Source organism: Galeopterus variegatus, unplaced genomic scaffold (genome assembly GCF_000696425.1).
Source record: "Galeopterus variegatus unplaced genomic scaffold, G_variegatus-3.0.2 Scaffold681, whole genome shotgun sequence".
NCBI lineage: Eukaryota > Metazoa > Chordata > Mammalia > Dermoptera > Cynocephalidae > Galeopterus > Galeopterus variegatus.
In genome coordinates this window covers 331,801-403,889 of record NW_007726792.1, presented here as the reverse complement: position 1 = coordinate 403,889, position 72,089 = coordinate 331,801, and the positions used below count along the sequence as shown (strand labels likewise).

General features: G+C 45.6%; 1 long non-coding RNA gene across 1 annotated transcript; it reads left to right on the top strand.

The window, feature by feature from the left end:
* Positions 1-49,448: 49,448 nt before the first annotated feature.
* Positions 49,449-51,692, top strand: LOC103589382. The gene is made up of 2 exons (XR_550387.1): positions 49,449-49,557; positions 51,231-51,692. It is a non-coding gene; the product is annotated as an uncharacterized LOC103589382 (long non-coding RNA).
* The last annotated feature ends 20,397 nt before the right edge of the window (positions 51,693-72,089 follow it).

Below are 72,089 nucleotides of genomic sequence, written 5' to 3'. Positions count from 1 at the left end.
TCAGAACTTTCGGCTTTAGCTGTCCCTTTGTCTTGAGTGACCCCTCCCCACAACCTCAACGCTTTCACACCTTCCACCCCTCCTTCTCTTAGGGCTTGAATGAAGTTGTGAAGGGGATGTCAACTGCCCATGGGCTTGCAGCGTCCACCCTAAATGGGCTGATGGGCCCTGGCATGGGTGATTCTGGGTTACGAGTGGCTGGTGACTTTCGTGGTGTGCCAACATGCCCTTGGGAGGGAGACCGTGACTTCCGAGGAAGCAGGACTGAGCTGCACAGTGGGGCAGGAGGATGTGAGGGAGACGTGTTCTCTGCTTGCTTCAGTGTCATGGGGTGACCATGAGCAGCTCCATGCTGAATGCATGGATGGGAATGAGTAGTCACCTATGGGATGGGTGTAGCCACTGGGGATGGAGGCCCCAAGACCCCCTGACTAGCTGTGGGGCCTTGGGAAAATTACATAACTTCTCTGTGCCTCAGTTTCCTCATCCATAAAGGTGAGATAATAGCTGGATGTCTCTCATATGGTTATTGGGAGAAGTCAATAATGCAATATTCCTGGTTCCACCAGTGTGTGATCCTGGGTAGGTGACTCGGTCTTCTGTGCTTCAGTTTCCTGATCTATGAAATGGGTATAAAATAACTCTAGAATGAATAATGTACATAAAGGAAATAGTACTTATTATGATTCTTCATCCCCCTGTCCTTTTAAAAATTTTCCCTGTACAAGCCCTTTTGAAAGATGCTCTCCAAGCCAGTTCTCCTTCCCTCCTGGGTGCACAGGAAGACTACACTTCCCAACCCCCTTTGGGGCCGGGTCCCCATGTGACTGAGTTCTGGCCAATGGGATGTGGACAGAAGTAATGCGTGCTCCTTCTAGGCCTGGCCCCTAAAATTTCTTGTAAGATACTTCATGCTTGTTTTCTTCGCCATCTGCCAATTGAATGTCAATGCTCAGGGTGACCCTGGGAGCTGCATGTTGAAGACAGTGAAGTCCCTGCCAACAGAACCCTACTCCCTACAGGCCCACTTGGACTGTGACACTTTGTAGTAAACCATTGAGATGTACGGGGCATTTGTTACTGCAGGTGGTAGTGAGCTCATCCTGACATATACCACATTTTGTCAAATCTCTACCTAGTGTAAACATCTACTTACATTTATTCAAGATTTTGCATGTATTTTAGAGCTTCCTGGCCCCCAGCTCCCTTAAGCTCATTGACATGACCCTAGGTTAGGACCTCACAGCCTTAAAGAAGCAGTTGAAACACTAGTTCTTGATACTACTCCTTGATAATAAAGAGAGCAAATAAGTATATAATATAGAGCGTACTATGTTTCATGCACTTTATATATTAGTAATTTATTTAATCCTTGTAATAATCCTATATGGTAAGTATCTTTATTATCACCAATAACAGCAGCTGTTGGTGGTGGTGAGACAATGCCCGATAGCAGCTTCCTGGTTTCAGGGCCTCCCCGCAGCAGAGGGGTTCTGAAGACAGTCCTTTTCCTAAGGGCGCAGGTCTCCCAAACTGCCGCAGCTAATCATATAGACACTCCCTTCCAGGCTGCAGGTGCCAAAATGCTTGCTCTCATTCTCATGGCACAGCCAGTAGACCTGATGGATCACATGGCACAGGATCAGGCAGGCAGCAGCTCTTCCAGACCGAGCCCCCCACACTCACCCCCCATGCAGCCCTGCCCCTGTTTGTTCTGCCTTGCCAGATGGGCTCTTTCCGTGCTGCCCTTGCCCCCCATGCAATCGAGCACTCCCCCGAGGCCAGGCCTGTGCTGCATCTTTCCTATTTCTCCCCCAAGCCTGCTGCAGGGCTGGGACATGGCAGACATTGTTTTGCACGGAGTTATTGATTTCAGGGGTCAGGCACCACCATGACGGTGTTCTGGAAAAAATAAAAATCCTCAGCTTGGGTGAAGTTTATGTTAATTAAAAATAATGATGACTTTAATATATTTGATGTCTGTTCTGTACCAAGCCCTTCTGTTATTTCATTGCATCTCTCCCCGCCCTAGCCCATAATGCTCTCAGGTTCCAGGTGAGGAAGTTGAGTTGTAAAGATGCCTGGTCCAGGGTCCCAGAGTGGAGGAGGTGGATTGGAGCCTCCAGTGCTGGACAATCCAGTGGTAATAAGAGCTAACATTTCCTGGGCCCTTAACTATGTCCTGGAAGCAATGTATGTTAAGTGCTTTAGATGAATTACTTAATTTAATTGTGATAGGGTCCTTATGAAGTGGGGACTACTATTATCATCATTTTATAGGCAAGAAAACCAAGACTCAGAGAGGTTAACTCTTTCCCCCAAGTTTCAAGGTTAAAAGAGGTGGATTTGGATTCCAGTTCAAGTCTCCTCCTTTACAGCTGCCACTTTCACTCCCTTGGGCACTTGCAGTGCCTCCTTCTGCCTCTGGGAAAGCACAGTAAGGACCAGGTAAGTCCTCTTCCAGGGCAGTGAATTTTGGGTGGGGAGCCACCCTGTGCTCAGGTTGAATCAAACTGCTTCAGTCAATACCTACTATGTGTGAACTCTGGCCCTGAGCCCTGAGACAATACAAGGGAGACCCAGACTGTCTCAAGGCGTGGGCATCCTGGTAGAGGAGAGGGCTGTGTACCTTCACCTCCAGATGAGTAAGTCAGTGCCACGGGAAAGGTGGATGCTACCAACCTTGGAGGAGAAAGAGGCCACACAGGTAGGGGTGTAGGTGGCTTTACCCAGGAAGTGGAATCAAGATGAGCTTTGTCTCTTTGGATTTGAATCCCAGCTCTGCCACTTGCTAGCTGAGTGACCTTGGGGAAGTTGCCTAACCTCTCTGAGTCTCAGTTTTGCCATCTACGCAATTGAGATAATAAAAGTACCTACCTTATAGGATTATTACGAGGATTAAAAAAATTACTAATATGTAAAATACATGAAACATAGTCAGCTCTATATTACATACTTATTTACTCTTTATTATCAAGGAGTAGTATCAAGAACTAGCATTTCAATGGGCAGAGAAGTGAGGCATCCATAATACATTGAGCGAATGCCACCCACAAAACTTCAGAGTTGAGAAAACACAAGGTGTGTTTTGAGAATAATGAGTAGCTCAGTCTGGCTGTTTCATATGGGAGCAATAGGAGAAGAGTCTAGAAAGAGAGGCGGGGCCAGGTTGAGGAGTATACACTCAACTCAACAGGGAATAGGGAGCCATTGAAGGTTTTTGATCGGGGTAGCATCATGGCCAGAGCTGGGTTTTAGAAAGATCCTTCTGGCTACAGAGTGTAGAGTAGATTGGAGCGGGAATAATGGGAGAAGCCCAATAGAAAGCTCTTGTCATCGGCCAGGGGACAGAGTGGTGACAGCTGGCAGGACAAGGGGAATGTGAATTGGCACTCACAGCCGAGGGAGGTCCTCTGGAGCCTGGCACTCTGTAAAGTTCATGCTGCATGGGGCATATGCTACACACACCCTTGGCCAAGGGCAGGTGAGGCAGTGATGCCCATCCCAGGCCCAAGTGAATGGCTGGGAACCACAGCAGGGCTTTCCCTTTGCAGGCCCAGGCCTGGGATGTGGTCTCTCTGGGCATCGCGTCAGCAGTGGTATCTTTGAGCCAGGAAAAGAGACAAAAGAAAGACAAAGAAATGGAGGACCAGCCTCCTTTTGGACATGAGAACCCAGGGCACCTGGCATCCTCAGGGTGGAAAAGCTCTTTGAAGCTCCAAACACAGGTTCCAGAGGACTCGCTTGGAGGAGAAAAGGGAGGCAGGCTCCTTTTGGGGTTTCATCTGGGTTTTTGAAAAGCAAAACATACTGTCAAGAGCCGCCTGTCTGAGGCGTGTTTTATCTTAACCTTTCCATGTAATCCTGAAAGCCCACCTAATCAATTGAAGATCATAAAATATTAGACTTAATGCTGCAAAGTGCTGCTTTTTAATTCACATAACAAGCTCCTAAATAATTCAAATAGCAAACAGACCCTGCAAGTCAATGGTGGGAGGCTGCTTGGATCAGCAGGAGAGTGTCAACACATGCCACATTTCCCGGATCGACTCCGTTTCAAGAACCCTATTAAGTTAATTGCTGGTTTCTGACAGCAGAGAGCATGCTGGGAGCACAGCAAGCTTTATTAGCCTCCACGGCATCTGGAGGCCTCAGCCATTTTGCCCCTACTTGCAGGCGCTGGGAGCAGCATGGAAAAAAGTAAATCAAATTATGAGACAATAAATGCTTTTGGCAACACGTGGGCATCAGATTCACTGGTGAATCCAAAAACTTCAGAGTGTCAGTTATCGTTCTGTTAAATTTTTTACGGCAATACAGTCAATATGGTGTAAAAGTCTCATAGGATGTCACAGAGCAGTTACATCATTTGGCATTGCGTGGCTGTTGCAGATAAATATTAACGCAAGTGAGGTGCCCCTGTTTCCTAATGAAACTACTGGGCGAAGAGAGTTTTCAAATAGATGAGTTTTGGGGGAAAGCTTTCGAGAAGCCCTCCATGATCTCAAGGAGTGAGTGTTGCATATTCAGGTTTGTAAACAGATCTGTCTGGGTTTGGAAAACCAATGGAGCCATGTGCGGCATATCAGAGGGGGGCAGGGAAGGGCAGACGTGTGAAATCAAGGTCCCCGGCTGTTTGTGGGGGAGAAGAAGCACCCATTGTGAGGTTCCCAAGTAGGGCAGGCATCAGGGCATTGTTGGCATGGCCATCCACTCCCCTCGTGGTGGGCTAGGTATATATGGGGTATGGGGTGGGATGGGGGCATCATGGCAGCTTGGAGCTCTGCTAGCAGATGCAGGCTCTGGTGTCTCCAACACCCACCTTTGACATGTGAGAAAACACAGGCAAAAGGAGATCCTGGGACTGCCCCAGGGTCACACAGCCAGGCAGTGGCAGCTGGTTCTAGGAGGAAATTCTTTCTGATATCCAGCCCGGAATCATCCCACATTGTGCTGTTTTTCTTTCAGGCCTCCAGATGATGTTACGATGATGACAATTTAGATTAGATCTCGATTCTAATACTGGATCAATCATTTGTTGTCTGTATGACCTTAATTTGAGCAAAAGAAACTTCAATCTCCCTCTACTTCATTGGCAAAATGAGGGTGGGATCGCTTACCTGATGGGATTCTTATGGAGAGGGTTAAATGACATGTATTAAAGTTGAGGGCCTCAAGCATGGTAGCCAAGCACTCAACATAATTTTTTTCCCATCATCTATGCAAGGGACTCTCATATTGGCAAGCTTATTTGTGTTTCGAGATGATTTTGTTGCAAACCAAGAGTCTTCCAATGCATTGGATTTGCACATCTGAATTTTTACATCAAGTTTGTGTAATGTGAGACAAACTACTCTCTTAAATCTCTTCTTGCCCCAGCCCATAGAGCTAACCTGTGTCTGCAGAAATGATGCTTCTTTTTGAATCAGGCCCTCAATATAATAGGAAGACAATAGAAAAGAAAACTTGAGAATGACTGGGAGGAGTGAGAAGGCTGGGAATGAAATTGACAGCAGGGAAAAGTGAGCAGGTGGATCGACAGTTTTGCTCCTAGTTCTCCGGGCTCCCTGTATTCATGGAACTGCTGCACTTTGATGCTGGAAGGGGATGTGGAGATGGAGACTGGCATCCTCATTTCACAGGCAAGGAAACTGTGGCTCAGAAAGAATAGGCGACTTGCCTGAGGTCACATAGTTAGTTAGTGGAGAAGCCAGTGACAGGGGCTGGGTCTCTTCCCTCCCCATCCTGTCCTCTTTCCACTTCTCAGACAGTCAGACATTTGTGACACTAGACTTGATTCCACTTTACTGGAAGAAACTGAGAAATGCTATTTGGCCAAAGCCCTGCCACTTCCTGCATTTGCGGAGAGAGGACATGCCGTTGCCCCAAGACCTTGTGCTGAAAAGAATACTGTCGATTCATAAATAATCTGTAGTAATAACAGCTATCATTTTTAAGGGCTGGGTTCTAGGCACTTTATTTATGTTATCCATATAGACTTTTAAGGTAAGCAGTATTATGATTCCCATTTTACAGAGAGGAAACCAAGGCTCAAGGGTTAAGTCCTTTTGCACAAAGTCACACAGCTGGTAAGAGTCCCAGGTGGGACTTGAACCCTGGTTCATTTTGTCTTAATGACCTTTTCCTCTGCCCCCCAACCGTTAGATTTTGGCCTGAGGTTGGAAGGAATGGAGGTCTCTAGAAGGTAAAACAGGGAGAGGGGGACCACTCACCTGGGGTCTAGCACTAGCCAAGAGTGGTTGGCACTAGGCAGAAGGTGCTTTGGGACCCTCATCCTGCACCATGACATTCAGGGCCCTTCCCCCTCACCTCCCACTGTGTCTCCTGCCAAGAATAGATTGGTAGCCAGGGGCCCAGAGCTTCTGTTTTACTCAACCACCAGCCTCTAGTAACTAAGTGTCTATGTTAGAGTTAGGTTCAGCTGCATATACCAGAAAACCCAAATAACAGTGGCTTAAATGCATATAGGCTTCTGCGCTGATGTTGAAAAGATGTCCTGGGCAGGTGGGTGTGATGGCTTCTTCATCATCTGGGGTGACTAGGCTGTGTCTCTCTTCCTGCAATGCCATTCCCAAAATATAGCTTCTGTTCTCTCCTCAGTGTTTCAAGATGCCTGCTGCAGCTCCAGCCATCATGTCCACATTCCAAGCAGTGGTGAGGAGGAAGAGAGTAAAGCAAAGGGGGCGTCCTCCAGTTGTCTTTTCACCCTTTTAAAGGGCTTTCCCAGGAGTCCATACCTACTGGTTTCTCTTGTTTCATTGGCCAGAACTTAGTCAAGTAGCCACAGCAGGCTGGGAGCGAGGCTAGGCAGTATGTGTTTAGCTGGGCATGTTGCTGCCTCTAGAATATAGGGGCTCACAAGTGAGGAGGAATGGGAGAATGGGTACTGGGGAAGGAAGAAGCAGGCAGACTCTGCCACAATGTGTTCTGTGCCACCTCTCCTACTTGCCAGAGTGCTGGTGACTGAGAATGGTGGCATTTTGAATTAGAACTCAGGTTAGGATTGGTGAGAGTTTGGTAACACCCTTTGAGATGACTGGAAATGCTCTGGGATGCCACTAGCTTAGGGTTGGAGCCACTGTGCTTTCTGGGGCTGGAGACAGCAATGATGTTGAAATCAACAGTAATTCACACTGTCAGTGGCTTTCACCCTACAGCGTCCCCTTTCAAAATATGGATATGTTTTACTTCTCTGAATTTCATAACACATTTATCCTGCGGGTCTTCTGAGGCTGGTTGGAGGATGGGTTTCCTGTTCTCTGATGACCATTGGGCTACAATCAACCCTGAAACAAACACAGATATTCTCCATCCAGCTCTGCCCATGCAATGGGCACCGTGCATGTGTCAGGTCATGTCATCCTCACAACAATCTTGCAGGCAGATTATGGTCCCATTTTGCAGACGAGAAGTGGAGGCTGAGAGAGGCTAAGCGGCTTGCCCAAGATCACACAGCTGGCAAATACCAGAGTTGGAAGTAGTGCTATCCACCACACCACACGGCCCCTCAGTGCATTCACTGTCTTCCCTTACATGCCCCGTCGTGGACAGTGGTCCCTTGTGACATATGCTTTCTTCTCAGGTACTTTCTTATCTCCACTTTCTCCTTCTTTCTGCTCCACTCAGGACCCTCCTCTAATCTTGGAAAGACCCCTGGAAAGTTGCAGCCTGAATGCAGCCCCATCACCCGGCTCCCATGGTGGGCTCAGGCCAACCTGCCTTCTGTCCCCGCCTTGCTGTGCTCACGTGTACACCGGCTCCTGCCCTTGGTTCAGCCTCCTTCCCAGGCTCCTCAGCTCACCCTCTGCAGGTGAAGTCTCTGGACATTGAGGTCATCAAGTTAAGACCCACATCACCTGCTGGCCTGGGACTCAGGACTGTGAACAGGAACAAAACACAGGCTGCCCATCCCCTGCTCTTGTCCCCATCTCAGCGAGAGAAGCCACAAGATCCGAGCACAGAACCAGACAGCCCTCTCCTTGCAGCCTCAAGAGGCAGGAAGGGCCGTGTGTGTGCAGTTGAGGGCCTGACGCCTACCAGCGTTTCTCAGGCTTTCATATACATAATCTCAATATATATATTTTGCAAATTGAAAAGCGCTGGCTTATAGAATGTGGCTGCGGGGAGGGAACGCTCTCTTTGAACATGTCTCTTGAAAGACAAAATTTGCCAAGTGTTTTCCCTGCCCTTCAGGAGACACTTGAGCCTGGCGCAGATGTAAAATGGAAATTGAAGTGTCTCTCCCGGGCCACCGTACTCGGACGCAGCCGGCGCCAGGTCCCTTGAGCGCTCACGGATGGCGGGTCTCCCGGGGCCCCGCGCCGCCGGAGGAGGATGCTACGCATGGAAGAGCTGGCGGGGTAGAGTGCGGAGCCTCCCCCGCCTGTCGCTGCGCGATCCTGGTGCTCCGACGTCGCCAGCCGGCCTCGACCCGTGGGGGGCAGTTTTCGGAAGGGGCCGAAAGCGTCGCCCACTCGTGGCTGTTTGTCGCGTGGATGTGCCTGTCTTGCCGGGCGGGCCCGGCACGGCCTTATCTCAGGATAAATGCAGAGAGGAAAGAGCTGCGGCTCGTCCGCTGGTGCAGGCGATTCGCGGCGCAGCTCCGGGGTCCTCTAGGCGGCGCTGTGCACGGCCCGGAGCAGGCGCCGGGCTTGGTCCCTGCGGGGAGGCCTGGGGTCCCCAGGTCTGCAAGGGGTCGGACTCTCGAAGCGTTTCACTTCTCAGTGATGCCCATTTGCACGAGGGCCACTAGTTTATTTTTTAAAAAGGGAGTCCCTGGCCACGTTTTTTTTCACCCCCACCTTTTGTTCTTTGTTGTCATTCTCTCACTGCTAGGATCAGGGTTTGTTGAGAAGAGTGACATTGTCTTATCCCCGTAGAGGCATTCTCGGGAGCTCTGAGCAGTTGTCCCAGGCATCCGAGGGCTGCCTGTCCACCCTCAAACCTCCAGGTGGAGGCCTCCCTGGCCTCTACGCCCCCAAGGCTTCCACATGCCCAGTTCTCTCCTGCTCTAGACTTGGCTGTTGTTTTCCGTGACTTCTGCTTCCCCTGACCCTTCTCAGGGCCACCTCAGATGTCCCTTCTCCACTTCTCATCGTTACATCAGCACCGTGTGCAATGATCTTGTTTACTGAGTAGCTCCCTTGTTTATTGTGGTCTCCCCACACTACCAGGTTAGGTCCGCGAGGGCATGAACTTTCTTCGTCTTGTTTACCGGTTTTCCTGATGGTCAGCGCAGTGCCTGACCTCCTCAAAGGTGCTCGACTTAGTGAATGGGCCAACAGGAACGAACAGGGGGTTCTCTGACCCCAAAGCCCAGCTCTTAGTCCCTCCACTAAGAGCAGCCCTTGGGATCCCCTTTTTTCCCCCATCTGTGATCCTTAGTCACTTCTGGGCTATAGCTCCCAGCTCCCCAGGTGTTCCTGCACAAATGCTGTGGGACTGCCCTACAGAGCACAGTAAGGCAGCGTCTCCACAAGGGCACAGAGCGAAGATTAAGCCAGGTAGAAGGCCATGGCACAGTTTCCCGTGTGGAATGTTTTCATGACACAAAATCGATACTGTGTTAAGAAATTAGTTTATCTATTTTTATGTCCTTATTAGCAGATATAAAATGTATTACTTACGAAGTGCTAATAAAAAGTCCAGTTTAAACAAATCTTCAAAATAATTAAGCTCAATATTAATAAAATGTGTTCAAGGTTGGAGGGGTGAGGAATCAGGGATAAAATTCTGCAACTCCCCCCAGCACCCCCCACCCAAAGAACACCTGGCATATCCCCGAAAGGTCTGGTATTGGACTACAGACATGCATCCATTATAAAAGCATCAAAAAAAAAAAAAAAAAAAAAACCTAAGGAGGTTGAATACAGAGAAATTACTCTTGACCTGAGATCAGGAAAGATTACATGGAGAAAGTAGAGCCTGAAAAAAACATCAGATTTCAAGTCCGAAAAGAAAGTATTTCAAGGAGAATTTATTATGGAAGTGAGGGTATAAAGAATAGAAAACCCAGAGTCGGTTATGGAGGTGAACGGTAGGAGAGAAGACCACAAAGGGAAATTGGATCATTGCAAAGGCCTTTGAATTTCAGAGTAAATTTGTATTTCATGTGGAGTAAAAAAAAAAAAAAAAAAAAAAAAATCCAAAGGCAGGGCACAAACGGCAGCAAAACAGGTTCAAGTGAGGACTCGCTACCCAACTGTATGCCATTAGAAGGCTGTGAGCTATGTATTGGGCTCTGAGTTTCTGAGAAGCAAAGAAAGGAGAGAAAGAAAAGCCATTATGAGGTTCTCAGGAGGTGCAAAGCCTGAGCTTTGGAGGGAAGAAAAAACAGGTAAAATGGAGATAACCTTGACTCTTTTTTAAAAAGAACTTCAAATAACTCCTTAAAAGAATTGTCACTTACAGCCTCTAGGTACCCATCACGCTCCTGCAATGTCCCTCCCCAGTTACTTAATATTACTTGGCCAGTGTGTTTTGATGCTCTGCTGGACCAGGGGCACCTCTGCTCAAAATCCACCTGGGATTCTGTCTGAAAACCCACTGTTACTGCACCTTCCTCCTGGGAAGAGCTTCTGATTATGCCACTGTGTGAATGGAGGATCTGAGAGTAGGCTGTGATTAAGGTGTGGGAGGGCAGAGGTCTGGGGCCCTGGAGCTGGGGGAGTTTGGAGAGTGAAGTCTGGGGGGATGTTGAGAACAAGCATGTGCTGATTTTACAAGTCTGACACAGTACTGTTGGATGCTACTGGGTGGCTGGTGGGATGAAGGCCCAATTGTGGCACTAGTGAGCCATGCCCAGATGTGATCCTGGTCTCTCTTGTACATCAGGCACCCAGAAGTGTGACTGAGATCCAGAGTCCTTAGAATTCCCTGACTGTCTTGACAACAGGCTCAAAGGCTCCCCTTTCCCTGAGAGCACTACATGTTCATCTTTGTTTTGTCAACACCTAATATGGCAATTGGTGAAAGTCCCTGAATGAGTGAAGACATTAATGATTGACAAGTAAATGCCATGATTATCATGGCCCAAATCCCATCCTTCCTTCAGGTCCTGTTCAGGCCCTCTTCCTCCAGGAAGCCCTCCCTGAGTTACTCTTCATTTCTGTCCTCAGAACTCCTGTAGTTGTGGATGTACAATCAACAAGTTAATGCATCCCCAGGTGCTAAGAATAGGTATGTCTTTTTTGTATTTTCTGTTGTTCCTCATTTCAGGTGGACAACAAACTCATTTCTTTACCAAACATGCATTCAGCTCTCACCATCTGCCCTACACTGTGCTAGATTTAAGGGATTCCTGGGGAAAGTAGACAGACATGGAGCTTATAGTCTAATGCAGGAGTTGGTATTGTCCATGGGCTGAATCCAACCTGATTCCTGATTTTGTAAATAAAGTTTTATTGGGACACAGCTATATTCATTTGTCTACATATTGTATATTGCCACTTTCAAGCCGCAATGGTAGAATTGAGTTGCACCACAAAGATCGTATGGCTCCCAAAGCCTAAAATATTTATTTGGCCCTTTAGCGGAAAGTTTGCTGACCCCAGTCTAGTGGGGAAGACAGGCTAGAAATAGATTATTACAGTAATGACGTGCTATGAGGGACAAAAATGGGATGACATGCTTCAGACTAGCAGGGTGGAGATGTGTGTGTTACTGCACATAGGGTGGTCAGGGAAAGCCACTCTCATGGAAACATCACGTGAGCTGAGACATGAAGAATGAAAAGGCCACCGTGTGAACATCCAGAGAAGAGCATTCCTGGTGAAGGAAAAAGCATGTGCAAAGGCCATTTGGTGTGCTGGAGAAATACGAGAATGTGGTGGGCAAGGGGAGAGTGAGACCAATTGAATGCTGCAGAGGTAGGTGGAACCAGATCGGTAGTCCCCAAGGGGTGCGATATGGCCCTCTAGAGTTCACTGAGATATTTGGGGGGGCAGCGAGGGTGCTATAAATTCAGTAAGCAGGTGCCAGAGATGCAAGGCTTCAAGCCATGCTGTAACAGTCCCACACAGAGAAGGCTTGTCCTGAGTCCTGCATGACTTTAGGGGGTCCTGGTGGACTTCCATGTAGGTAAAAAGCCTGTTTGTAATGATCTGAGCCTGGTCTTAACTCTTATTCCTATAAACAGAAAGTAATTTTAGCACGGTTTCAATTATATGTTGAATTGTCTAGGAATGCAACTACTGTGTAAATTAGGGGAAGATTGCACTGTGTTTTGTTTGGAATGTTACCAAGTGGTGTTCACCATGTTGGGAAAATCACGTCACCCATGGCAACATCACTCTTGGTATTTGAATCTCCAAAACAACATGCTTGTTGTCATTCTGTATTTGCAGACGTGGCATTCGTTATGACTTTACACCCAAATGCGAGCCCCAGATTACTTTCTTCTGTGTCAGAGAATTTACCTGTTAAAGTAAATATTGTTCTGTTACAAATTACTTTTTCCTTCCTTTTTATTGTAGTTAAGGCACTATATTGATTAAAACTTCCCATGTGTAGATAAGTAATATTATCTCTAAATTTTGTTTCAGGATAGCAAAGGAACATTACAAAATATTGTCAGACAGAAGCACCAGGGCTAGATCCCGAAGTTTTGTGTAGATCTTGCGAAAGAGTTTAGATTTTATTCTAAGAAAAATGAGGATGCATAGCAAGATTTGAAGAAGAGCAATGGGTTCTTCCAGGCAATGGGGACGACTACTCCTTTTTCTCTTTGATCCTCCACCCCTCTCCTCCAGTCCTTGGCATGATGCTGGTACCCAACAGGCTTTGTGTAAATTAAAGTGCTTTCTGCCAGAACCACCTCACCTGATGAGCTAAGCAGGTCTGGTCCCCTGCTTTACAAATGAGATTGCTGAGACCCAGAACATTAAGTTCTTTGCCTGGGCCAGGTAATATCTGGTAAATGATATATGATAAATAAGTGTGTGTGTGTGTTTGGATAGGGCATGCCTGCTTCTGACAGCAGGCAATCCTGTTTCTGTTCTGGCTTCTCTGCTTGTTTATTCACCCACTAACCTTGGTCCTCTCACCTGACCCAGCCCTGCTCACAGGACTTCCCACCTGGCCCCTGTTACCTGACCGACTGATGCTGCAGGCCTCACTGTGTCCCAGGAGCCAGCCTCTCAACCTTTAGACCCCAGGCCAGGATCTAAGAATATCTCTGAGAATATTCCCCAACACCTACAACAGATGTGCCTGCAAATTACCTGGTCCCAGTGGTGGGGAGCGGGGGAGGAAAGGGCCTCGTTTTTCTAAAAGCATTACACACTTAATTTGCAATGTTACATCACACATTCATGCACAAGTCAACTTTCTGGTAGTTTATTTCAAGCACAGAGAAAGGTCAAAGATCCCAATGTGTCCTTTGCAGAGAAGGCAGGGGGAGGCTGTCTAGAACATGCAAGGCCTGTACTCTCCTGTCCTTTCATAGATGAGGAAAGATGTACATTCTAGCGCCCCTTCTCTGCACGTGCTGGGCACCTCCACAGACATCATCTCATTTCCTTCCAAGACCGACCCTGCAAAGTGTGTGTGAGCATCGTCCTCACCTTACAGGTGTGAAGCTGAGGCCTAGTGAAGTCACGTGCATTCCTTTTCCCTTACACACCTTGTGACATGGGGCAGAGCCTGAACTTGAATCCAGGTCTCCAGACTCCTGATCCCATGTTTTTTCCACCAAACAATGCAGCGAGAGACGTGAACCTGGGTGATGTGTGCAGAGTACACACACACACATATTCATCTAGCTGTGCGTTTTAAAAAATTGTTATTAGTTGGGTCTTGGTCCTTTTTTCTGGAAGAGTGGGAACACATGTGAGATAATAGCCAGGAGTGGAGAAAGAACTGTCCACGAACAAGATGAATGGGAGGTGGGAGAAATGAATAGGGTTGATTTTGGTCTGCGGCCCTATGGACTCCAGCTCATTCAATTGACACATAATTTTCTTGAGTTACTGTTGTTAATTTAAGGGTTTTAAAAAATTAACTTGAGGGTAGTTTTGAGTGCGGAAGAGATGATTTAGATGTTTGGTTTCTAGAATTAATATTTAGATACATTATAGTTACAAAGTTAAAACCTCATTTCTCCCTTATGCTTTTAAATTCTGCTTACAAATTGTATTATTGTAGTTATTCTCCTGGTTATTTGTTTTTTTTTTTATTGTGGTAAAAAATGCATAACAGAATTTACCATTTTATGCAGAACTTTTTTTAAAACATAAAAAGTCTCTTCTGAAAATTCTAGCAAAGAACCATTGGCTCGAAGGCTCTTGGCAGACAAAGAAGCCCTAAACCCAACCTGTGTTCACTTCTCAGGGTCCAGAGAGTGCCTGTCTGTGCATCTGCTTGTTGCTTGTCCACTGAGATGTGTATTTCTGCCAGATTTGATCACTTCCTGACACTCCATTTCTTGCTGCCACTGAGAGATCCTCCCTCTATTTCTCAAAGCCAGATTTACATTTTCAAAAACCCTTCAGATAATCACAAACCCAAGAAACTTCTACTCCTCTGAGGTTTAATTAGGAGAAACTGCCTTTCTGGTACTTCCGAAAGCCTTGCTCTAAATTTCTCAGAGGAAAGGGAAGGTTCACGGTGGGAGAGTGGGAGTGAGCGGAACCTGTGACCAGCCTGCCCCTTCATCCCCTCTCTCCCCTGCACCAGAGAGAAAGCCACCTCGTAGGTCACCGAAATCACATTGTGAGTGTGCCCTGTATCATTACGACCCAGAGAATGGGGACGATCGGAATGCAGGATAACACATTAGCGATAGATAATAGAGTCTAAATAAACATAATCAGCTTTCCTCTATGTCTCCAGACCAAAGCTTATCTATAAATACCCTAATGACGCCCAACCAGCCAATTACCCGTTTCTTGGAAGAGCCCCTTATTAATGGCACTGCAGTGAGGGAAAAACATTAATTATTGGACACAGTGGGATCTTTTACGTTCTGTCTGGTCCGGACAGCACCAATTAATGCAACAATTATTATCAACGACCACAGCAGCATACTGAGTGCATCCACCCTGGCTGGCTTGATGCGGGGAGCATCACCCACGCTTTATTTTTTTATGGAACCTGCTTCTTCATCACTGCGGAAGCTGCTGGAACAAAGCAGAGAGTAGCCAGAGGTTGGTGGGTTTTCTTTTAAGCCTCAGGACAGTGCTCCTGAGGTGCTAAGTGGGGGGAAAGGAGTAGGAGTCAGCCACTGGTCTGATGCATGAGTCGCTAAGCGAAGCCAGGCAGAAGATTGCAGAGAGACCATCTTCAGAGCAGGAGGCACCTGACTTGGCTCCTGCCCACTTGTCCAGTCCCTTCCCGCTCTCTCTCCCCGCTCCAGCCCCACCACTTGTCTCTCAGCTTCTCCAATTCAGCTGTGTTCTGTTGCGCCCCAGGTCCTTTGCACAAGCTATTCCTCATCCCCGAAAGCTCTTCCCCTGCCTTTTGAAAGGCTGGCTCATTTCTGAGTGCTTTGGGAATACTTCAAAAAGTTCATGGAAAAATAGAAGGAAAGATAATATGAATCTTTCCAGGAACTTTTTGAAGTACCCTCATATGAAGATTATCTTTGCAGGGAGGTCTTTTTGTGCCTGAACCACAAATATACCTTTCCCTCAATAGTAGTCACTTTTTGTTTCTATTTTTTGCACAGCATCTATCACAAATCATCAGATATATCTTATTATTTTATTAATGTCTGTGTCCCCCACAAGAATGCAAGCTCCATGAAGGCAGGAACTTTGTCTGTTTCTCCAGTATCTATCTGAGTGTCTTGGCATTTAGCAGATGCTCAATAAATATTTGGTGAGCAAATGAATAAATCCATTGTGTAGAAACAAATTATACTTAAGAGTCTCCATGTTGAGTGTCACACAGACTAAACCAGCTACTCTTTTGCAGAAATTCCACAGAAAAACAACAACAAACTGTTCTACTAATAACAATAATGTCTCCTGCAAACTATGTGACTGTACTTTTGTGTTTCAAAAGTGATGAGCAGGTTTGAAGGGCCTTTGACAAGTTCTGTAAAATACTGGCCTCTACTATTACTCACATAGCACTTCATATGAGCTGGCTAAAAATGAATCTGCTCTGCCCAAGGTATAAAACAGTTGCAAGAATGCTTTTATTTTTCCTTTCTTGGTGACAAGGAGAGGATTTCTTTTGGGAGGCATTAATTACACAGCACTTTGGAAAATTGGTTCAGTGAAGGCTGGGAGCATTCCCCGGAGCCTTGGTCTGGGCTCTGAGAAGTGGGCGTGCCTGTGTGGCGCTGCTGGAGAAAGATCTCCAGGCTATTTTCACTAGAAGCTACCCTTTGGAGTGTTAAAGCAGCTCAGACGTGTTGTCCAGAGTCAGTGCCAAGTCCGGGAAGCTTATTCAACCTTCAAGCTTACTGAACCGCAGCAATCCCCAGTCACTCACCAGGGTCCAGCCTTGTGCATTCTTGACCGAGGCTGTATTCTCCTGAGGTTTTAGTGGAACTGTGGAAGCCTGAAAGCAGCCACCATGGAGATCCTTCAGCCTAGAGCTGCTGTGCAGATGTGGCCACGGCAAGCATTACCATTCCAGTCCTCCTAAATAATCATCCCCAAGGAATACTCCAACCTTGAAATACTTGGAAATGACAAGGACACTGGGGGTGCATCTGTTGGGGTTGTTTTTGCTTTCATCTCCTGGAAGTGGCAATGACCTCAATGTGCAATGATCTCACCCCCTCTGCACGCTTCCAACCCACTTGGTCTCAACCATGCTCTTGGGTCCAAGTGTGGACTGCCCAGCTCCCAGCCCCCACACACCGCTCAGTGCCCAGCTTAGCGATGCCAGCTTGGCAGTATTCAGGTGAAGTTTATGTCTATGCCACCTTGTATGGGCCTTCTAAGTCTTTCTGTCTTCCCCCCAAACCAGCCCATGGAGAGTTGGAGCCACCAAACTATTTGTCCTTTTATCTCTAGTGCCTGGTGTAGAGCCCAGGCCCAAAAAAGTCTTTCGAACTTCAGCATAAGCGAGGTGTGCAGGCCATTGAATAAAGGTGCTGCAGTGACATTTCAAAGGTGGCAGCCCCTGCTGTGGAGTGACCGTCTTTTCCCTTCCCCCGTAGAAGGAGCATTTTGGGTTACTGTGAGCACCTGGGTGCACATGATAAAAATGAAAATGCAACATCACAGTGTGGTGGCTGAGAAAAGGAGGCTGACAGACCTGGGTTTGAATCTCAGCTCTGCCACCTATTGGCAGGGGCATTGGACATGCTGTTGAATCTTTTTGTGCCATAGTTCCTTTGGGCATAAGATAGAAATAAAGGTCAGAGTCTCATAACGCTGTTGGTGTGTTCAGTGGGGGTAATGTCAAACGAGCGTTTAGCATGGTGTCTGGGGCAAAGTAAACCTCCAATAAATGCTGGCTGCTGGGATTACCACTACAGGAAATGAAGACTTTTAGAACCTGGGAGTGAGACCTCCAGAGACAGTCTTTCGGTTGGTCCTTTGACACATTTATACTGAATGTCCACTGTAAGCCAAGCATTGAATCAGGCCCTGAGGCTGCAAGGCTGACACGGGTTGGTTCTGTCCCAGAGAATTTGTTGCCGATTAACCAAACATGGTTTCCTGGTGGCTGGAACCTCACTAATTCTAGAGATCCTGGCCTGACGTGGACATAGTATTAGACGAATGAAAGGGACGGCCATGGACATGGAGTGTGTGCTGCTTTGGAAGGCACGAGTGAAGGCGTCTGGGTTGTATTTCACAAGTAGCTGTAGTGCTTGGGATTGCATTGGAGAATCATTAACCATCTTTAAATCAACCAATGCCTGAAGCCTCTTAGAAGTGCCCATGTCAGGAGTGTCAAGGTCATAAATTATGGGCTGCAATTCAGATGGTCTGCTGTCAGGACTTTAAATTGGGACTCCTATTTGGAACGACCACTCGTTTTCTCTGTTTGTGGCATCGTAATTGTTTGTCATTTCCTTACTGATTGATAGTGAACATAGTTCATCTCCAAAACAACAGTGTAAGTTCCACACTGATGCTCAACTCTCCGCTGGGCTGTTGGCAATTCCATTGCCACTAGGGCAAAGAGGTGGAAAGCATGTTCTTCTGGTTTTCCAGGGGTTTTACTGACACACGACAATTAAGGAGTAAAACACCTTAGGGTCTTGCTTTGTTTGTTTTGCTTTTGTTTTCCACCTGGCTGTACTTCCATCCTGTCCCACAGCTTGCTATCTTGTGACATTTTGTGGCACGTTCTGTATCTTCCTCAATGACGGTGCATGTGATGCCATATGTACACATTGTATACAAGGATGGAATATGTGAATCTTAGGAAATTGGGGTCCTTCATATAATATGTGCCCCTTACCTAATTCTTCTAACCGTGTGCCTAACTGGAAACCAGGAATCTTTGAGCTGTCTAATGACATCCTATGACTTGTATTCATTTCAGCCCATTTGCTTCATAGCCAATTTCTACATTTGTTCTAAACCTCATTGAGGAAAGTAAATGCTGAGCAGGCAGGCACCAACAGAGTGTGTTCAAGCAATAAATGAAATATTGAATGAAAATAAATGAAGAATGAAATCAGTAATAAAATCCACAAAAATATGAAGCTATGGTACTGAGGACCGTCTCTACTGTCTACATCTCTACCGTCTGCTGATGAAGATGGAAAAGACTGCTGGGCTCCAAATGGCCTCGGGATGGGGTTTTGCAAGCAGCGATAGAAGGGAAAGGGAGGCCTGGTGTGTGGAGTGGCTAAGAGAACAGGCACTGAGACAGGCTGCTGGCCAGCCATGTGACCTGGGGCAAGTTATCAGGGTTTGTGTGGCCACTGTTTTCCCATCTGTGAAAGGGGAGCATCTGTCTCATTGGGCTGTGCTGGGCTTAAATGAGACAGTTCACATGCCATGCTTCGTGCAGTACGAGCTGTGAGAGGGTGCCCGCTAAAGGAAGGATACATGCTTTCCAAATAACTAGAACCCTGTAAAGATGGTGTGGGCTTCCTAGAGGATGGAGTGGTGAGTTCCCTGCCACTGGAATTGTTCAGGGGGAGGCAACAGAGTTCTCAAGGTTTCATGTGCAAACAAGTTGAGTTACTGGGGATAGTGTTAGAATTCAGATTCTCATGTAAATAGGTCCTGGGTGGGACCTCAGATTGCACATTTCTAGCAAACCCTAAGTGATGCTGATGCTGCCAATTGACTACAGTTGAGTAGGAGGGAACTGGATGATTCCTTGGGGGGATGTTGAAGAAGGTCTATGATAATCTGTCCTATGGAGCAATGTATTAGACCTCCCTTGTCCTATGCAGTGGCCATTCACCACAGGTGGCATTGAGCATTTTTGCAAGGTGGTTAACTGAGTCCAGACTGAGATGGTCTGTGAGTGCAAAAAAACAGTGTAACAAGAATGTGAAATATCCCAATAATTTTTGCAATGATTAGATGCTGCTGTGATATTATTTTGGATATGCTGGGCTAAATAAAATATTAAGACAAATTTTACTTGTTCCTTTTTGCTGTTTTTTTTTCTTTTTACTGTGGCTATTAGAACATTTACAATGACATAGGTGGCTCATATTCTAATTCTATTGGACAGTGCTGAGCTAGGTCATTTCTCAGGTCACTTCTGAACATGAGCAGCCAGGAGTCTGTGGTTTCTCATACTAACTCTAAGCTTCTGTCCATGCCTGTCCACTTGCATGTCCCCTGGGGAATGTTTGTGGCCTGTTCTCTGCCACAGCTAAAGGCAGTGGCAGTGAGAGAGAGGTGCAGGTGCAAGGCTCTCTCCAGCCTTCTGTTTGCCTGGGCCTGGGGGTGAAGGGCGAGGAGAAGGCATGTGTTTTGTTCCTCCTTTCTCTCCCTCTCCTCTCTCAGTACTGATGGGAGACAAAATGCTGTGTCACTATAGGGATAATCAATTTTCACCTTGAAAATATGATTTCTTGAAACTTCCTCTCTGGGCAAAGGCAAACTCTGTCTTTAGCCCAGAGCTTCTCACTGAGAGCAAGTGGAATTTCCCCACCAGTTTGTTTTGCAACTGAATGGCTGCCTGGAGGGGGTGTTTCCTTTGGGGGTTGAGCATTTAGGAACCCAGGGGGCAGAGGCCCTGGCCATGCCCAAGGACGCAGTGCTGTCTCATGGGAGGTTGCCTGGAAGACCAGGCTCGAATTCACCCAACCGCCTGGGAAACAGACTTGTCACTCTGAAAACCACGGGGCAATCAGAATGAGGGGATCCACATGGTACAGGCAGCTGCCAGTTCAGGCCCTGTAATTGTAGACTTTTAACATCATCTTTAATCTATGCTACCCATGTCCAGCCCCTGCCCCCACTTTCTTTGCAATGCATATTTTTGCAATGCATGCTTTTTGAATGCATAAAAGTGAAACTGGAAGCTGAAAATCTGCTAATGTTGTCTCCACCATTTCCATTTTCCTTGTTTGTTCATAATGACAGCTGGAGATGAGGTTCTGATGTTTGCATGAGTAACAGGATGAGAACCTTCCTGAGACCAAGCACAGTGAGCAGTGAGGAGCCTGACTCCAGTCCCTACTCCTTTCTAGCTGGATGACCTCAAATAAGTGATATAGGCTCTGTATACCATGGATTCCTTTTCTGTACAAGAGTGATTGATAAAAACATCCTTCTCCATAGAACTGTTGTGAGAATTAATGAGTTAATATGGTAAAGGGCCGAGAATAGTTCCTGGCACGTGGTGCGGCTGAACACGTGCTGGCTGTTATTCTGAGTTAATAAGGGCTCTCTGAAAGGCAGCCTCTTTTTTTGGCCAGCAAATTACTCAGAAAAACCCCCAAATCGCACACCTGGTTGAGTAAGAGTCAGGTCCCGTGTGACGATGATGTAACGCACCTATTTTTGGCAGACGTGGCAATTCAGGGAGTGACCCATTTTCCTGTACTTCATGGAGGTCATTGCAATGGGTTTCATCAACCAGGAGGCTGGAACATGAGCCCCAGGGTCAAGAAGGGGCTGCTCCTGCCGCTGCAGATTGCGCTCACCGCTGTGCAGCTCACATCAGGATTGGGGAGGGGGTGGAGGGGTGCATCCATGATGACATCCACGGTCAGAATGATGGCAATGGAGACAGGTTGGGGACAGAGCACATATTCTTCACCCAACTCCCCAGGGGACGTTTGCTGCATCACCAGAGGAGGTGGTAGGGTTTTTGTTTGTTTGCTCGGTTTATTGCTTGGTAAAGGAAAGCTTGGGTTTCTTGGTGTACGCAGGGCCTTTTGCAGACTGATGACAGTGTCCTGGGAGAACACAATGCTTTGAAGCTCCTGCTCTGGGGAGTCCCCCAGCTCCCAGCAGAGGGTCAGAGGTTACTAAGCACCTCGAGAACCAGGATTGGGGATCTGTGGTTGTGTACCCTGGTTTGAGAATTTTTTGGAGTCTGAACTTGTACCTTGAGAAAATATCTTGATGGGATTTCCATACCACTGATCCAGCTGGGACAGGGGGCTCTATTTGAAGGAGATTCCAGCAAGTACAGAGGAACCAGGGGTTCAGACTCTTTTTCCAATGAGGCCGAATGTGAATAAAAATGTACAAATAGACAACTAACATAGCTGACTCAGTGTAAATTGAGTTGCCAGCACTGGTAGCTGATAAATCAATCAAATGAGGTCAATGCTTAGAGAACAAGTTTGGGGCCAGATGTTCCTCCATTCAAATTTTGCTCCACTGTTCTTGGCTGTGTGGGCTTGAGTAAGTCACTCAACCTCTCTGAGCCACAGTGTGTGGATCTATGCAGTGCAAGATGATGCCAACCTTGCAGGGCTGTCAGAGAGAGAAGACAGAAGCAGCCGAGACCTCCTGAGCTGCCTGGTGCAGATCCAGAACCTGCTGGTCCCACCGGTCCGCAGCTCTCTGCTTCTTCCTTCTCGTCCTCCAGGTTTCAGCTTAACTGTCACCTCCACAGAGAGGCCCTCTCTGACCTCCCACCTCAAACACCATGCTGGCTCTTCCCACCCCAAATTACTTTCCATAGGTTCCCATGGTTTGGTTCCTTCCTTGCATGTAATACTGTCTGTGATTTTCTTGTTTGTTGTCATTTTTGTTTTTGTTGTTGGCATCTGGCTGTCTTTGGCCACTAAACTGAGGCCACCAATGGTGGGGGCCTTGATGGGTATTGCTTAGGAAAGTGGAGTGCCTTGAACAGTGCCTGGCTCCCAGCAGGTGGCTTCTGTGTTTGGATGGATATCTATCTGTGCAACCAGGGCAAGCTTCTGAGCCTGGCGAGTCCTCCACTTTTCCGTATCTGTGAAATCAGTAGCCACTTTACAGGGCTGTGGTAAGGATCAACTGAGATACGGTGTGAATCTCACTGGGTACAGGAAGTGAGTGGCAGAGTAGGCATGGAATCCACAGTGTCGTGGGATGCCATATGGAATAGTTGGTGTTGTCCAAATAACAGATATGTGCATTCATTTCCCTCTGCTTTTTTCTTCCCTCTGTGGCATTTATATTCCTTTTCTTGCAAATACACGCTGCACAGAATGCAAAGATAACAGATGTAACTCTAAAAAACGAGAAAAGAAAAACAAGAGCTTTCAATTTCGAAATTTACAAAACCAACGATTTCATTTATAATATCAGTGCAAGGAGCCAGGGGGTGAGTTTACACATTAAGGAGCAAACTGAGTCAGTCTAGAGGGGAAAGTTAGTATTTTGGGACTTGTCGGCATCTTCCATCAGAAAAAGAGCACAATTCTTTTGCTCTGTGAGGCTACATAAGAATATTCTTCATGAGATAATCTCCCTTAAAAAGAACTAAAGTTTCCTTATCAGTGATACTATGGTAGTAAGTGAGTTTCTCTTTTTACTTTAAGTGGCAGGAAGCTCAAAATTAATTTCAACATTTAATAATATTAGCTCTCAGGTTGCAGCAGCAGTAGTTCTCAGCAGGTCTCCTTATTTCTATGTTTTCAAAAGAAGCAGAATTTAAGTAAATAAATTTATTTTGGAACATGAGACTTCCTTACAAAAATCCTGCAGCTGAGTTTTCTGGATGGACAAGCAACACTGCCACTTTCTAATTTTTTCTGTGGCACTTGCTGAGAACGTCTCTGTGACCCTGAGCATGTTTCTTCCTTGGTCTGGTCTGCAATTTCCTCCGCTATTAAAGGAGGCGTTTAGACCCAGCAGAGTCATTCTGGACACTTGTGGGTTGGAAATGATTTTATTCTTTCAATGATCAAATGAGCACGAAGCCTTTCTTATCCTGCTCTGTCTCAAAGCATTAAAGCAGGAATTTTTCCAAACTTTTTTTTTTAAGCCATGCTGTCCCTTGTCCAAAATAAAATGATGGGGAATCCACGTGCATGAAACAGATCATTGCAGAGTACTGTTGTTGAACGGAGGGGTGGGGCTGTGGGTGGGGAATCCTCAGCTCTCTCTCTGCTCCGTTCCACAGCCCCCAAGGCAGCGCCAGGCATCCCTAAAGTTCCAGAGAAAAGTCTGAAACCACAGTATTGTGGGGTGCCTCAACATCTGCAGAATTAAGTTCACTTTCTAAAGTCTACCCACCCTAAACTGAACCTGGATTGTAAACTTCTCAAGGATAAATCGTACCTGGTACCTACTGAAAACACAAATGTCCATTCAATAAATGGATGAGCTAAACAGTTTGTTTTTATTTCAGCGATGCAGCTTCTCGAGTCCTCAAACACCCCATCTGTAACCCTTCGTCATCTTGTAAGGTGACAGAGTCCACGACTGCTGGGGCACTGCAGAGATTGTGATTTCGTTACCTGTGTCTCAGGGTGCTTTGTGACTTCTCAGGTGGAACTGCTGGTGGTATAATCAGCATTTCAAAACTTTGCAGCTACAAATTTAATTTCTTTTGAACATTAGGTGTTGTTTAAACAGTAGCTTGAGTATTACATTGGCACTTTATAGGAGTTGGGGAGGAGGGACAGAGAAGTAGAAAAGCAGAATTTCCCAAAGCCGTGTGTATGAAAGAAGGATGGAAAACATTGTTGAGTTTTTGCTAGGAAAACTGTTCCCCCGCACCCTCAATTGAAATATTGCTTTAAAGCATTGGCAGGCTTACAGAAGTGAAATGAAAAACAAATCCCACAAAAATCCTGGAGTACTATAAAAATAATGAATCAAGTAGTACCAAATGCTTTGATTTCAGTAATATTTTTCAATAAGGTTGCTGCATTCCAAACAGATTGTATTTATCTTGAAGGAGACCCTGTGCAGTGTGGCTTAAAAGTCTATAACAACTTTTTGGTGGTCTTGGTTGTGATATGAAAATAAATAATACTCATGTAGTGAAAAGGACATGGGCTTTGAAAGTGGGTTGACCTGGGTTTGAATCCCTTCTTCCAGTTATGTTCCCTGGGCCTCTCTAAGTAACTGGCCATTCTCTCTGGGGCTGAGTTTCTTCACCTGTAAAATACGAAGTAGTCAATTTCCATGGGCTACTGTGAAGTTTACATGAGTGAATGTAAGTTAAAGCTGCTAGTAGGGCATGTAGGCAACCTCCAGAGCTTGTTTGGGTAAAGATAGTGATTCTGTATTGATGTCCAGAGTTTTGCAAGATGTCTCTAGGATTAGAGACAGTTTTGTAAGATGTCTCTTGGATTGAACCTCCATGGCTCAAGGTTCCAACCCACACAGGAAACTATGGCTGTTTTCCCTTTTGTTTTTTTCTTGATTTTATTTCGATTTTAAAATGAATGTATATTTACTGGAGAAAGTTTGATAACTAAAGATGGATGTTAAGAAGGAAAATAAAAATCACCCACAACCCAAACCAAAGATTGGTGTGTTTTTCTATATATATGATTTTTAAAATTTAATTTCTATTTTTTTCCAAGAAAACAGTTTTATTCATTGAGATTTTCAAATGCATTAGAATATGGTTATACCTACTATTCTTATAATTTAAAAAAATATTTTTTTCATTAGTACAAGAGTAATACGTGTTTATTGTTAAACATTTAGAAAAAGTAAAAGCACCATGGGAACTGAAAATATCACCTATGATCTCATTGCACAGAACTGGTCACTGCTGACATTTATTTATATATTCTTCCAATTTTTTTCTTGGTTAATGTGTACATAAATTTATAAAACTTAAACTGGGTTCTTCTTAAATGATCAATATTGTAGACTTTCTTTTGCCAAATATTGTATTGAGAATACTTTCCTATATCATTAATTTTTCTTCTATGTATAATTTTTAATGGTTGACATTATTTCATTATTATATATCATAGTTTACTTTATTAATTCCCTATTAGTAGGTAGATTTCAGGGTTTTTTTATCATAGACAATTTTGCAGTGAACATCCTAGGAGATAAGTCTGTGCTACATTGATGATGGTTTCTTTAAAACAAATTTCTGGAAGTGTAATTTCTAGTGGACTTACATGTATATTGTTAAGTCTTTTGTCAACTTGCTCTCTAGTAAGGTTATACTGATTTATATTTCCACTAGCAATACATAAAGGTACCTGTTTTTTTGTACCCTTATGGTTATTATACTGATAATGTCATCAAAAGAGGAAACTTTTACTAATCTGACAAAAAAATTGTACCTCATTGTAATTTCCATTTTTTTATCAGTAGTGTATTTTCTCTATTTTGAATTATTTTTCCATATCTTTTACATGTTTTCTATTTATACTGGCTTGTTGTGGTAAAACAAACATACAGAAAGTGAATAAAGTCCACTAGTTAAGGATATAGATCAATTCATTTTGACAACTTTATATACCTTTGTAAACAACACCCAGATTAAGATATAAAACATTTCTCACACTCCAGAGTACAACAGAACCTTCAATGGTCTATGTGTGTATCCTTGTGCTACTACAATGTTCAAAAAATATATAGGAATAAATCTAGGAGTAAACCTATCAAAAGATGTGCAAGACCATTACTCTGAAAACTACAACACATTTTTTTTTTTTTTTTGTCTTTTTTCCGTGTCCGGCAACGGATTGCAACCCTCAGTGTTGCCCCCGTACCGGACCGGGACCGGCAACGGGATCGCAAGCCTCGGTGTTGCTCCCACGCCTCGCTCAGCCAGTGAGTGGGAGCCGGTCTGCACGTGGGATCCGAACCCTCGGACTGGAGCGCCGCTGCGCTTCCCAAGCGGCGCACTATCCAGTGCGCCACCGGGCCGGCCCACTACAACACATTTTTGAGAGAAATTAAAAAAGACGTGTTTTATTTTGTAAATTCATTTTTAGTTGTACATATTTGTGGGGTACAGAGTGTTGTTTCAATACATGCATATATTGTACAATGATTCACTTAGTGTAGAATTCTCTCCTAAAGAAAAAAAATTTTTTTTAAAAGATATAAGTAAATGAAAAGATATACAATGTTCATGGATTGGAATTCAGTATTGTAAAGATATCAATTCTCCCAAAATTCATTTGTAGATTATTGCCATGCCAGACAAATTTTATTTTATTTTTATTTATTTTTATTTATTTTTTTAAAGATGACCGGTAAGGGGATCTTAACCCTTGACTTGGTGTTGTCAGCACCACGCTCTCCCAAGTGAGCAAACCGGCCATCCCTATATGGTATCCGAACCCGTGGCCTTGGTGTTACGAGTGAGCCACGGGCCAGCCCACCAGACAAATTTTAGCAAGCTTTTTTCTATAGGGTCAACAAGCTGATTCTAAAATTTATATGGAAATTCAAGGGCCAAGAAAATTCAAGGCAATCTTGAAGAAATATGAAAGTGAATTACTTTAACACTATCAGAAATCAACTTATAAAACTATGGTAAATTTAGACAAAGGAGTATTAAGGGTAAAAGACTTGAACAGGCACTTCAAAAAGAAAATACTGAAATGACCAATAAACATATAAAATGGTTCTAAACTTCTAATAGTTGTCAGGGAAATACAAACTAAAACCACAATGTGATACAAGTACACACTTACCAGAATGACTAAAACTAGAGACAGACCTACCAAGTGTTGGTGGGAGGTGAAGCAACTGGAGGTGGAGCAACTTTATATACTGCTGATGGGGGTGTAAACTGGTTGAATCATTTTAGAAAACTGCTTGGCAGTATCTATCAAATTTAAACGTATGTCTATCTACGTTGTAGCCATTCTGTTTTTAGTATATATCCAACAGAAATGCATGTACATGTTCACCAAAGACATATATAATAGTGGTCATCATAGTACTATTTGAAGCCAATGTCCATTCATGGAATGCCCACCAGCAGTAGGACAAATTGGAGTGTGGTCACCCAAGGCAATACTATAGGGCAATGAGAAGGAAGAAGCCACAACTACATGCAAAAACTTAATGTTCAAAATGAGAAGCCAGGCACATAAGACCACATACTGAATGATTCCCGTGCAGAGATGCTTAATAGCTGGTGTGGTTTCCTGAACCACACTATGGTGTTTGATCCTTCCTACATTTTAGTGTAAATGCATGTGTCACACATATACACTCCAAGGGAGACAATTTATGGATAGGATGCTGTCCTGACACTGATAATATTAGCTGAGATTGTGCATACAACTTGAAATCCTCTCTCATCAATGGTTGTCAAAGACCTTTGAGGGTGGTCAATAGTACATTGCATAACAGTGGCTGGAACTCCAGCTTCTCTCCAACCATATGGGGACCTGGAACCCTGAAACCTTGAAGGCATCTTCCTACAGGACGATCCAGTTTGCTGTGAGGGTACAGACTCTTTCCTTAGAAGCTATGCTTTGGGGAGAGGACACCAGTATGTGTGGAATGTGCAAAATGCAGCGTGAGCACTTGGGAGGTAGGTTTGTGATTGAGTTAGTCATATAGCTGGTCCACATTCTGGGTTAAGTAGGACACGTGGGCTGGCCTGAAAGTCTCAAAACCATGTGCAATACTTTTTTTTTTTTTTTTGGAAAATAGATTCTGTGGCTCAGACAAACCTTGGGAAGACAGCACTTTTGGGACCTGCACACTTCCTGTAAAGCAGTGATTTTTTCACAGTTTATGTTGTTTAAAAGAGCATACGCAAAAATATTGCATGAGGATGATGGGATTGTACATGGTTTTCTTCTACTGTTTTCCATTGTAGAGGGTCCTACATTATGGTTAGAATTCAAACAGGAGAAAAATTAGATTTCAGCATGGAGACATTATCTCTTTTTCGGTTTCTTTAAGCCCCTTTGAGTCCAGAGAAGAGACAGATCTTCCTGTTTCAGTGGGAAGTGCCAGCATTCCCAGGGAGGAGAACTTGCATGAGTTCAAGCAGTAGGATGAAGATACATACCAAAGTTGGCAATAGAGGGACTATCTGCTCTGGCTTCTTCTCCATTAATGCATCCCACTGAGAGCTGATGGAAGTTTGGAAGGATGGCAATATGGGCTTCGATCTTTGCAAGTACCAGGTATGAAAAACATTAACTTCAAGTCATAGGTAGGAAACTGACTATCCAACTTCATGGACCTGAACTTCAGTAATTAGTGGGCCAGTAGCATCCTGAAGAATACACTGTGGTCCTACAACTCAGTCAATACCCATCAGTGTTGGTCATTCCTTAGGCAAGTGTTGCTGACAATCAACAGATAGGGAAGAATTAAAAACCACCATATGTGATGCCTAAATCCTTAGTCTACCCACTTGCTCACTTTGCAACTAGTATGCCTCTGTGAGCTCTTTAGGAAGTTCCATTGCCCAGAAGCAGATGGGACGTGGGGGTATTACTGAGATATAATCATCAACACGGTGGGGCTTGGTTTCCATGGGCTTTAAGAGACTTCTTGGCCGATATGAGTAGCCATGCCAGATGGGTCTGTAGAACCTCTCTTGCTTATCAGTCTGGGTGTCCGTCCAGAACCAAAGTCACATTCTAAGAGAATCTGGCTCTGCTGTTGGCTCTCCCTGGCTCACCTCAGAACAGAAGTGAGAGGACCCTTCTTTCAGGTATGTGTTCTAGTCAAGTCCCCCTGCCCCATACCCTCATTTTCACAGGAGGATATTAGTGGATTTTCTCTCTGCTTCAGGTGAGAAGAGGTTAAATCACATACCTGTGGACCTAACTGGCAACATGGAATAGCAGCTATCTGATGGGGAATAGAAGCTCAAGCTTATTGCCACTTAGTGTCAAAAGTTATGCTAAGAAACATAATTTTTAGAGCAAACTGACAGGTATGTGATTCATCCTTGAAAGACCCTAAGACAACCTAAAACAATGCTGTTAAATGGAACATACTAATGGAAATTTTCTACATCTGCACTGTCCAATACAGTAGCTACTGGCCACCTGTGCCTAGGGCACATTTGAAATGTGGCTAGTATGATTGAGAAATGCATTTTTAATTTAATTTAATTTAATTTAAATAGCCATAATAGATAGTAGCTAGTGGCTACTGTATTGGAGAGCAGAGCACAACTCTAAGATCTATTCCTAGATTAAGGCAGATCCACAAATATTCTTGAGGAGTATCATTACAAAAGTGACATGAAATTCATCACTGGAGATGGTTGAGGATGTTGTTTATTACATCACACCTAGAACTTTCTATAAAGATTCATGGGGAAATCCTTTCTTTTTTTTGAGATCAGGAATAATTGAGATTTACTTAGGCTGATATTTATTTTAAGGATGTTGGAATTCCTATATCATATTTCTCTGTTTGCATCAGTTGTTGGAAAATTTGATCCAAATGAGAGACCAACGTTTTTGTTGATCTTTAGTTTGTAAATACCCCCACCCCCAATTCCTTTCTTTATCCCATATGGCATGATGAGATATTTGCCTTCATCCCCGAACTGTACCCCACCTCATTTTCTCACTTCATCAAATTAATATATCTTTTTATAGTGTATCAAGTTTTGGAGGCTGCATTAAACTCTTTATGAAAGAAGGCAACAAAGAACCATTTAATCAAAATTAACAAAGCATGGCAGAACGGGCTCCCCTCTCCTGCACACCAAGGCCTCACTTCCTGGAGGCTGGTCATCTTACCCCTAAAAGATAGGAGGATGTTGCTGCATGTACGCAGCTTATAACTCAGTGCTGAGAAGGAGTCAGAAGCTCTTCTAGCACAAAAAGGCACAAGAACTGCTACTTCCAGGTTTAACCTTCCAAAAACCCAGAGGCAGAGCATCGTGGGCGTTCGCCACTTTCTCCTCTTCCTTTTGCAGGATCCTGACACATGAGAGATGGGGGGTGAGAGGGAAAGAGGTTAAAAGAACCAGAAAGGATGGTCAGAGAAGAGAGTGCATGGGAGAGACGAACATGGGAGACTCTTTGTTCACTGAGGGGCAGTTGACACGTCTCCGTAGCCAGGCAATCAGGCCCAAATCCCCACCAAACCACAGATTCTCTGCAGTTGGATTATATTGTTTGAATTAGAAACAAAGAATGAATGGAATGTTCCTGGAGTTCTGATTTGTTCTTGTCTGTCATGGGAGGAGGTCTCCCACCTCTTCTCGGCCCATCTTTCCTTCCAGATACCCCCAACCATTACTTCCTTCAGAAGCCTGGATTTAGAAGCCTGGATGCAGTGAATGCTGGCTCTTATGATCATTGCTTGTTAGGTTTTGTCCATTTCAGTGTTTCTCATGGGAGAGGTCGTTCCAGGACTTGGAAACCTCTTCTTCTGGCTGAATCTCAGAGACCAGGATATGGGTGCCACTGACAACGAGCGAGACCATGCTGTGATCATTTAGCTTCAAATGAAAAACACACGACTTTCCATCTCTTCCCATCCTCTCTAATAGTTCCTGCCTCCTGGTCAAAGGAGGAACTGTTTAGAAAAATCGAGCCAAGATTACCCCAGAGAGACAATATGTTTTGAGTATAATGAAGGCCTTTGCTGAGTGACATTAATTGTACTTGTTTAGGTTTGACATTATTAATTAACCTTCTCAGCAGTTTATATTGTAGCCTCTTATTAAAACAATATGATTAAAACAAATAATTAAAGAATATTACTACCACCTTAAATATGTACATCATTTTAAGCTCATAAAAGGCTTCTATTCACAGTCTCATTTGATATACACACTGATTCTATAAAGTTAATATGGCAAGACATTCATTTTTCTTCAATTTTTTGTGATAAAATAGATATAACATAAATTTTACAATTTTTATCTTTTTTAAGTGTAAAATTCAGTGGCATTAAGTACAGCCACAGTGTTGTGCAACCATCCCCATATCTATTTCCAGAATGTTTTCACCATCCTAAATAGAAACTCTGTGCTTATTAAATAATGACACCACATCCCCCCCCAGACCCTGATAACCTCTAATGTATTTTCTGTCTCTATAAATTGAATTATTCTAGGTACCTCATTTAAATGGAATCATACAATGATTGACCTTTTGTGTCTGGCTTCTTTTACTTAGCATAATGTCTTCAAGTTTCATCCATGTTGTAGCATTTCAGAATTTCATTTCATTCTCTTTTAAGGCTGAATAATATTTCATTGTATGGATACACTGCATTTTGTTTCTCCATTCATCTGTCAATGGACATTTGGGTTTTTTCCCCACTATTTGGCTATTAGGAATAGCACTGCTATGAAGACTGGCAAGCCTTATTCTTAAGTGACAAGTGTGGTTAATAGATCCTCTTCCTCACTTGGAGTTAGGGCAGTGGATCCCAACACAGACTGCATGTAAGAATGGCTTGAGAAGTTCAACAAACAATATCTGAACACCACTCCGGACCAACAGAATATCAGATTCCCTGGAGATGCAGACTGGATGGGGAGTTTTAAAGGAATTCCCCAGAGGATTCTTCTATGCAGCCAGAATTGAAGGCCACAAAGTTCATAGCAGCAGGACTCCCCAGCTGGGCAACTCAGGACCATTTGCAGGCTTGCTTTCTTGGGTCTTCCCTTTCTTTATTAAAGCTGCTCCTCACAGTCAGTGGATCAAAGCTATTCCTTTTTATATAATTTTAACCCATAATTTGAAGCAGGAAAAAAACCATTTTAAAACAAAATTCAAGCTTAAAAAAAAAAGAAAAAGCACGCTCTCAACAGCGTGAGGCCAAATGCTGGTTTGTTGGCTAAATATATGGATCCATTTGTTTCTTGCGTTTTAATCATCTCGTTTTAATAACACACCACAATACAAACAATTGTGTGGGTTAATTCAGCTCCGTTTAAGAAGTCTTGTTCTGTATGCCAAAGCTTGTTGTTCTGTCTAGTTAAATGCTCATGCATTAAAATGCTAATAATTAAACTGTTACGATTGACTAATGAACTCTGCCAGCGATAAATGATGGTCTTGTTAGATTCACTGCTCAGCCAGCCTCCCTTTGTACTGAGAAAGTTAAAGGTTAAAGCGCTCTTGAAACCAGTAAGTGGATCTAGAAGCAATTACAATTTTTCCTTGAAACTAATAGTTACTACAATAATGTTTCAATTCCAACCCAGTAAGAGTAAAAAGAATAAAAGGGGGAGGAAGGATGACTGAGCTCTATTCATAGAGTGGGATGTGGAGCTTTCTTTAGCCCACAAGGCAGATGGTGTGGTTATTCAGGCTAAAGCCTACTTAGTTACAAACATCCATCTTGGAACCTCGTTCCCAAGAATGCAGACTTAAATGGTGATTTTTCAGGACACAGTACCAGGTGACCCAAGCTTCATGGTACTATTTGGAGCACAACAGTTAAGTAAAGCAGGGAATTTCTCCCCAAGTCTCTGTGTGATTTTGGGAAAGTTGCATAATCTCTTTGGACCTCAATTTTCTCATTTTTAAAAGCAGGATAATAATAACAGCTCTGTAAAGAGAACATTTACTTTGTCCTGCTGAGCAGCCAGTTCCCATTCTTCCAATAATAGCCTCCAATTTTCTGCGCAGAAGCATTACTCCTTGGCTCTTGGTTCACAGAATTTGGTGGGAGGTGATTCCAACCCTCATGCTCCAGGGATGAGCGTGTGATTCAGGCCTGGTCAATCACAACATCACATCCCTCTGGCCACAAATGGGTCTGATCAGAACCAGTCAGAGCAAATCCTGGGGCTCTCACCAAAACAATCTAGAAAGCAGCACCCCTTTTGCAGTGGACTTGATTCTAGAATAATATAAGCCTGCAGTGGCTGGGCCACTACATGAAGACCTTCCTGTCACAGACAAAATAGAGCTGAGGTGGACAGGCAGATTTCTGAGGAGCTGGATTTATCCTTACTCTGGGACTTTCCAGTGGCATGAACCTAAATTTCTCTTTGATTCTCCCATAAACAGTTTGAGTTGAGTTTCTGTTTCTGGTAACTGACAGAGAATCTCAGAGGTTGGTTGTGAGCTTTGCGTGAATTAATGCATGTATTGTGCTATATAGAAGGGTAATCAGAAGATACCCAATAAAAGGCAATGGGTATAACGACAGGAAAATCAGAAAAATGACATAGATCCTTGAAGCCACAGGGCAAGGTGAACTTAATCTGGTGGCAAAGACGCAAAACTGACCCAATATAGCATTAAATCTTAAACTAGATAGAAGGGCTGGTGGAGCAAGACTCTACAACACTCAGGGCCTTCCTTTCCTGAGGACCCTGTGCCCTTTCCCAAATACACATTTTTTTCTAGAGGAAGCAATGGAAGTATCTGCTGAGAGAATCAACCATGGTCACGAACTCAGTTCATTTGCAACATTCCTTAGCCCTTCTGATTGATCTTTGGACTCAACCTTAACAGGATCTCAAATCAGAATACTGTCCAAGTGACCTTAAGTAGGTCACTGCCCCTCTCTGAGACTCCTCATTTCTAAGATGAGGATAAAAATCCTTGTCCTCACATCAGGGATGTTGGGGGAAGTAGAACTAAAAAAACAGTAATTAACTATATGGAGGCTTTCCAGTTTCCCTAGAGTTTTTACATCTACCTTTGTGTTTAGCAAAAGTCAGTAGGAATCAAAAACATCATACAAACGTAAAGGGATTATGATATTCCCTTAAATCCTTTCCTGCTCATTTCATGTATTTCTTGTCTCCCTCGTAAGTTGATTCTTTTGATAAAAATTTACTGAGCATCTACTACATGTGACCCTGTGCTAGGTGCTAGGAATATGGCTGTGAAAAAATTGAAAAAATGGGTGTGCTCTCGGCATTTATGGAGTTGATAGTCTAGTGGGGTATCCACTAATAAAACTGGACACAAGTGTGATTAGTTCTTTGATGGAAAAGAATGGAAGGAGTGCAAGAAAATGAGAGGGGAGATCTGTGTTTCAATGGTTGTGGAGCGGAAGGCAGCTAGAGCTCCCTGAGGAAGGAAGATTTGACCTGAGACATGCAGAATGATTGAGCGTCGGGGCCATGCGTGGGCTGGAAGAGAGCTGCAGGCAGACGGGGCAGCAGGCACAGGGCCTTGGAGCGGAAAGAGGGACCTGGCTTTGGGAGCTCCTGTAGACAGAGCTCAGGTCTTCTGCTTTTTCATACGTGGTTTCTTGCTGTGCTGTGTCCCCTCCACCAATGTCCCAGACCCGTAGCACAGTGCAGGGCACAGAGCTGGCTTTATCAGGGAGAATAATGTGGTGATCCTTACGAATGTCCATCTGCATTCCTATTTCCTTCCTTCCAAGCACAGGGTTGGGATGCCTTTCCCTCCCTGTTGAAGTTGGGCATGAATAAGTGACTTGCTTTGGCCAGTGAGATGTGGCCACAGTGATGGGGTCACTTTCGGGCAGAAGCTGTAAGACCTGGTGCTTGATTCACCACGTTTCCTCCTCCTGCCACAGGTGGGATGTGCTCCCCAGTGAAGACTGTTGGTCTGGGTCCCCCAGGGGTGGAATGCAGAACAGACCCCACCAGCCCAGAGAGACATGGGATAGGAGCTAGAAAGAAACGATCGCTGTGCTCAGCCTCTGAGATTTTGCTGTGTTTTGTTACGACAGCATTGTGCAAATTTTAATATTATAATGATGATGATTAAAATGAGCAGTTACTGAGTGATTCCGAAGAAGCACAAGTGAGTGTGGGGAAATGAAAGAGGGAAAAAGAAGCCAGCATAAAGCTGTATTATTGAGGTCACTGTGTAAGCAATGGGGGCCCAACTGCCTGAGCCTCAGAGAAGCCTGAAGACTGTTTTCCAGAAATTTCTGGCTAAAGGACAGGACACTGGAGCACTTATCCACAGGCTCCATCTTCTGTTGCTCGAGGGTTGCCCCACTGGGCCCAGTCTCCCACAATGCCACACTGTAATTGCAGGTGGGCTTGATGGGATCCTCTAACTTTGGAGAAGATTCTAAAGCAGAAAAGGTGGAGACACTAAGCATGCTCTTGAGATGGGACTGCATGCATGCAGAGAACTGCCCTTGCTTTTGGTGACATAAGAGATGGAGTCAGAGACAGCTGGAGGGGATGTGACAAAAGACACTGACAGCATCTGCCATACCATTTGGCTACAGTTAGATTCTCAATCTTGTTTTGTGACCCCACCATGGTCCATCATATCTGGTAACTAATCGGAGGAAGGAGGAAGAATGAGCTCTTGTCTCTCTTCTCTGGGAGTCATGCCCACCAGCTGGCAGCCCACTTCCTCCTGAGAAACATGGGCTCCTGCTCACGACTCCTTCCTGGGGGAGAAACAGGCAGAGAGGGAGACATGGGGACCAAGGATTATACAACCTGAAATTATGTAAAGGGACAGTTTGTATCTGCTAATGGACTCCTCCTCACTACCCAACCTTAGCTCAGTCCTCACTTCCTTAGAGTGAGGCTTCCCTCTCATTCCCCACTAGATCAGGCAAAGCCTTTTGTTAAAGCTTCCACCGATACTGGGTACTTCTCCTTTGTGGAATTTGACACAATTGCAATTTTACATTCTTTTTTTATGACTCTCTAATTCATAGTCTCCTTCACAAAACTGAAAACTCCATGAGGGCAGGAACAATGTCTTTTTTCTGTCTGCCCATCCACCCACTCTCCTATACATCCATCTGCCCATCCGCCCATCCACCCATCCACCCATCCACCCATCCACCCATCCATCTATCCACCCATCCACCCATCCACCCATCCATCTATCCATCTTTCCACCCATCCACCCATCCATCTATCCATCTTTCCACCCATCCACCCATCCATCTATCCACCTATCTACCCATCTGCCCATCCATCTATCCACCCATCCAACCATCCAAACATACACCCATCCAACCATCCACCCATCCACCCATCCATCTATCCACCCATCCATCTATCCACCCATCTACCCATCCAACTATCCACCCATCCAACCATCCACCCATCCATCTATCCACCCATCCACCCATCCACCCATCCATCTATCCACCCATCTACCCATCCAACTATTCACTCATCCATATATCCATCTGTCCATTCATCCATCCATCCTCCCATCCAACCACCAAGAACAAATATTTTTCAGTGCCACCCATGTACTAGGCACCCATGTGGCCACTAGGGAAATTGCAGTGAACAAAATAAAATCTCTACTTGTATGGAGCTTACATTTTGACAGGGAGAGAGAGATGATAAAAAAGAAATCAAATAGCAATACATCAGGGATAAGAAGTGGTATGAAAAAAATAAAGCATGGCAGGAGAGAGAGATGGGTAACAGGGGGTCTGCCACCACGACCTCTGAGAAGTCAATGGATTGTCTCTAGGATTTTCTTCCAAAGGCCGGGAAGTCCTGGCAGATACTGTTCACCAGCTGTAAGCTCACTCTCTACTGAAACTCTATTTCTGTCCCATTTCTAGGAAAGAAAAAAGTAAAGAGAGAGAAATAGGGAGTGAAATTCTAGTATACAGCCGAGTGCCTGGCATATAGCAGGTACTCAATAAATATTAGATGAACGAATGCACAAATGGATGGATGGGTGAACAGATGGATGAAAAGACGTTGTCACTAGGAGATGTTAAGGTGGCTGGAGGCTGGGAACAGTTATGTCGCTCACCCTGACGTCTGCTCCTTGCCCATGAGGGATAGTCTGGGGAAGATGAGGTGTGCTCAGGTGGCACCTAGGGGGCTTCCCGAGTCTCCTGAAACCACCCAACCCCACTTTCTCATGGCATGAAAGGCAACTAAGCCCGATCCCGGGGTCAATGTCCTGGCCCAAACAAAGGATTGGGGTACTAGGGTGAAGCTCAAACCGGGGTGGCCACAGGAATTCCTCTTCCTGGATCCGCTCGAGTGCAGCAAAAGCCCACTGGAAGCCAAAGCAGAAGTTAATGAGAAAGCAACACCATGTACCTAATGAAGTTTTTAAATCAATTATAAAACAGTCTCGTTGATCATTTAACATCATGAAACCTTTACAAATTAATGTTATTAAAGGAAAACAACTCTGTCTGTTAACTCTGTAAATGTGTTTTAAATTTGTTTTTGAATGTAACAATAAGCGATGTGTGTGCGTGCACGCGCATGCATGACACAATGCAACATCACCACTCTGAGACCGGCTGCTCTGCGTTTGAATGACGCCTACTTGCCTGTTTACAGAAATGCTTCATGTCAGAGTCAGTTGTCCCGTTGGGGTGAGCGGGAGCACTGTCGTAGTTGGCTTGTGTATCTGACTTTCTTGGGCTGGCAGAGTGGTGCCTCAGGATATGCCACCCGGTTCAGTGGCAGCTGTTCTGGTGGTGCAGAATTTGTGGCTGATGACTGCAGCAAGCAGTCACGATGGGAAAGGGACAATGTGAATGCGGCTGTCCTACACCCCAGAAGGCAAAGAGACCCAGGAACCAGAGTTGCAAGGCTTCGCTAATGAGGACACCGAGACAGTCCCCAAATGGCAGGCTACCTGGAGGATCTGCCAGGGTCCCGTTGACAGTGAAGTGCTATTTTCTTTTAAGCCAGTGACACGGGAACAGATCCATAAGAGGGGGCTTTGCATGACCCACCAAATGAACAGCTCAGCCATTTCCACTTTGGCCAAGTGCATACTCGACTTCTGTTTTAGGCACCCTGTTTGGAAAATGACGCAGAAATCCTGGAAAGAGGCCAGAGGGAGGTGACAATCATGTGGAAGTGTTGCAAAGCAGGATTAAAGGAGCTAGAAATATTTTGCTCTTCGTGGGTGGAAGAGAGGAAACAGCCAGGATGTGGCGAGAGGAAGACTTACTAAGCACTTTCACGCCTGCAAAGGACCTTAACAAGCACGTGTCTCACCAGACTCACTTCTGAGATAATAATGGTGGACTTAAAGTATTCCTTTTTTTTTTTTTTTTTTTTTTTTCTGATGAAGCAGGGGGGAATTAAGTTAGACCTGAGGAAGGCTGTCTCAAAGTAAAGATTGTTTATCCCAGTAATAATCCTCTGATTGAGGCTGTAGATTGTGTCCCTTCTGAGAACCCTGAAGAATCTGTTTTCTGAACAACAGGTATGCCTTTACTTGCAAGCCAAAGACTCAGTCTAATGAGACAATAAAAACAAAAACTGAAACCCTCTCTTCTTGTTTCCTACCTTATGTTTCTACATAATCCTATTTCCCACACTAAATTTGTATTTCTAAATAAAGTTTTTTTTTCTGGCTATATGCTTATTGCAGGTAACTTGGAAAATGCAGAAAAATAAAGCAGAAGAAAAAAAAGAGAATCAAAGTTTCCTCCTACTCTTTTGTCTCTGGATACAAATACAGAATTTTTCTATATAAAGATTTGTACCTTGTTTTCTTTTAACTTAATCCTGCTGCAATTTTTCCACATCCTTACAAAAACCTTCAAACCTTTTCCCACATCAAATAACATGTTTTTCTTTTTCGTTTACAAATGAAATACAAAGTAATACAAAATGGAAATATTTCACAACTACACGATGGGAAAAAGTGAAGGCGTCCCCCTTCCGTAAACGTAGTCCTGGAGATGACCACTGAGAGCCGCTTTGGGGCAGATCCCACCATCCGAAACGTTCCTGATGACTGTACAGTATCCCTTGAGTGGATGTCCACGTGTCATTTACTTCCCTGCCCCTGTTGTCGAACCTTCACATTTTCAGTTCTTTACTGGACTTCTGATCCTCTTCATCTTTGCTTATTCGCTGTTTATTGACTAAGTAACAGTGGAGCAGCTCCCTGGGTCCGTCTCAGGTTGTGATATAGGCAGGGAACAAAACAGCCGGAAACCTGTGACCTTCCACTTAGCTTACAATTAGTGAAGTGTGCAATTGAGTGAAGGGAAAGTAGAACATAAACAAAACATACAGCATGTCAGAGGGTCATACGTGCCACGGAGAGAACTTGGCAGGGAAGGGGCCAGAGTGGCGGCTGGAGCCAGGTGGAGGGGCTGCCCTGTTCATTCCTGGGCCTGGGCAGAGTTCCCAGTCTTGCCCTCAGCTCCGGACCACGGCTGAGCTACACACAGGCCCGTGATGGCCTTATGCCTTCCTCTCTGGGATGACAGTTATGGACAGCTGATGCCTGACCTCAACCTTTCTCTTTTCCCAGTTCTGTTAGAGTCTGGAGAATTCTACCTCATGTTTTTTTCTCCCACATGAAAATGTCCTGGGAACTAAAATTAACATCAGCCCTTTATTTTGCCCGTGTTCTCACCTGCTCAGCTCGTATCCCAATTATAACAACCCAGGATCATCGGTAGAGACCAAAACCCCCACGAGGTGAGCTGCGTCACTCACTCAGGATCTTGACTCTGCCTCTTCAGAAAATGGCCCCTCAGACTGGGCCTTCCACAGCCCCAAGACCTGGGCCAGCTGGCAGCATGGCCAGAGTGTGGGAAACGGGCCACACTGGTCTTGTGTAGCTGTCAAAGGACCCCAAAGGGCATACTGTCTTCCCTGGGTTTGTGCGAGGAATGTATTTCCACTGGCACCACATCCAGAGCTCACCTGCCTCTGACAGGAGACACCTGCATCCCTTCACCCACATCACCCAAGGTGGGTCCCAGCTGCCCAGCCTGGGATTCTGAGAAAGTGCCCAGTGCGGGCCTTCCCCATACTCAAGGACAGCTGGCGGTTCAGAAGGCCACCTGTTTGGGCAACAGAGAATCACTCGATGCTTCACTTAAAATCACCAGAGAATAAGCATATTGGAGCATTAAGGACATTGTCAATTTGATACTTTTTGGAATGCAGAGGAAAAATTGGTTTTTAAAGTATTAAGGGAAATGAGGCAAAGACACAGTCGACTGTCTCACGGCCCCAGCCTCTCCTTCAGCATCTAGCGCTGGACGGGCATGAGGCTCCCACACGGCTCCCACACGTGTGCACACACTTAGGAATTTTATTTGCTTTCATGGAGATAGAATCCTACTTTATAACTGTCTCTCAACCTATCTTGCTTTGTATTTTTGATGACTGTACAAATCAGTGGATATGAATCTACCACAATCTTTTTATTTTTTTTGATGTTGATATACACCCTCACACATGTAGTTTGCATACTTAGGATTTTCTTACATAGGCTGTTTTTAAACGTATGCTTTTTTCTTTTTTCTTTTTTTTTCCTTTTTGTCTTTTTTCGTGTCCGGCAATGGATTGCAACCCTCAGTATCGCGCCCGTACTGGACCGGGACCGGCAACGGGATCGCAACCCTCGGTGCTGCTCCCGCACCTCGCTCAGCCAGTGAGCGGGAACCGGTCTGTATGTGGGATCCAAACCCTCGGCGGGAGCGCCACCGCGCTCCCAAGCGGCACACTGTAGCAGTGCGCGGGGGTGGCCCTAAACGTATGCTTTTTTCTTTTTTCTTTTTTTTTCCTTTTTGTCTTTTTTCGTGTCCGGCAATGGATTGCAACCCTCAGTATCGCGCCCGTACTGGACCGGGACCGGCAACGGGATCGCAACCCTCGGTGCTGCTCCCGCACCTCGCTCAGCCAGTGAGCGGGAACCGGTCTGTATGTGGGATCCAAACCCTCGGCGGGAGCGCCACCGCGCTCCCAAGCGGCACACTGTAGCAGTGCGCGGGGCTGGCCCTAAACGTATGCTTTTTCCAAACTTGCTTCCTCCCACTCTTTCCCCCACACCCACCTCCAACTCATGTTAACAACCTGTTATGTGTCTTTCTGTACCTTACTCTGTGTTCATGTAATCATGCACAGACATCCGAATATAAACACGTGTCTAAGCTATATACATATTTTATATGCACTTCTGCATCTTGCTTCTCTCACTCACCAATATGTTGTGGACATTCCTCTAATTAAATAAAGAAGCTCTCATTCATTCATAGTGGAGTGAACCCTGATCTGCTTGATTATCCCACTAAGGGTATTCATTTTAATATTTTTTGGCCACTACAAACCATGCTGTGTTAAACGTCCTTATGTGTGCATATGTAGATCCATATATTTGAGTAATTGTGCTTCTATTTCCATGGAATAGATTCCCAGGAGTGAAAATTCTGAGACTTTGGGGTAATTTAAGACTTAAAAGAAAAAAAAAGAAGAAAAATCATGCACATGATGATACAAACCCTAAGCTTGTTGCTGCTGAGGTTGGAGCATTTTTCATGATTTACTTTTTGTACCCTTGTTCCTAAATTGTTCAGTGTCTCTTCTGCCTCTATAGGCAGAGTCACAGCAATGGGGCCCCACAACTACTCCATTTCTCCCTGAAGCTAGTACAGGGAAAACAATATTGCAGGAGGCAGCAAGGGCCCTTACTTAGAAATTGACCCAGCTTCTCTGCACGTCTGTCTCTGCATCCCCAGGGGCATCTAGGAGGTTGCCTCAGAGAGCTGCTACGGGATTCTCATGGGACCCGTAGGAGGAGAAGGTTTGGGAGGCTGCGAAGCACCATGGCCTGGTAAGGAGTGGACACTGTTGGCAACAACTTGAACTTGCTCTCTCCGAGGACTTGGCAGAAGGTCAGCTACTATCTGGGCCTTTGTCTCCTTTCCACACACACTGCTATATTCCATACACACTGCTGTGGCCTCACTGGGATATTCAGTTTCACTTAACGTGACTGCTTAGAACATAGGTTCTCTCTGTTCCTTGATGGAAGAATGACTGTCGTTGAACACAACAGTCACCTTCCACTTTAGCCTCAACAAATGAGTGAGTCATGATGGATGGGAAGGAAAAACCACAAATGCTTAGGGTGACTTAGAAAAAAAAAAATATTTGTTTAAAGCAGGCTGATACGATCTCAACCCGTTCATTTGGCAGTGTTGTTCATTAACCTGAGTAGATGGAACAGGATGAGCCCAGGGGTGAGGCAGGGCCAGGGCAAGCCAGTGTCGAAATACTTGTCCTGCGCATGCAGTTGTTTAGCCCCATCAGGCTACGATAACAAAATATGGTAAACCGGGTAGCTCATAAATAACAAACATTTATTGCTCACAGTTCTGGAAGCTGGGAAGTCCAAGATCAAGGCGCCCACAGATTCAGTGTCTGGTGAGGGCCAACTTTCTGTTTCAAAGAAGGCACCTTCTCGCTGTATCCAAGGCAGCTCTCAGGGGCCTCTTATATAGGGGCACTAATCCCAGCCATGCGGACTCTGTTCTCATGACCTAATCACCTCCCAAAGGCCCCACCTCCAAATACCATCTCCTTGGGGGTTAGGATTTTAACATATGAATTTGGGGGGACACAGTCATTCAGAACATAGCAACAGTGGGAACTGGATAAGAGTCATGTACTGAAATGTGGCATAACACTTCACCCCATCCTGGCATGTGCACTGTGATGAATGCCATTTTTTAAAATTATTTTTTAAATTGATGCATAATTGTACATATTTATGGGGTAAAATGTGATATTTCGATACATGCATATGGTGTAATGGTCAAATCAGGGTAGTTAGCATATTCATCACCTCAAATCTTTATCATTTCTTTGTGTTGGTAACATTCAAAATCCTCTAACTTTGAAAAAATACAATAAATTATTGTTTACTGTAGTTAACCTACAGTGCTGTGGCACCCTGGAACTCACTTTTCCTATCTAGTCAGAATCGGTGCTTCCCAGCCTCTAGTAACCACCATTCTATTCTCCGCTTCTATGAGATCAACTTTCTTAGCCTCTCCGTGAATGAGAACATGTGGTATTTCTTTCAGTGCCTGACTTATTTCACTGAACATGTCCTACAGAGTCATCCGTGTTACCATGAATGACAGGCTTCTGTTGCCATTGGTTTTTAACCCTGTTTGCTACAAGCTGAGGGGAGACGGATAGAGACAGATGCAGGAGGAGGCACATTTGCTTTTGAGCCAATCGAGATATGCTTGGTTTCACTGAGAGGAAAGGTGGTTTACTACACGGAAAAGGCTCCTGGCATGTTTACAGAAATCTCAGAGACACCCAAAGAGGTCATGGAAAGAAAAGTGATAAATTAGGTGGGCTGGGCTCTGGTCATGGCTCTGCCAACCAAAGAGCTTGGAGACCTTCATGCAGGCACCTCACTTCTCTGGGCTTCAGTTTACCTGCTTAGAAACTAAAGCCTCTACACTAAATGGCTTCCAAAGCTACTCTCAGCTAAAAAACTGTCTTTCTTAAAAAAAATTAAAAATAATATGTTTAACATAAGAAAAGCAATCATGTCTCTTATAAAGAAATCAGGAAATATAGGTGGGCCAAAGAAAGAAAATTGAAAAAATATTAAATCTGAAATCACATTACTAAGCAGTGGATATTATTAACGAGCTCATGTATAACCTCATAGGCTTTTAAAAATACATATCTCTTAGTAGCAATACAAAAAATCAGTACTTCTAGTAAACAAGACATCAAACTAGACATATAGCACAATATACTTACTTTTAACTTAATATGTCATGTGAATTTCTTTCCACGTCACTGTCAACCTCATTTAAAATACCTGCTGAGTTCTTCAATGAATGGATGATCCACATTTTATTAATTTTATTGATGCTGGACATTTGAGATGTCTTGTATTTTCCACTCACAAATAATGGCATGATGAACATTCGGTAATTACCTCTCACACACATCTTACAATTATACTCTTAATTGTGATGGTGAGAAAGGTACGAGTGGGTGGTGTGCTAAGAGCAGAGACCAGAGGCCACGCTGGGTCCAACGAGTTTTTGCATGTGTAGGGAGGAGGCACGTCTGAGTCAAAACACTGACCATGACTTTGTTGAAAGGCTTCTCTGTGGCAGGCTGGCTCTGCTGACTCTGTGCTCAATGGCCAGAGGGTAGGTGGGGTTGGGTGCTGGTAAGTGAGACTCTCATGACAGTGTCCCCTGGAGTACCCTTCATGTGGTGAAGGGTCTTGGGATGTGTCCCAACTTCGTGTACTCCAGAACCTACAAAAGTTTTTGGAGATGTATCCTAAGTAGTGGGTGTGGTTGAGGGGAACGTGGGTAATCTTGTGTTGTCTGGAAATCAGGAGAATGTTCTCTGATAACAATCGCTGCTTAGCTATTTCCCCGAGGAAAGAATGAAGGGGTTCTCCTTCATTGCTTCTTGGAATGCCATTTCATTGCCGTCCTCATTAGGAAAACGGAAGGACAAAAATTGAGGTCTCATAAACAGGAGCTTGCAAGATTACTGACATAACATGCAAAGAGAATTTGAGTTCCTTCATGAATAATAATAAAAAAATAAGTGGGACAAGAAAGGGACCAGTGAGCTCTGATAACTGGGCAGATGTTGGTGGCACTAGTTCTGACGTATGGCCTGTCCTGTGATTCAGAGGGAGCCTGTCTATACCCAGTCCGCAGATGGGAGCCCTCAGGCCACAGAGGTCCAGGTGATGGGTCTGACTCTACACAAGACAGACGCAGCAGAGCTGGAAGCCCATCCTTCCTCGTCCATGGATGACCATCCCTGCCTTCCTGGCCTTGCTGTGGAAAGGTTGGATGAGGTAACGTCTCACAATGTCCTTTGTAAACTATAAAATTTATATGTCTATGTGAGAGATTACTATAACTTATAAAGCTAAGTTATAGCAAATTTTAAATGAAAAGCTCAAATGGCCAAGCTGTAGAATGCTAACTTTTTATACTCATTTTTCCTAATGGGACAGTTATGAGAGTCATGAACACGTATTGAATTCTGCTATGTGATCTAAGTGATACTATGATGTTAACCCATTTAATCCTCACAAAAACTGTAGGGTAGGTGCTACAATTACCCTCCCCCCATCTTACAGATGAGGAAACTGGAGCACAGAGAGGTTAAATAATTTGCACAAGATCACGCCACCTATATGTGCCAAGTCATAGTCTGTGATGTGCTCACAGATCACATAAAAATGTCACCATGCCCCCAAAAAGAGGACTTGGGTTTGCCATAACCATTAATGTGCCTTCAGAAAGTCTAGGCCAACTGAGATATTTGGCCCTGTTTTGCCAGCACAAGGCTGGCCTCCCCAGCTGGGTCCTCCAGCATTCCCTGCTGGGGTCTCTTCCGGAACAGAAAGGTTTAAGTGACCCATGACCCAGAGGACCTGGTGATATTTTCCTTCTGTGCCACATATGTAGATGAGCTCCAAAGACAACCATCTCCCTTCATTGAAATCATGAATTTTTATGAAGCCAGCCCAGATTTCCCAGAATTCAGTCGGGTGCACTTTGCAGACCCTAAAATGCTGTCACCATGGAAGGTTTCATTGCTTGCACCTGCTAAAACATTTGAGGCATTTGAGAGGCAGTGAAACACATTTGCTTTTCATTTTATCTGACTTTGGAAACCTTTGAAGTGTTTAATAGTAGAGCCCAGGAAAGATCTCCGCCTCTTAATCATTTACTCGTAAGGCACATTCTCGGCTGGTAGCCTGTCAAGCAGAAACTGAACTGAGCTCAGTTTTATTAAGTGTCACATGCCCAGTCACTGTTCATTAAAGGTGTTTTAAGGTTTGAATTATGTAATTTATGAGAAAAAGAAATAAAAATTCCATTGTTTTATTAATATGCAGCCCAGGATCTCTTGCTCGTAACAAACTTGAAGGAAAGTTGGGCTAAAGGATAGGAGAGGGAGGCTGGAGGTGGCCCGCTGCTCTCTCACCTTCTGTGCCCCTGGCCCTCCCACGTCCGCCTCATCCGACCCCAGGCAGGAGTCAGGTGAGTGGGCAGATCTCTGGGAAGGGGCCATCCCAACCTATCTTCAGGGTCTCCCCTTTCCCAAGCCCTGATGTGACAATGAAGCTGTGTTCCTCCTCTCTTTCCATCTCCTCTGCCTCTTTTCCAGAAAGGCCTGGAAGAAACAGCAGGAAAAAGCATTCCTAGAGTGACCCTGGGTGACCAGTGAGTCACAGTCATTGAGAACTAATGTGCCTGCCTCTCAGGATTGCTGGAGAGGGCTGAGTACCGGGCATTTCACCGTGTGCCAGGCACTCGGCCACGTGCTCTTGGGTAAGTGATCTCATTGAATGCTCACCACACCTGAAGGGAAGGAGTGACCATCTCCTTCTCACAGAAGAAGAGACACAGGAGCTGTGGTCCGGCCCCAGGGTTACCCTTGTCCTTTCCTCTCCGGCAATCTACGTCTAGGTCAGCCTTCTTGGATTCATGCTGCTGGACCTGCCAGGGGACGTGGGTAGCTGGGGCAGTGTGTGCCTTATCTGGACTTGCAGCTCTGTGCAGGGGCCCAGCAGACCCCCAGCAGGGTTAGCTGCCTTCACAAAGGGTATTTTCCTCCTATCAATTCCCAGCACATTTTGGGAGCATTTACAGTTCCAAGTCCCCCAGAGTATCTGCATGGGGGTTGCTCATCCTGGAGTCTCCCTCATCTGACACAGTGAGCCCAGACCCTTCTCCTGAGGCCCCCATTCCCCTCCCCAGCTTCCCAACAAAGGTGGGCCAGCTAGACCAGGAGGTGGCCTTGAAATCCTGCAGCAGTTGTTCCCTTATTCAGTCACCCCTAACCAGTATATAAAGCACCAACAGGGGAAATGTTTTCCAAAATGTGGACAGCCCCAGACTATTGGTTAGGATTTGCAAGTCAGTGCAGCTGAAGGTATTTCTCAACCTCCACATGCCCCCCCACTTTCCTGCCCACACAGAGAGAATCACGAACTTGATTTTGAATATTTTTTTAATCAAGTGACTCATGTATTACAGGTGCAAAGTTGCACCAGACTTTTCCTCTTTGGCTCAAACTTGTGAGTTTTTTTTTCTGAAAGGGATCTCAGGTGCTAAGTCTTTTCTAAGACATCTAACAGGAATGGTGTAGAGTTTTGCGCACAGAGGCCCTTTTAAATCAGCGGTGGGGTGGGAGCGGTGCATGGCCAGAGCTAACTGAACCCCCACTTGCGGAGCTCCCTTCTCTCAGCCAACCCAGAATAGGAAAGACCCTGTTTGCAAGGTGGTGGGCCAGGTTTTACAAATCAATGTCAATCATTAATCCACTTAATTTTGAATCACCAATTCAATTGATATTCCGATAATGCTAGCTGCTGGCAATCTGGTCTTTAGAGCTGTTGCCTTTGATCTGCCAGCTCCATTTCCATTAATAGTAAAACCACAGACCTCTGCTGGGCCACAGGCCGGAGAGTTCTGATGTCTCCCGGAGCCTTGTGGGAGTTCCGAGCTGCTTGTTCTGATGCCGAGAGAGCTCTGGGTAGCGTCTCCAGAAGGAGTCATCACGAGTCTATTAGCTCATTAATTCTGCACACATTTTCAGCATTGGACTAAGCACTGGGACACAGAGAGGACTATTCTTTCAGCTAGTGGGAGAGACAGGTGAACAGGCAATTTCAGCACACTGGGCTTAATACGTGCCTGGATGAGGAAGTACGGGCAGCTGTGGGAGCTTTGCAGTGGGGCATCCGGGAAGACTTCCCAGAGGAGATGACCCCTAAGCTGAGAACTGAGCTGGGGTAGGAGTTAGCTGAGCTATGGGCAGAAATGCAAAGACAAGCTCAGAAGGACTTTCTAAACCCTGGGAAGGAGTTTGGAAATTTGTCTGAAGGTAATGGGGAGCCACTGATGGGTTTTAAGAAGGGTTTGGTAACATGAGTAGCTTCATATTCTAGAGGTCAAAGCACAGAGAGGGGACTGGAGAAGGGGCAAGAGTGGAAGCAGGAGACCAGGCTGGAGTTCCACATTAGCAGGGATGCTGCCGAGGGGGCATTTTGCGGTAAGAAAAGCCAAACCTGAGCATGTGTGCTGTCAAGGAGTGCGGGGGAGATCCTGCCAGTCCTGGCCCTGGCACGTGGCAAGCCCCTCATGGCCTCTAAAGGCAGGGCCCCATGGCATCTGTCTGAGCCTGAGCGCACTGAGCCCCTCCTCAGAGGTGGAAACTCAGGGATGTGAAGACAGCCACAGGGAAGAGAGAGCTTAGAAGACACATGGGGGGGGGGAGCTTTCTCAAGCCCTGTAAGACTTCAACTGTTGGAGTTGGCTAGCTTTGGGAGCTGAGAATCGAGGAAAGAGTTTCCCTTGGACTCTGGACATGCATCAGGTGAGAGCTGGCCCAGGACAGCCATGAACAGTTCTGCAGGCTGGACACACAACCAGGTAGCCAAGGCTGGTGACCCTGGGTGGCATATAACTTCTGTCAAACATCAGAATGTCTTGGTCTGAGTGTTGGAGACTATTTTTTTTTCTCATGGGGTGTGGGTACCCACTATACCCAATGAGATTCTCAACCCTTTCAAAAAAATGAGTTTAACATGAACTTCATGTATCAATCATTTTTAAAAAATTGAGCTCTGGCTCTGTTGCATGCTTTCACATATTAGCTTACTTAATTCCCCTGTCCCTGAGAAGTAGACATCATTGGATCAATTTTTTCTGATGGAAATCATTGGTGCAAGGTCACACAGCTGATACATGGAAGAGATGGGAACTGGCAAAGGTAAATCCAGCCATGGCTGAGACACCCTGTAAAGGTTGGGGTCATGGAGATGGGGGCAAGAGAAATGTCTGGCTCTGCAGAGGTGCTCAGCACAAGGACACCTGGAAGAAGTTAAGAGCTCTCTGTGCAGAGTCCAGCTGGCCCTATAGGCCGTGCCTCCATTTACCAGGCTGTTTAACAGGAAGGCACTGCCCGCCAGCTTGGGTAGCATGTACCTGATTTCTGCACATCTTCCCATCATTTTGACAATGCTGCTGGCTTAGAAAAATCCACTTGTCTACCTTTTGCAATGAATGGTGTGCAGGTAAAGCCTGGGAGAGGAGAGGTTGCCTAACCTGACCCGCCCTCTAACCACTTCCTATGGAGAGCCGGTGGCAGGTGAACCAAAGGAGCTCACCCAGTCTGGAGATGCTACAAGTTAACAGGATAGACTCAGTGCATCGAGCCTCTACACAGAGATTCCCGCGGCCATGGGGATGGGTAACTGACGGTAAACACTGACCCAAGAGAAGCTCTATGAAATGGGAGTAGTGTGGTTATTGACCTGGCACAAATCAAAGCATTCTGACACGATCTCCAAAAAGTTGACATTTAACATCCTTTTGGATGGTGCCTTATCCAAACAGACTGCTTTGCCCTGGGGTGGCCAGATTGAGAAAGGACCCTTTTATGATTTCATAGTGAGTTCCAGGGGTGAAGGGGGCATTTGCAAGGACCCTTGATTATTTCATGTAGCCCTCCTGGCCACCCTTTGGGATAAGGACTATGAACCTCGTTTTACAGAGTGGAATGCTGAAGCTCAAAGGTTGAAACCGCTGTCCGAAATCTCAACAGTGGAGTGGGGTACTCACTTCTGACTCATTCCAAGGGATCCCTTTCCACGTGAGACCTTACACACACAAAAAGAGGGTTTGGGTAGGTGGGGTCTGTTTTAGAAGGTGTATAAAAATGTGTTGGAAGCAAATTTTCATTATTTTAGATGGATTCTGTTATTCATAAAAAAGCAGTGTCTACTTTCCAAATTTCAATACATGGAATATTTCCAAACTATCCCAGTTTGAAAGTTAACCTACCTCCATTAAGATTTTGACCCAAAGGTGGCATTTATCCTGGAGGAAAAAGAAAATAAGCATGAAAACTCTACCTGCCACAAAGGAGAAAGAGGACAGGTCCTGTCTTGCCAAGTGAGAGAGGGGGATTTAGCGTTGTGGGAATTAGCCCCAAGTTGCCACCCAAATGCTGGGGGTGGATACAGGGGGGTCAAGCCAGGTGTCCCTTCCCTGAGGGTAAGAGGTGACAAGATGGATGAATGAGACAAAGGGGGCTTGGGCTACCCCTCAGGGCTGCCCTGGCCTTTCCCGAATGACCTCCACATTGCAGGGCTTCCCAGTTCGGTGACTCTCAGAGTGCAGTCCACAGACGTCATCTTGGGAAGCCATAAGTCCCATACAAACCTAAATCATGTTCTTATTTCAATGATACAAAAATAATTTTTTAACCAGACATCTAGACCTGTCTTTTCTGCTGCAATGATAATTTGCTTTTTTCTAGAATAAGACTTTCATTTTGCTGTGTCTCAAATTGGGGTCCAAGATGAATTCTCCAGAACCCAAGAGTTAACTTTTCCTTGAAATGAAGCTGGGGCTTGAGAAACATGATCCTCACATAAATTATACTCCCAAGCCTCAGAGATCAGAAACAGTGAGCAAATTACCAGGGGAGACCCCAGGCCCCCTATTCCTGGCCCACAGGCCTTGGTGGGATGAGGAATGGAGGGAAATCTGTTGGTCCTCTTGGCACTTCTTCCCAGCTCTCGGCAAAGCCTGGTTTCAAGAAAATGTAACCCAGCTGAGGCGGCATGGCTGCCAAGCAGGGGGACACAGCAGGGTCTCCAGAGACCCAGCCCCATGTTAAAAGGGAGTAATTTCCTGACTAACCCTGGATTCTCTCCGGGGGTGGCTCCTGGAATATTACTGAGTTTCCGGTTTGGCTGCTTCGGTCTGGAACATCACACATGTGCTTCCACTTTCATGTGCATTGCTAGATCTGCAGGACTTGGGGGGCCCAGTGCACCCCCTGGATCTGCAGCCTTCTCAGCCACCGTAGGGCTCTAGCTGGATGTAACTGCCAGGTTCTCCATCGACAATAACAAATACAGCAATAGTCACAGCCAGTGTTTACTAAGGTCTCACTGTGCAATGTTATTCTCCCTGCAGCACAGAAAGGTGGCAATCATCATCCCACTTTTGTGTATATCCAAGGCTTGGAAAGGTCAAATAATGTGACCAAGATCCCACACATGAGAGCTGTATTCACAGCCCTTCCTCCTGACGCTAAACTGCCGCAGAAGGGGCTTACTGAATACCTACTTTTTACAAATCCTTTTTCTGGGTGCAACTGGGGAGAAAAGTACCTGCTCAGCGAGGTGGTTTTGGTTGTGCAAACCGGATGAGATCATTTACTGAGAGCATCAAGCACAGGACACAGCAACTGCGGAGGGGCTGAGGGTGGGACTCAGGTAAGTCTGTCCATCTTTCCTCCTGTTTTCCCTCCAGGTGGGTCCAAGGAACTGCTGGGAAGAAACAAACAAAGCCTGGCTAACTGGTTCATGGAGAACATTAATTTCAGGAAGTCCAGTCTCATGGATTCCTAGGAGGAAGGCTGTCTTAGGGAAGAGGTGGGGGGCGGGGGGCTGGACTGGATCACCCTCTGCACTGAGGAATTTGATTCTCTGGAGAGCGTCAGATGAAAACATCTGGGCCAACCTGGGGCAGACCTGCTAGGTTTGGAGAGCTGGTGGGGGCAGCGTCAGGGGGTCATTTGTCTTTTGTCTCAGGGGCAATGAACTCGGGGCCTCCTGAGCCATGGGACTGGGGACAGGGAGGGATGTCCCATACTTCTGTTTTCTCTCACGTAGCTTCTAAGGAAATTCCATTGCATTGTATTTACAAGGCATCCCCAACTGTCAGCTTCCTTGAACACAATGTATTTAATAAAAAGCCATTAAGCCTTGTAAAGCTGTCAGAAATCTAAATGACACTTGTAATAAAATCTTGTCGGGTGACCTGTTCCGGTTAATCAGGCCCAGTGACATCATCACCTGTGGATCTGTCTGATACCCAGGGCGTGAGGTATATTTAGACAGCTTTATGATCCACACGGATTTGAGTTATTAAAATTGTACAGTTTTGCAAGGAATTGGGGATTTAATAAAGCAGCGGAGAAACTACAAAAGGAGCAATAACCTTCCAAAAAAACCCAGTCCTCCTGCATGCTGGGGGCGTGTGCTCAGGCTGGTCGCCTGGCCAAGTCTCTTGCCAGGTGCTCACATGGGCAATTTAAGTATCTATAATGTGCATATCTGGCATCTGCAAAGCTAGCAAATAAATTACATTGTTCCCAATGACTTCAAGGTGGTGAACTGGGCTTAAATGCAGATTTATGGATTTATTCAGATTACAAGAAGATATTACCACCAATGGTACATTTGCTATAATAAGCCATTTTTGAGCAAATACAACTGCTAGATTGTAAATATCTTTGGTCTTGCTTACCACCTGGATAGTTTCCGGGCCTCCAGCCCCATTAAGGCATAACTCTATTTATCCTGAACGACACAAGGCCTGGCTTCACACAACAATCAGGATGAGGCAGACAGACACAGACAGGAGATACTCATTTGCTCAATAACCTATAAATTTAGGCTAATGGGGCAGATACCAAAAAAATGTGTTGGGCACAAGGTAAATAAATCACACCTGGTCTCCTGGCATAAACTGGCACAGCATTCCTGATATTTCAGTCAAATTATTCCATTTGTTTCTAAAGATATTTTAATCCCACATGACCTCAAACTTCCCGTGAACCAGGGCCTGGACCCAAGGCCGCCCACGGCCTTTGCAATAAATCCGTTGTCTCCCTTCTCGGCCCTCAACCCAGGCCCATAGATCACCCCTCCCTGCATCTTGCTTCAATTACTCAATTAACTGCAGTAAAGTTCTTGTAGGTTTTGCAGATGTTGCTTTATTATCAAGGCCTCAGACGAACACGAGAGTTCAGGAGCCGAGGTTATAGGAAGGTTGCTGGGGGAAGGGACAGGATCAGGCACAGGGGATATTCCCAGCAAGTGCGGGGCCAAAGCTCCTGCGAGGGGCAGGGGCATTGTTCCCAGTGCTGTTAAACGCCCTTTCCTTCTTTCCCGATGTTATCTCACTGAGAAACTGCTTGAGAGAAGTAGGTATTCCACCTTCCACCTTCTGATGAGATAATGCTGTGATTAACAGATGCTTAATTGGGCCATTTATCAAGAGCAGGACCTGCCCCCAAGTCAGTGGGCTAAGTAAATTATTACCCACCCTGCAGGTGTTGGGCTGGCAGACCTATTACTCTTCTCGAAATGGTCTTCAGAAGATTTTATATGAAAAGATGATTTATTTCCATGAGGAATTCTATTGTGCTCTTATCCAGAGTGTGGCAGGGTTCTGCCTGGCCCCTTTTCCTTCATGCACCGAAGAGGATGGTTGAACATTGCAATCACAGAATCTGAGAGTATCACAGCCAGAAGGACACTTAGAAATCAACCACTCTAAGCTGGCCATTTTACAGATGACAAAACCGAGACTTCAGCAGACTAAGTCAAATCATGCGGTCAGTTAGCAAATGAACAGAGGTATTTCCCTCTTTTGTTAAAGTGTGATTTCTCTACATGATGTCATAGAATTCCTAAAATGCAAGAATTTGATTCCAAATAAGATATTTTTTATATCTTAAAGCAAGTTTTCTTAATCTCGGCAATGTTGACATTTTGGCCTATGTCATTCTTTGTTGTGGGGGGCTGTCCTGTGCATTGTAGGGTGTTTAGCAGCATCCCTGTGTGTGGCTATCCTCCCCCACAGTTATGACCACAAAAATATCCCCTGGAAGCAAAATTTGTCCCTGGTTGAGAACCACTGCTTTAAACTATCATCATCATCACCATGAGATTAATAACACGAATAAGAGCAATGAACATTTTATTGAGTGTTAGAAATGACTAAATATTTACTTTCTGTCATTTAAAATCCTCACCATAACTCTATCATGTGGGGATCATTATCATTCCATTTTGTAGGTGAGGGAGTCTGGTTCAGAGAGGTTAAGTTTGGCCCAAGTTCACACAGCAGTAAGTGCCAGAGGTGTGGTGGAAACCTTGAAGCTCCTCCCCACACCAGCAAAGAAGAGATGAGGCTGCTGGGTTTGCCTTTGTTATTAAGCAGCGAAACTGTACAATTGTATTTCCTATTGTCCCCAGTAGTGAACTTGTCTTTGAGAATCTGTTGCAAGAGGTCATCTTATCCTCACATTAAAAAGGAAAAAGGAAAATTCACTATGTGGCTTGTCGGTGAGATGTGCTGGTTTCTCTGCAGAGGAGGGTGGTCTCTTTCTCGCATCCAGAGGAAGCACGATGCTAGTCCACTTTCCGGATAAATGCACGCAGGCTTGTAAGCACACAACAGAATTAGGAACATCTGAACAACAATATTTAACTGAGCAAATATCTCTTCTGCCGTGTCCAAACTTTCCAAAGATGCTTAGCCTGGTCTTCTTCAATAGGCTGCGGCAGATCACCTCCCTAGACCTGGATGCTGTCTGGTACCCGGGGTAGGAAATTCCCAAGTGAAAAATAACTAAGGCCATGGCTCTAAAGGCAGAGTATTTGGGTTTCATGCTGGGAAACAGATTCAATATAAAAAAGTGAGGCGAACTGAGGCATGCCACATGGGGATTTGGGATAAGCATTTACAGCATGTCCAGGCGGCTCTGACCGTTGGATTTGGGGATGAAATAAAAGTATGTCTTTGCATGACTGTAAATAAAGCCCAGTTCCCCATCCCTTTAAAGTTTAATATCAAAGCTGCCCCACCTGTAGCTCCAGATTCTGTGGCCTAAAGCCTTAGATGAATCTGATCTACTGATATTTCCCCTTCACCCTGATTTCTTCACGTGTTTATTTTGTTGTGAACTCTGCATGGGTGGACAGGTTTCACTGTGGAGTTTTAGGGGACGGTCACCGCCGTGGCTTCCCTCACTCCACCCCCTGCTCACCAGCGTTTCCCCAGTGGCCAGGTGCTGTCAGCCCGCCACTGGAGGGACCAGCGTAAGCCACGCGACATGCCCCACGCCAGGGCGCTCCGGACAGCCAGGGTTGCTTTCCCACTCTCGAGTTTTGGTTCAAGTCCATTTATTTACTTCCTCTTTTGTGTTTTTTATTTCAGGAAGACTTCTTGCTTGTCAAGGGAGACTGCACATAAATACTCTTTGCCAACTATGAGGCACTTTTGAAAACCCGGGCTCTGATGACTTCTCTCCGAATTATTTACTATAATTTTCCTGTGCACACTATTAAGCTAAGAAGATGGCAGGGGAAGTGAATTCTCAGATGAATATAGAGGGCTCCAGGCTCAAAAAAAAGGGGATGGGAAACACTGGAATGAATGGTAGCGTGAGAGAGAGAGGCGGGGAGGAAGAGCGAAGGGGAGAGAAGGGAAGGAGAGAGCGCATTTAAGGTCATGTTCTCTTTCCTGCCCACGATACACGTTTTCCTCATTGCACGGAGAATGCTGGCCATGTGTGCACATGTGGAAGGTACCCTGAACCATCCCAACGACCTCATAAGAAACATATTTAACCCACAGAGAAGTGAGGCTAAGAGAGATGAAGGGCTTGATCAAGGTCATTGGGGCAGCAAGTGACCTAGTTTGGATTTGAACCCCCAGCTGTCTGACCCCAAATTCAGCATTTCTCCATGGCCCTGTCCCTCGTACCATAGCTGTGGAGGAAAAACGTTCAGATAGGGTTTTACGAGAGACACATGCCTTCCTCCCCACAGCATCTGGGGGCCTCTCACTCTTGTAGCAGGCCACGCGAGCAGGGGTTTGCTCTGTCCTTTTCTTCCATGGGTGCTATTCCACGCATTTACCTCTGCAGAGCAGCCCCTCCTGGGCCTCTGGCCCAGCAGCCGCAGACTGCATGTGCAGCCCTGGTGCAGGCCGCCACTGGCGGAACAGGCTGTCATGAATACCTGCTGATGGGCTGTGGATTGATGGGGTCTCAGTTGTGATGGGTGTGGAGGGACTCACTAAGCTGCTCCTGACAGCTGCATGGCTTGTCTCCTCTCCAGGCCCAGCCTGAAGCCACCAGCTCATAACATACCGCCCCACCCATGGGGAGAAGAGAGGAAGGCAATCATTTCGGAGCCTGAGATGTGAAAACGGCTTGTTTGCACCCCTCCCCCATGGCCCCCACTGTCCTTTTCCCTGGCCTCCCTAGATGTGACATTGGCTTTAGCAGGAGGGAAGACTGCTCTGGTGTCTCAGCTGCCTGGGGCTGGGGTTGCTGGGGATTGTGACTGTAACAAAGGAGGTGAATGTCAAAAATGGTCCCCTTGGCATAGAGGGAGGGCATTTTATTTAAAGGGAATATTTACTGGCTTTGGCTGTTGTTAAAATCCCTCTTGAATGCAAACCTGAGTCTATTTTGAGTAAACGTTTGGTGGGATCTGAGGTTCCCTCGAGTTTGGGGGGCTCTCACCTGAGCAGAAAGCAGATCCATTCCTTCCTTATGGATTATGTGCCACCTATCCTGGGCTTTGGGGTAGAATTGACGACTTGACCCCAAACCATGTTGGTAATCCACACTCATTCATTCATTGACCGAATCTTTACGGAGCACCTGCGGGGTCCCAGAACTGTGGGGATCAAATGGTCAGTTGCTGACTTCCTGACAAAGGCTGGTGGGCCTCAGAGGGCAGCATTAATCAGATAGCACCATAAATAAGCATTGGAGGAAAATCTGTGATAGGGCCATGAAAAAAGTAAAGGTGCAATGAGAGCTGACCGGGGCACCCTGTTGGGATCGGCAGCCAGAGGTGGCCTCTCTGAGGCAGGGCTTTTTGAGCTGAGTCCTGAAGAAATTGAGTTGGAAGTAAGTGCTTAAAGGAAAGGAGGGAGAACAGCATGTGTGCAGGAACAGGAATGGGGCACATTTGCTTCATTTGAGGGTCTGGAAGGAGGGCTGAGGTCAGGGCAGAGCCCCCCAGGGTGAAGCAGACAGAACATTCCAGAACTTGCCAAGATGGCAAAGGCCGGCTTGACACAAAACTGTGAGGCAGCCTCTCTTCAGCCCTTGCCTCTGTGGCTGTCTCCCCAAACCACCCTTTCTCAACCAGGCCTAGCCCCTACAGGCCTTCTGAAGGAGGTGGGACTTGATCCCACCAAGAGCCCGTTGCTTCCTCATGATTTCTTCAGAATCTGTCAAATCCCTTTGCTGGTCTTTAAAGCAGATAGACCTGCTGGTCACTTTGTGCCTCAGTAGCTTTTTCTTACAACGAGCTCACTAGTCCCCACCCCAGTGTGTGTGGTAGGAGCGAGGAACCCATGAGATACATGTGACCACACATAGATATGAGAACGCACTCATGACACTGTCAGTGAGCGTTTATTTAGAGCTGGCTGGATACAGGCACAGGGCTCCTCACAACCTTGCGGGGGTGCCTCTTACTATCCTGCCTTTACAGATGAGGAACCTGAAGTTAGAGACATTAAACCCTTGCCCAGGTCACACAGCTGACATCGATGACCTTGACTGTGGAGCCTGTCCCCTCAGTCTGTGCTACCCTAGCTTGTCTCTCAAAGTGTTATTCTGATGCTGTGAGCATTTGCTCATAACACGGGGTCTCCAGGAAATTGATGTCTCCCACCCCTGGGGGCATTCTAAGAAGGTTCCTCGAGGCCCTCGAGCCTTCTCGGTCCCATTTTACAGATGGGAAGGGCGTTGCTGGGGGCAGGCATGCAGAGGGGAGCAGGTAAGTGAATTGCCCCAGCCCCAGGGGAAGCTGGTGGCGGTGGCTTGGAGTAGTCGCAGGGCAGGTGGGTTTCCACTCGGCTGCCTCAGCCACGCTCCTAGAGCCCGGCTGATAATTGCTCATTATGTGCTTAATCTGGGCACAGCCGGGCCTGGCAGCGGGATTGCGTCACATCAAAGCGAGCTCTTCAAAGGAGCAGAAAGCTGGCCTCGGGGGTAATTAGCAGAGGACCTATTCTCTTCTGCTTGGGACAGTTGGAAAAGTTTCGGGCATGGTCCAAATGGCACGTAGTGAGGCTCGAGGTGTCAGCTCTCTGGTGAGCTTGGACAGGCAAGGCTGGTGACCCTATTGCTCAGTTTTTATTTTTTTATTTTTTCCTTGTAAACTGCTAAGATATTTTTTCTGCCAGCCTGGCTCTGACGTCCCCAGATCAGTTGATTGTTCTCTGCTTCTCTGGAACACTGTGTACCCTCTCCTCTCTCTAGGCCACCATGTTCTCCTTCTGGGAGGAACTGGAAGAAAACATATTCATGCACGCATGCACTTCACCACCATGCCTCAAAAATAAAACCTGGAAGAAGGCGACAGAAACTTGCATGTGCACACAGGTGCTCTGAATCATGTCACCATGACTCAGTTTCCCCACATTTCTGAGTTGAGGGGTCCCAAGTGGCAGCCCTGGCTTGATGAGTGCTGGTTCATCCAAAGTGGAACTTAAGGGGTAACAGGTCTGGCACAAGGCCTCCGAGAAAATCAAAGGATGTGCCTTGGTTGCTCGGTGTGACCCGCTTTCTCCCTCGCCCTGCTGGGGGGAGAGGCAAGGTGCTGTTATGTCTCTAATCCCATTTGCAGTCGCCTTTCGCACAGCCAGGTATCCCACCAGCACGGCATGGAAGTGCAGAAAGTGCTAAGAGACGTTATAATGGAGTCTGGTGCCTCTTTTTGATGGCCTGCAGGGCACTCCGGCTAACAGGCCCGGGTGAGTTTGACATATGAGCGGATGGTGATGACCTGGCCAGCGGGGTAGGGAAACCCAGGCAGGTCTGCGGCCGCGCCAGGGCTGACCCCAGGGCAGGCTGGTGCAGGCGGAAGCAGATGGGTTCTCAGTCCTGCTTTAATAAATGACAACGATTTCACTTGCTTGTAAGTTTGGAAAAGAATTCATCATACCTTTCTCTTAGCTATATTTAAATAATAGGCATCTTAAATAATGAGGTTATTGGAGTGGCAGAAAAATGTTCTCAGGTGAAAAAAACCCATCAGACTGGGGAGTGGAGGGGTCATGGTAAACAGCGTGTTATATTTGATGGAAATAAAACCATCTACTTTATATTTCCCGAAAATGCAGACTTTAACTCTGTCTTCATTTACAACTTCTGAGCACGGAATTTCTTTGTATTAGTTATTTTGCCAGTAGTATAAGATCAAGAGTTGTAGAGAGTGAGCATTATCATTCCCCGAAAAGGAGCCCCTGTGGCCCTAGAACGGACCCAGACACTATTGTTTTTAAAACCACTTAAAATATCCAGGGACAGTGTGAATTCTTTTTTAGGAATCCCTGCCTCTGGGTTGGGGCTGTCTGTCCCACAGTCGGCTCTGTACTCACATTCCCCGTCTACCTCGTGTGACTCAAGAATCCCAGGCTGAAAACATAAGCCTTTAAAATTGCTTCACAAAGCACCTGCAGCCTTCGCTAATCCTCAGGTGTGAATGTACCACGCACCTGCTCAGTGTTCCTTTGGTATTTGTGTTAACTATATGGCAAATCATATAGAGTACTTCTGGGAGAGGCATAGCATCATGGAAACAGGAGATACAAGACCAGGGTTCGAGCTGTCACTGACCAGCTGGCTGAACTCGGCTAGGTTAGCCCTGTTTCCTTGTCTCTAGAATGGGCGTGGGGTGGGATATATGAGTGAGGCTGGGGAGAAGCCATCTGAGATGGGGATGTCCCTTCCCTCCACTTATGGGCACTGTGTAGAAGTCTTTTTCTCCCCCTTTAGCTCAGGTCCCTGGAGGACAAGATCTGAGCTTTACTCTTCTCTGCGTCTCTGTGGAGCCAAGTGCCTGGCACACAGCAGGTGCTCTATAAATGCTTAGTAAATAAATGAGTACCTATCCAGCCTACCTTGGAGAGCAGAGACATACGTGGATTCACAGATACAATCAGGACTGACTAAATAATTTATGGGCCTGATGCAAAATGAAAAAGGGAGACACCTGTTCAAAACATATTAAAAATGTTAAGACAGCAACAGAACACTGAGGAAAAGGCAGGGCCCTGTGCAGTGCAGGCTCTGTGCCACTGCATGAGGCACACTCCAAAACCCAGCCCAAGGAGCCCTGCCTTTAAGCATTTCCTAGGGCTGTATGCATTTCCTGGAGCTGTAAGCATTTTCTAGGGCTGTATGCATTTCCTAGGGCTCTATGCATTCCCTAGGGCTGCAAGTATTTCCTAGGGCTGCAAGCATTTCCTAGGGCTGTTTGCATTTCCTAGGGTTCTATGCATTTCCTAGGGTTCTATGCATTTCCTAGGGCTGCAAGTATTTCCTAGGGCTGCAAGCATTTCCTAGGGCTGTTTGCATTTCCTAGGGTTCTATGCATTTCCTAGGGCTGCAAGTATTTCCTAGGGCTGTAAGCATTTCCCAGGGCTGCAAGTATTTCCTAGGGCTGCAAGCATTTCCTAGGGCTGTAAGCATTTCCTAGGGCTGTATGCATTTCCTAGGACTGCCACAACAAAGTACCACAAACTGAGTGGCTTCAACATCAGAAATTGGTTGCCTCACAGTTGTGGAGGTTGCAAGACCAAGATCAAGGTGTTGACATGGTTGGTTCCTTCTGAGGGGCGTGAGGGAGGATCTGTTCCAGGCCTCTCTTGTGGCCTGTAGGTGGCCGTCTTCTTCTCATGTCCGCACACCATTTTCACTTCTGTGTGTGTTTCTGTGTCCAAATCCCCTCTTCTTATAAGGACACCAGTCACATTGGATTAGGGCCACCCTAGTGTCCACATTTGAACTTAATTACCTCTTTAAGGATGCTGCCTCCAAATTGTGTGCATGGATTTGGGGGAGGACACAATTTAGTCCATAACAGGTGCCATCTAATATAGGTGTTCTTATAATTATTATTCTGAATTTGGTTTCAACCAATGCTATTTCAACTTGACCCTGTAAAGACGTGTGTAACACCTAGGTTTTTTTCTGATGATAAAAGAAAGGGATGAACAAGCAAAGCTCACCAGCCAACCCTCCATCCAGTGGTTAATGTTTGAATGTACGTCGTCCTCTCAGTCTCTCCCATACGTGTATGTGCTGATAGGAACAAACTGAGATTGTACCATTTAGTAGCTTACTTTTTTTTTTTTTAGTTTAACCACATATCCCTCTCCTGTGCCACTGAATATATTGGATCTTCTTTTTAAAATTTTAACAGCAGTCATATTATATTCCAGACTAATTCATGGTGCTCAGATGAAGTCACTTCCCGGGATAGGCCAGTTACTTTTCTGCCTGGGTGGTCACACAGGTGTGGCCACCTCTGGGGGTCACCTTGGGACATTCACCCAGGCCACAGGGCAATGAGCCCACCCAATCCTTGCTAGTCAAGGCATTTCTTGACATTTGATTGGGTCAGTGACATGGAGCAGAAATGAGAGCTTAAAGAACAGGATCACATCTTCAAGCAGGAGTTTCCATCTGTCTACTGTGGTTTAAAAGCTAATTACTATGGATGCAATAGCTCAACATTCATTCCTTAATATAGTTCCCTCAAAAAATAACCGCTTAGCTCACCAATTATTTTATCTCTTTTAGGGACACTTTCTTAATTGCAGAAGAATCTGAAAATACAACTGGCATACTTGATGTGTATGGTATCTTGTTTAGAAAGTTAGATTGAGAGGAAGAATGCAATTAAACTGTCAACATGGAATTGTTTCTCCTATTTAATTTAAAGGGGCTCATTCCCATTTACTTTTCATGTTTTTAAGAGTTAAAAGAAAAGGAAGTTATCAGGACAACTGGTAGTTGCCAGATGAAGATGTGAGGCTCTGAGCCCTGGCGGCAGCTCAGGAGCTGCTACTCTCAAATTACTTTGCTTCGTTAACACAATATGATGCTCAATTTCCTAGATACCCCAAGTACAGAATTAGCTAGTTGGGGGCACAATGGGTCATTTTGATTCAAGAAATACATCTTGAACTGACAGTAACTCCAAATCCCTCCAAAAGAACGTGTGTGTGTGTGTGTGTGTGTGTGTACAGCTATGGGTTTCTGCTGTTTTGGTGGCTCTTGGCCTCTTTATAACTATAATTTAAGGATCATAACTGAACAGAATGATCACTCTCAGTCAATGCTCTCAAGGTGAAAAGTCAGCCACCTATACTGGGTGGTTAAGTAAATACCATTTGTTTTGGAAATGTGTATCAAACACTGATGTGGTGTACTGGGCTAGGCTCCCGGAGCTGGAGATGCACACAATGTGGTTTCCTTCTCAAGCAGCTCAGATACAAGTTAGGGATACACACAGATAATATTGATTGCATGTCATAAGCATTGAAGTAGAGGGACAAAAGAATAGCTGTGTAGCCCCTAAAAAAGGGAAAAATACCCTGGACTGCACAAATTTGGTAAGATGAGTCAGGAGAGCATAATTCAATTCAGCAAATGCTTGATTACCTACTATGCTCAGGGCACAGTCCAGTCCCAGGCTCAGCACAGAGCTTGTGCTCTAGAAAAGTTGAGCAATGAAGGAGATGAAATGAAAAAAGATTAATACTAATCATGCAAAGAACATCAAGATGAGTAAGACACAGATGCGGTTCCTGTCCTTGGAGGAGGTGGGGAGGGGGATTAGCTAGCAGGAATGGGGCCTATATTCATCAATCAAGCCATTTATTTTTCATGGTATTTTCCTTTTTAAGTAAAAAATAGTGCATTCTTAGAAGGACACAGTATCACTTATGTGGTATTCCTGCCCAAAATACACAACCTGAATCTAATCATGAGGAGACATCGGACAAACCCAAATCGAGGGACATTCTGCAAAATAACCGGCATATAGAATCTGCAAAAATTTCAAGGTCAAGAAACACAAAAAAGGTCAAAGAGCTGTTCCAGATTAAAGGGAACTATGAATGTTAAATGTCTTGATTCGGATAAGTATATCATTCATGTATTTAGAGATAAAGAGATACAGTGTCCCCAATTAACTCTCAAATTGGGGGCGGGGAGAGACAGAGAGAGGATAATAGAGCAGACAGGGTCAAACATACTCAATTGGTGAACCCGGGAATGGGGTTTATGGGAGTGTCTTGTACCATCCTGGCAACTTTTCTGTATGTTTGAAATGACATCAAAACAAAGAAAGAAATTTAAATGCAGATTCATTTTAGTAATTTTGGAAAATTCAGAAAAGCATATGTTAGCCAAAATAAAATAAAATCACGCACCTTCAGAAACAACCATGCTTCGTAAGTTGTCCTTGCCTCCTGGTCTTCTCTCCTGCATCTGTCCACAGGTAGAGTGCGCAGCACAGCCTTCTCACCGTGCACCGCAGGACGAGTCTTGAGTGCTTTTGTGGTTCTGAACACACATTGTCAAAGAGGTCTGCCTTGCTTACTAACATGTTTGGTTTGGCTATTGCCGAATAGGGATTATAATCCTGACATGTGGGCATTTGACAAAGAGTTTTGGTGGCAGCTGCTGACTACTTTCGCCATAACAGACAAGCACCGATCGTGTCCTAACAGTCACGGGCTCTGGACGCGGTTTCCACACCATTCTCTGGCTACAAAGGTCTCTTTAGGTCTTTGCCTTTCTTTGAAAATTAGTTGGAACATGAAACACTTTCAAGTCCCTGGTACTTCCACTTTGTCTCTCTTTGAGCTGTCTTTAAAGCAGGGTTTCTTAGCATTATTGATATTTTGGGATGGACCATTTTTGGTTGTGGGCTGTCCTGTGCTTTGTAGGATATTTAGCAGCTTCCCTGTCTTCTGCCCACCAGGTGTCAGTATCAGCCCCACCCATTTGTGACAACCAAAATTGTCCCCAGACATTCCTAAATATCCCCTAAGCGGGGCAAAACAGTCCCCATTTGAGAACCATTGTTCCAAAGCAGATACCAGAGTGGGGATGGGACCCCCTCCCTAGCGTCATTCCTCAGTGGACTGGATAAGGTTGGGTCAATAGGGAAAAGAGTCCTGAGACCAGGGCTTACCTCCTCACTTAGCTTCCTCAGTGGTTCAATGGGTTAGTGTTAACTCCTGTCCTGTCTACCTCTCAGGAGATTAGATGATTGATCTTACACAAAAGTCTACACAGGGCTTGTACATAGTTGGTATGCAAGACACTTTAGGGCTCTTTCTTGACAGGAGGATAAAACATACAGTAAAGTCATTTTGTAAACTCCACAGGACACTTAAATGAACTCAAGGATTTGTTATTCTCATTTCCACATTGCTTACTGGTTGTGAAATGTTTATAGGTCTAGAAAATTGTGGCAGAGAGAGAGAATACCATGTGTCCATCAAGCCCATTTTATTTTTCTTCCAGGTACATGGAAGGCTCTATTTCCCAGCATCCCTTGCAGCTAGGTGGAGCCATGTGACTGAGTTCTGGCCAAGAAAATGTCAGTGGAAGTGAGGCCGCCACCTCAGGCCTGGCCCCGAAACCTCCTGCGAGGGCTTCACAGACTCCTCTCATTCATTAGTCAGCCAGATGCAGCCCAGTGGAACACTCTGGGCCCTGGTGGGCAATGAACCACTAGGCAGAAGGAGCCTTGGCCCCTGACAAGCTGTGTAGAGCATACCCCCTCCCCACAGACTGTGACAGGAACAAGAAATAAAACTTCAGTTGTAATAAGCTACTGAGATCTGTAAGGTTGCTTGTTACCCAGTGATTCGCCTATCCTGACTGATATTGGAGTACCAGAAATCAGAACTGAGAAAAACCCTAGGAAGGAGGCAGAACAAATCAGATTGTCTAAACAGTTATTCATGTGCAGAATCCTCAGACTCCTCTGAGTAACCAGGTGATTCGTGTCTCTGTGCCTTTGGTCATCTTGTTCCTACATCTGGAATCCCTCCCTTCCCTACAGCCTCCGTTCATGGCAGTGTTGTTTATTCTTTCTGGCCAACTCAAAGACCACCTCTTCCAGGAAGCCTCCCTTCACTGCCTCATGCAGAAGTCACCTTTCCCTCCCATGAATTCCACTCCCACTCTGTAATGTTCTCATAGCTTTGTTTTATAGCTGTTTGTCAAGCTTTTCCTTTTATCAGAATTGACTTTTTAAAGGCATATTCCATATCCTATACACCTTGGCACCTGTACCCCCAAACCCTTAAACATAAGGGTATAATGAAATCAAAACACCAGCATACTATTAATCAGACATGGGTTCAATATACAACCTTGGCCAACAACACACCAAGACCATCACCAGGAAGCAAATTATAATGATACTACTCACACACACACGCCATCTGTTGACCACATAACCAGTGCAGGGTTCTGTGATGGGCCCTTGCCATAGACAGTCTCATACAACACCCTCAGTGGCCCTGTGAAACTGGTGTCTTTTTTTTTTTTTTTTCCTTTTTGTCTTTTTTCGTGACCGGCAACGGGATCGCAACCCTCGGTGTCGCGCCCGCACCTCGCTCAGCCAGTGAGCAGCCGGTCTGTATGTGGGATCCGAACCCTCAGCGGGAGCACCGCCGCACTCCCAAGCCGCGCACTGTAGCAGTGCGCCACCTGGCTGGCCCGAAACTGGTGTCTTTATTAGCCCCATTTGCCCAAAGCCACACTGTAATGTCCATGCTCAATGCACCATAGAAGCTCTGTCCCCCAACGTGCCAAACACCAACTATTCCCTCTGCTCCTGCTGCCTCAGAAGATTATTACGGGGCTCAGAGGAGGTCAGCAATGAGCTAGCACCCCTCACCTGGGAAACAGAGGAGACGGTGGAAATTGTCTGTGTGCAGCACTCAGCACAGCTGACCGTGGCTGGTGCCTAAGAAACATTAGCGATCACTATGTTCTGGGGATGTGACCCATCCACACTTCACTGGAGCAAAAGACACAGGTATGGATGGGGCTAAGCTTACCTACCACTCGCCAAAATGCTAGACGCTGATGGAGATGGAAGATGCAGACTGAGAAAGAACGAACCACCATCAGCAGGTGCGATCAGAATTTGACTCAGGATGGAAAAGTTTTAATTTTTCAAGGTTGCTTCAGACAATTTCCTGCTATCTAACAGAGGGCGTAGAATAGCTCTTCATACAGCCCTCAGAGTAAAATAAATCCTGTAGGGGCCTCCTTTAATGCCCTTTTAGGAAAGCAGCACTAAATCATTAAAACATATTTTTTCCTTTCATTTTACAGATATGTTTACATTTGCATTAAAATATATATTGCCAGTAGCCACTCAGACAGGCAGATGGCAACTTGTAAATGGGGTAGTGGCTTTTCTCTTTAAAGACTGAAGAACAGTTTGGACATGACTGAGGCCTTACCCATGGAACGGTCTGTGGATGTCAGTGTGACACATGGACGTGATTCACTTTCAGACCCTGGGGCTCCACGGGACGAGCAGGACATTGGTCCTAACTTGCAAAACCCTGACCACCCTCGTTGCCTCCGTGTTCACCACTTCTGTTTACTTTCCAACTAAAAAATTATTTTGAGGAAATATCAACTAAAGGGATTTGGGACTCCTGGCTAAATACCTGTCACCTGGGATGTTTTAACAGTGGTACCAGCTACTTAGATGTAGTATTGAATTCTCCACTGCCTCTTACAGTTGTGTGGCCTTGAGCAATTAACTTAACCTCCGTGAGTCTCGACTCCTGTGTCTAAAATGAGAAAAATTGCCCACTCCCCCTGGTTGTTGTGAAGACTGAGGTGGTGCATTTAAGGCTTACAGCAGAAGGGACAGCACAAAATAGGTGGTAAGTAATGATAGTTACTGTGGCTGCTGATGTTATCATCATGATATTTGTTAAGTGCAAAAGCACATGTCACTTGTACACCTGAGATTATATGCACTGGGTCCTGTAGATGAGAACTGCTTGGATGTGCGTGCACACTTATGTGTGTGCTTGTGTATGTGCCAGCACACATGCATGTGTGCCCATGCACACAAATGCACACAGTCTTTGCAGGACAACTTGTCCTGGTCCTATGGCCCCTCGGTTGGGCCACAGTGGGCAGCACAGCTCAAACTTCTCTCTCGTGCTCCCCACACATCTGCTGCCCCTTGGCACTTCATTACCTTTGATCCATCTGCTTATCGCAGCCAAGTTCTTACCTCTCCTTTAACACTGTCCCCCTCCTCACTGCCCACATCAGCTCTCAGCAGCCCATAATCTTCTTACCACACTTCATCCGTCCACTTGTCTCTGCACGCTGTGCTTCCCCAGCTCGCTCCAACCTTCTTTCTGGAGCTCCCTCTTTTTCCTCTTCCTGTCTTCTCACCCACTCCATCACTTTCAATCTGGCCTCTGCAAGCCTTTCTCTTCCACATCCCTGCAAGGTGCAGGGGTTCTCCTTCCAGCTCTTTCAGCTGTTTCTCCCCTCCCCGGGCTCAGCTGGCCTGAAGGGTCACACAACTTTGCTGGCAAAAGGCCACTGTTCGGGTCCCACCTGATCTGTTTAAAGCCTTGAAGGGCCAGCCCGCTACTGCTGATAAAAATTGCTTACAGATATTGAGCTTTTATTATGTGTCTGGACACTACCTGTGTTATCTCATGTAGTGGTGTGGCAGGCACTATCATTGCCCTAATTTTATAAGGGACAGCACAGAGGCTCAAAGAAGTCAAGACACTTGGCCAACGTCACAGAACTAGTAAGTGATGGAACAGGGATTTCAGCCTGCCATGCCTGATTCTAGACCCCTCATTCTTAACCCCGGCAAGAATCTGTGATCAGGATGGTGGAACAATGAAGGGTTTGGCTTTCCTTATTCCCTGTGCATGGATCAGCTGTTCATGGAAGTAGGGCAAGAAAGAAACTTATGCCACCTCAGAGGTGCCTCCTCCCAGAAGCCCTCCCTGACATCCTGCCTCCTCCCACCCTATTACTTAAACCATTCCCACCTCTCTACACAATCATAATTATTTGCTTACCTGCCTTTCTCCCCTTTTGAATAGGGAGTTACCTGGCATGTGACCTGTAGTAGAAGCTGGAGAAAGGATCATGACATGAATGAATGAACGAATCTACTGGAAACAGTGTCAAAGTAACCCAGGAACAAAGTTCAGCCTCCTCCTCACCCTCAGTCTGGTTTCATCTGTCATTTAGCCCCGACTCTCAACCCTCCCCCCCCACCCCCAAAAAGCAAAAAGCAAAAGCATGTCAGCCTGGAATTTACTCTTGGGAATTCCCCACGGGTGGGTCCCACAGGTGTGTCACTCTGCAGCTGCTTCCTCTTCCAACTCCTGCAGCCCAGAGCTGGCAGCAACCTCTCCCCGGGCAGGGCGGCTGTTGAATGGGCAGGCAGCCCTCACTCCTGGTCTGGGAGTCAAAGCCAGAACAATGCAGGGCTTATGAGCTGGGCAACATCGGTGACAGCCATTACTGTGGGCCATGGGGTCTGGAAGGAGCTGTGTGTGAACTGAGCCAGGTTTCCTGGTGGGGGGTGGTCACCCAAGCCATTGGGTTTTCTTGTGGTTGCAAATGACGTCAATGGCTGGGGCCTATGAGCCAGGTGCTGTTCTTGCTTTACATACAAGCTTTACTTCATCCTCACAACACCTGTAAGTATCAGAATGCCTATTTTTGCAGGTGAGGAAACAGAAGCAAAAAGCAAATGGCCTGAGGCCGATAAGCCAGGAAGGGACAGAGTGGAGTACAAGTCTGGCTTGGTTGGATGCAAAGCCTGTACCACATGAAGAAACAAGCAGCCTGGGACTGAAGGACACAGATGGTTCTAGGAGTAGGGAAGCTCAGACTCCCATCTGACATCATCGTTATAAAGAAACGACTTTGCACTGCCAGGCAGCAAAATGGCAGCCCCTCTTTCTGGATGGGTCCATGTCTGCGTCTCTTCCTGAGCTCGGTCCATGCAGGGATTATTTTCTTTGCATGCACTGTGTGCCAAGGAGTAAGCAGGACATATCAAAGTGAAAACCGCATGGCCCCTGCCTCAACCGGTTTGTGGGTTGGAGCAGGAGGTGACAGAGAAACATGAGTGGAATGTAGCAAGTCACCCCTGCTTAGGGCCCAGAGGAGAGAGGTGGCATCTGAGTTGCGTCCTAAAGGATGGCAGGTTTGGAACAGTTTGCTCCCGGGGTTGCATGTGGCCTGGGATCACTGGCTCCTGGATACCACACCTTGGAGGCCCCCTGTCTAGAGAAAGGTGACATTTAGGCACCAACCAACCAATTTTAAGCATCAAAATTCTTCCTTTTGACAGCTCCCCCAGAAGCTCTGTGGGTTAGTGATTATGGGCTCTGAATATGAGTAGACTGGGTACGTCCTAAGCCTTCCTAATTTCCTGTGTGATTCTCTGTGCCTCAGTTTCTGTATCTGTAAAATGGGGCCAACGCTAGAAGTTCCCACTTCTAGGGCTTAGCACATGGTGGATGTTGATTAAATCAAAGCAGTATCACTAGTACTTGCCAGTGCCACGGCTGCAGCCAGCATCCTGGCAGGAGTAGGGAGGCTAAGGCACTGTAGAAAGAATCCCAGCCTCGATTTCCTCCACTGCTCCTCTTTAACCTCACAGCACCTTCCTGTCTGAGTCTTCTCTTTAGCTGCCCTCTGGAATCTTAGGGTGGATTGTGTGTGCTGCATGAAAGGTGCTATGTAAGAAAGCAGACAGGAAGAGAGCACAGTATGCAAAGAGCTTTGCTAGCTTCTCAGCTAAGAAGGATTTGCTTAAAAAATTGTATTATCTTAAATAAATCTGATCTCAGCTCTGCTACTTAGTAACTAGGTGACTTCAGGTGCCTTGTATCACTTCTGTCAGCCTCAGTTTCCTCTTAACTCAGGGGACTGGGGAGCATAAATGAGATAGATTTGTCCGTTTCTGGCATGGTCCACAGCATTAGCACTTAGGGTGGTAACCACGGCCTCTCCCTTCCTGCCCCCCCATCTCTTTCTCCTTCCTCTTCTTCCGGGAAGCCTCTCGTCCCCTTTCTGTCCTGCATTTAGTGAGGAGTGGGCAATAGGCTTCAGAGGGGTCCTCCCTCAGGCACTCTGGTTATTATGCCCAGCAGCAAGCATGATGTTTCCCGACGTGAGGTGGCTTCCCGTGGCTGGCCATGTGATTATGGGAAGGGGATGCCATTGTGTGGATCATGGCCAGGGACACAGCTCCTCAGATCGGAAAGTGGGGAATCAAGTGTGGACAGGGGCTGCGTCTTGGGTGGGCAGGCTCTCTATCACCATCAGAGGGAAGCTGCCGCTGTCACAGCCGGAGCGAGGGATGCTTGTGGCTGGAGCCTGCAGTCACGCGAGAAGGTGACATAACTCAACTTGGATTGATTTGCAGTTACACCCATGAAGAGCAGCGCAAGAACTCCCGCAGAAGGAAGAGTTGTTCTCTGGTGCTGGATGCTCTCCCTGTCTTAGAAACATAGGCACGTCTGTTCTCTTTTTTATTCATTCAACAGATGTTTATCAGGTGTCTGCTATGTGCCAGGTGTCCTAGGCAATGAAAGTAAACCAGGGACTAAAATGGATACAGAACCTGCCCCCAAGGAGGTTTCTATCTAGTGGGGAAAGACACACAAAAAATACCTAAAAAACAAAAAAATCCACCCCTGAAACACGAGTATACAAACACCTAAGTATATAATCACAAATAGTGATAAATGACAGGAGGAAAGCAGGCGGGGTGTGGAGCAGAGCATAATGGGAGGGGCACGCCTGTCTGAAATAACCAAGGAAGGACAAGGTGACATTTAAGCCAAGAGAGCTAAAGAATGAGAAGGAAGCGTGGTGGGAAGGGTGGAGCCAAGGGAGCGGTGCGTGCTAAAGCCCTGGGCAGGGGAGGGTCTGTGTGCGGGCGGACCCAGACAGCGGGCAGACGTGTGGAGGACAGGGAGGGACAGGACAGAAAAGGAAAGATCCCGCAGGGCCCGGGAGGCCATGGCACAGGGTCCAGATTTCATTCTCAGCAGGGATGGGCTGCAGCCATAGCAGGATTTAAAGTAGGGGGTGACATGGACGTCAACAAACAGGTACAACTGCTCATAGGCAATATGAACTGAATTTCGCCATTCCCTGGAGGTGGCTCTTCAGAACCTACTTGGTAAATTTGAGCAGATCTTGGTAGGAATATCATAAAAGCACCTGATCTCATCCATCAGAGGGCAAGGGGCCTGGGTGGGGGCGGGGGGGGGTGGACAATTGGGCTATTTAATTTGGATGGACACTTACAATGCTGAAATCCCAGGGTGTGTCTGTTAATTAAACACTTGAATAGCATTTATTATGGGCTACAATGACCCTATGAGGCAGGTAGAGTTTCTAGGGAAAGCTGTTATTTTTCTAGGAGAAATACAAATCTAGTAAACCTCATTTTTGATTCTCACCCATTTGGAATTTACTAATAATAGCTCTAGGAGGTTCTGTGAAGCTAACATGAAATAATGAACACTATGTGTTGAACACGTAGTAGGTTCTTAAGAAATAGCCGTTTCCCGTCCTGTTCCTTTTGTGTGCAGAAAATAGGTTTTCCAAACAGAGCGGGGAAAAAAGCAAAAACCCATGTAATTAGAATTATAGGCACTTTTCAGCTTGGTTTAGGCACACATTTCAATCACGTTGGAAACACCCATTCAGCACAATTGCTGGGCTAATTATAAATCACTCCTTTATATTCATTAAGACAGAGTCCCCAAGGGCCCCCACAAAGGTGCGTTCTATTGGACTAATTCAAGGTCCTCAGTGTTTGGCAGACCTCCTTTGTCATCTGTGTTAGGGGACAGGCCTAACAGGTGTTTTACAGCTCAGCAGGGTCATATCAGTTTCTTACTGAAAATGCTTAAATTTCAGAAAACATGCTTGGCCTCACATTATAGCCAAATCCATGAGGCAAAGAGAGGGATAACAGGCTTCTCCGAACTCGAAAGGATGAAATGTATCTTTCTTTAATGTCAGTCCAAATTGAAGAGGTTTGAATGTTTAACAATTTTAAAAAACTTATTTCTTTGGACTTGACGAGATTTTTCCTTTCAAATGGGCTCTTTTGGGTGAGAGCTCTTAACCACAGACTGGATTTTGAGGTCTAAGATTATACCCTAAATTGCCTGCTTGAAGTTATCTGGTGCAACTGCTTTGCATAAAAAATATGAAAACTGTTCTTGTTCAAGTGTAGAACAGTACCTCTGTGGTAGGAAAAAATATTTTAAAAATGTATACACATAATGAATTTGAATGCCTCTATACATGGTCCAGCCAGATCAATTCAATTGAATTTATATTGGTCACAATATTTAAATTTAAGAGGCACAGTTTTCTGAATGCAATAATGATGCTGAAAAGAGTTTTGAGGTCAGTGATGGTATTTTTTCCAGCACTCCATCTTTGTGAAGCTCTGCTCAAGATTCTTTTTTTTTTTTTTTTTT